The sequence below is a fragment of the Malania oleifera genome, chromosome 9 (genome assembly GCF_029873635.1).
Source record: "Malania oleifera isolate guangnan ecotype guangnan chromosome 9, ASM2987363v1, whole genome shotgun sequence".
Classification (NCBI taxonomy): domain Eukaryota; kingdom Viridiplantae; phylum Streptophyta; class Magnoliopsida; order Santalales; family Ximeniaceae; genus Malania; species Malania oleifera.
Window position 1 is genome coordinate 67,018,324 of NC_080425.1, and position 72,089 is coordinate 67,090,412.

Below are 72,089 nucleotides of genomic sequence, written 5' to 3' on the forward strand. Positions count from 1 at the left end.
CTCGGCCAAACTGCATCCACTCCTAGGCGCGGAATTGGACTGCTACCTCGTCAAACCAACCCCCTCAACCCAGTGAACTAGGAAGCTGCATCCACTCCGAGCACGGTTTGATGGTACCCACACACTATCTAAGATATGTGGTTGCACTCTATCTGTATTAGCAACGGTACGGTGCTCGGTAATCTGTATCTGTCTATAATATTTTCACAGGGATCTGATACCATATATATATATATATATATATATATATATATATAATACTATAATATTTCTACTATTTTCATCATGTTTCCAAAATAACCATAACACCATAATTATGTACTGTAAATACTATAATATTTGAATATCATAACTATAGCATTTTAATGCTATATCTGTATATCTGACTGTTTAATCTATCTATATAATCTGTCTATATAAATTGAGTGTTATGGTATTAGAAAACATGACATTTTGTAAATATTGTATATACTAATTTGAACAAACTGTGTTCTACTGAATAGAATAAAAAATTGTAATATACTGATCTGAATAAATATCTGTAATATACTGATCTGAATAAATATCTGTGTATATTAGTCTATATCTATATATACTGTATAGTATAATATGTTGTAAAAAGTTATATAAGTTATATTTCAGATAATTATCTACTTAGGCCACACAAACGTTAAAACTCTTATTCTGTAAAAATTGGATATTAAACTGGTATATATATATATATATACACACACAAAAATCTTTGATAAAATTATTAAAACTCTTAGCATAGCATATTTTCCTTACCTAGTTTCTAAAAAGCCCTTATTGTACTCTGACTCGCAAGGTTCTCCATTCAATACCCTGAAAACTACATCTCCTAAAACAAAATATCGTTGTTTCTTCGTATACTATATTTCTTATAGCTGTGGGAAAGACAAATACTGAATAAAATGTCTTACCCTGAAATTTGGATGGAATTCATACCACTTCCACCAACGATCCACTCTAGTGGACTTGCAGAGAACTTCCACAGGAGCGTCGTGGTGGCCTCGGATTGTCGATTCGGTGAGAAATAGAGCTGAGATCGAAGAGAGAAGGGGAGAGGGTCATTTTAGAGAGAGAAATAGAAAGTCCTGTGCTAGTTTTCTGTCAAAAATCTGGGTTTTAGCTATTTATAGCCCCGGGTTCGTCGACGAGACACGTCATCTCATCGATAAGTCCTTGAAGAAGTTCGTCATCACGCCTAAACCCTTCGTCGATGAATTTTAAACTGTCAAAAACCCCCTTTCGGTAACTTCTTGTCGACGAGACGTGTCCTCGTCGATGAGGCCCTTTATATGTTCTCGTCGATGAATTCCATGTGTTCATCGATGAGACTTTGTTTAATTCTCTGGGTTATTACACTTTCAATGTTCATTTTAGGTCCTGATTTTTTATTAAAGGTCATCCCTATTCGCATAGCTATAACTTTTAAGTTATGAGGGACTTATCAAAGTGATGTGTCAGGACCTATGGTCAGTCTATGCCTAGGCTTTTTTAATTTAGCCTAAAAACCTGGCGTCGGTCAACCGAAGTCTTTTCTATAGTCATTGATTTTCCTATGGTCATTTGAGCTTATAGTCCTGCTATGCATGTCATGCATTAATTATTACAGACCAAAGATTATTACAAACCCAAAGAAAATATAACATAATACAATACAACTTGAAAGAAAAGTGAAAGAACTTAATGCTTTACTCCTTTGCTATAGCATGGATTGAGTTGAAATATGTACTCATTTAAGTGCTTCTCGGTTTCCATTTCTCATCTGTCATCCATGCTTAGAAAAGTAAACTTGTTCATACACTTAGCACACAGATGAGATACTGTGATTTGTCATAATCAAAGTAGGAGACAAATTCAAAAGGCCAGTGAGTATATAGAGGGAATTCCACTTCTTTTTACCTAATAGCTTAGACTTTTCCGCTCCTCCAAACACTCCCAACTTCCACACATTTTCCATCCACCAATCCTTGTAAGTAAGCTCGAAAGGTTTTGCAATGCTGTACAGATCTTCCTTTTGCCTCCTAGCATGCGTAAAGTGTGCCTTCTGGACAAACAAACCCTTGTTCTACACGATCCGCTGCTAAAAGCTCACCGTATATCGAATCTAATGACATCTGGCCAAATTCTATTTTGGGAATCTCTTCTACCTCTTCCTCTACCATTCTGATGTTGTTTCCCCTATGGTTGAGCAGTGGGTTTCCTTGTATTTTTGGCTTCTTGTCATCAAATGCTAGCCAACCCGCGTCCCTCAGGTCCTGTATTTTGTATTTAAATGCCCAACATAGATCAATGATGTGGTCGGGAGAATTTGCGTGAAACTCGCAATGGGCCTCAAGATCATACCAGTGCGGGGGAGGGTTTGTCACCGGAATTGTCGAGATTGCCGTCACCATTCCTTTTTCTTTCAATTGGGGAAATAATTTAGCATACATCATTGGAATGGGGTCTACCCTTCGAAAGTTCCTGGGTATATTTCTTGCACACGCCTGTAAGTTTGAACAAGCCGACATGTTTTGTCAAGTCGACATGGGTGCGGGAACCATGAACTGGGTAGCTGTAAGTTGGGGCCTTGCGCCCGTATGCATTGCTTGGTTCACCACTGGTTCCATTACGAAATTTCTGTTTGGCCATTGGTTCTGGCCTCTTGAGTGTTGGTTTCTTTGATTAGATTGCCCTTGAATCATCTATGCCTCTTCTCTCTTCTTGTTGGTCCACTTTTTTCTTGGACCAACCTCAGTGTTGCTGCTTTTAGCCTTGCTTGACTTGATGTTAGCCTCAATCCTTCCTCCGGCCGCCACAATATCCATGAATTCATGTTGAGTTAATCCTAAGAGGTGTCCACGGTAGGGGTCTTTCAGTGTACTCACGAACAAAGTGATGGCTTCCCTATGACCTACCAGGGGGTCCACTTGGATCTCCATATCTCTCCACTTGTAGGCGTATTCTCTAAAGGTCTCTGTGGGCCTCTTTTCCATCTCTAGCAGGGTCATCTGGTTAGGCGCCATTTCCATCACATGATGGTATTGAACTACGAAAGCATTGGCCAGATATCTCCATGTGCAAATTCGTGCCCTGTCTTGCTAGATATACCATCTAGCAATTGCACTGGTTAGACTGCTCTAGAAGTAGTGCAACATCAGTTTCTTATCATCAGAGTAGGCCGCCATGGCTTGGCAATACAATCAAAAATGAGTTTGTGGATAGCGGGTCCCATCAAACTTTTCTAAGTCTGGTACTCTAAACTTTGGTAGTAACATTACCCTGGGTACCAAACAAAGGTCTGCAGGGTTGACGGAGCTGGCCCTCAATAGCTTTTAATCATTCTTCGAGCACATCGCAACTGTATTTGGTTACGGATTTGCTTGCACCTAGCCCCGTATCTACGTCCATAATTGGAGGTACCCCGACTGTTGGGAATCTCGGTACTGGTGCCGTTGGGATGAAGGCAACCATATTTGGTGGAAGGCCTTCTACAACAATTGGTAGCGGGCTAGATTCCTTGTAGAGACTCGAACTACGAAAATAAGGAACTTAAATAAGAAGGGAAAAGGGAATTTTCGGCTACCTTCATTGACGGACTCCATGTTCTCATCGACGAAGGCCCTTCTGAGGTTCATTGCTGAAATTCAGAGCTTCGTTGACGAAGAGATCCAGAATATCCAAAAAATATCAGGCTTGGGGTTCGTCAACGAGGCCTTTCCTTCATCGACGAATGGCCTTGTGTGGCTCGTCGATGAAGGTGCCATTTTTCGACGAATTTAATCAGGTCAAGAGGTCTATGAATAGAAATTTTGTTTGCTTCTCTCTCTCTCTCTCTCTCTAACCCGCACCCACACCCTCTCTTTCTATGATTTCTCATCGCTTGTTGACAGATTCGACGATTGGAAGTTACTACAAGGGTCTAGGGGCGATTCTCTAATGGAACAGATCTTTGATTTGAGCTTTTTGGGCGTTATTCCAAAATCAGGGTAAGTAGGTTTTTAAGGGCTTTATGGTTTTTGTGAACTATAGGAAGGCTTAGGAAATGATTAATGGATGTTGATTTAGAGTTTGTGTTGATTTATTTAGGAAAATTGTGGTTTCAGGATTTTGAACTTCAAACGCCGTAGGGTGTGGAGTTTGGGGTTTCTAATGGGTCTTCTTGTAAGTCAGGTAAGGGGATTTGTCTTACATCAGTTACTTTTGAAATCTGAACCAGTTAAACTGTATTTTATGGTTTCAGGAAATTAAGGTTTTAGGGTATGGTCTCCATTTTTCTTTAAACTCATATATTCTTATTATATTAAAGGTTGGAGATGCTTGAACCCTTGTTTTTAAATTAAATGATATTTTTTGAACCATTTCTTACATTATAGCATATTTAATCAAATGAGTGTGACATGAGATGGTAAATGTGAATGAGTTGAACTGGTATAATATCTATTTGAGAGATGGGAGCTGGAGTTCCAAATTATTTTTAGGAATTGTGAAAAATGAGATGTCGGTTTAAGACCAAGGGCTGTGAATGCCAAGTAATGCCGATGAATGAATAAGTTTGTGAAAAATATTGAAATTTCTTAAATGCTTTATGGAATGAAAACAAGTTACCATACTTTCTATATAAATTGTATATATGATGTATGAACCACCTGAGAAACTGGTTATTATGGAAGCACGGTACCGTTGCTAGTGGGTGATACAGTGCAACCACGTCTTATTGGTAAAGGTGGGCATCTGAAAAGTCGATTGGTCACTGGCTCTGGTGTTTGATCTAGGGTGGGATAAACCAAAGTAGACTTGTAACATTGAAGTGATTAGACTGGTGCGCCGCTAGAGCTAAATCGGGTCTACGGACCGCACAATCCATACCATGGGGGAAGTAAATGGTGTTTATGTGGTGTTCCAAGGTAGGGAGGAGTTTGATATGCATATACATGATTTAAAAACAAAATGGGAGAAGTTACTGCTTTGAGTACCGAACTGAGGGATTTTACAGTGTATGGGCCTGTATCCTACCCCAACCTCGGGAACTCTCACAACCACACTATCTTTTGCAGGAATTATATATATATATATATATCTTCTATATTACAGGGTTGAGAATGTTTTAAATGTGTAATTCATTTCAGTTAAACTTAATGTTGTTTTCTGTTGGAATAAACTCATATGATCACACACTAAAGTAATCTGATCTACCTTACTGAGAAGTGTCTCACCCCAATATACAAATCTTGTTTCAAGCCTTGGTCGACCGAACCTCTCGGGTCAGGCCATTTTTTAAATGCTTAAACACACTTAAAAATTAATTAAACAATTTTAAAAATAACTAACGTGTTCCGAACGGTTATATTTTGGTCAACGTCTATATATACCCCTCCATAACTCATAATTGGTAAGGTAATTAGTCCGAAAATTCTCTCAAATTTTTATACCTTATTTTTATCCCTTCAACCTAGAATTTCATCCTCTCTTAGTTGTTTATTTGGAAAATCATTTTCAAAGAGAATGTTTTATTTATCTTGGGCATTTTGTTTTACTCTCATCTTGTATTCATTTTTCAAATCATATCTTTTGAGAGTAAATCCATAGTTTCTCCCACACATTTTATTTGATAAATACCCTTGGGAGTAAATCATTCTTTTCTTGTTAATCTTGCACATCCATTGCAAGATTTAAAGGTTCATGTGCTTGTGCTGGCAAAAATATTTTGAGTCATAATCCTATACTCTCCAGCACTTCATTTGGAAAAATATTTTTCGGAGAAAAATTTTTATTTGGGCATAAAATCTTTGAGCACTCATTATATACATATTTATTCAAAGATTATTTTTGTGAAAAACACATTCTCACATTGAACTTATTTTCATATCATACGTGAGTGTATTGAGTATATTATTGTACATCATCTACTTGTATTAGAAGCATTAAAATTGTACACAAATTATTTGATTATCGGTTGTATTCCCGACGAGTGGTCGGAAGAGGGAGACTAGCCCTCTGAATAGTCGCGAATTGCTCAAACTCGGTTAGGAGAGCAACAGACTGGTTCAGACCCGATTAGGAGAACTAGGTACACCATCCTGTTAAGGTGTTGTAAAGGTTAGGGTCAACCCTGTTAATCTGACTTGAGGTATTCCCTTGACCAGTAAGGAGAGGGAGGTTGTAAACGGTGTCGCTCCACCCGCAAGTGAGCAATTAGTGAAATTCTCTTACTTGTTAGCTTGAGGCAAGGACGTAGGCAATATTGACCGAACCCTGATAACATTTCTTGTGTCTGCTTTTAATTTCTGCAATTTAAATTTCAGCACTTGAATGTTTGTGTTTTATTATTGTGAATGATTGGGTAACTAAGCCTGCTATACATGCTTTGATTATTTGCTCAGTTAAATTCTTGTGGAGTAATTGGTATTTGCTTAAAAAGATCCTAAGTTATGTATTACTGACTGCTGGTTAAATTGAACCTAGGAGAAAAATCTTAAATATCCAATTCACCTCCCTCTTGGGATTACACCAATTCCAACAAATATATATAATATACATATAATATTAAATATATTTATAAAATATATATTATATAACATATATAATATAAAAATAATAAAATTAAAAAACTTAATTATGCTTGAAACTTGACTTGAGTACTATTACTAAATTCAAATTCAACTTGTTAAAATAAGTAGCTCAAATTCAATTAGATTCAAGTCAAGTTGAATTGAAAAACGAACCGAATCCGAGTAGCTTGTGAGCAAACTTAGCTCATTAATACACTTATTTTGATTTGAGATTATTGAAACTAGACCTGAAAAATGGATACAAATTTATCAATTCGAACCGAATTCGACCCACTTTAACCAACTTATAATAGAACCGCTTGTTAAATGAGTCGAATATAATTTTACATTTTATATCCACCCCCTTAGCGGGTCGGGTCAGGTTTATTTGGTGGATATCTACCAACCTGCTTAAAAGTCCCTTAACTGATAAACCCATAAAAGCCTAACACCTCCCAAGGCCCCAACCCACCTAGCTCACAACCTAGTGCCCACGGCCACACGCACGGCCATAGAGTCACAATTCACATAGACACAAACAACACCCTAAAATTTAAATCCTGAATCTTCATTCTTTTCTCATTCTTCGTTTAGGCCTTGGGGTTTCATTTTCGTCGCCTTCGCCGATTGCGACCCATGGCCCATCACTCGCTCATAGCTTTAGCTTCACGAATTACATAGGGAGCCTTCAGCCTTGTGATTTGTGAGTTGTGAGTCCATGATAACCTTCGCCTCACGACGTCACCATACCTTCACGACTTCATCTATTCTCTAGTTCGCCATTCACCCATCGCTTGCTCGCTCAAGTTGCTCGCCCTTAGAGTGTAGACTCTGTAGTCTATACACACTACACAACCTCAATTAACATTGCCAAGGAAGACGACGACACACCAAATTGGGGAAGTGCCGACTGCCATAACTCTCTCTCTTTTGGTTAAATTTTTCTTCTGAGTTATGGAGTCTACATTTTGAGACTTTGAAATCTGAATCTTCTATTGTTCTATGCATTCTCATTCACTTTCATTTTGGGTTTCATTTTCATCGCCGTCGCCGACTGTCGCTCATCACTCGCTCCCTGCTCCAGCTTCACGAATCACTTAGGGAGCCTTATGAGTTATGACTCGTGAGTTCTGAGTCGTTTTTTGTTTGTTGTCTGAGTTCTGAGTTCTGAGTTATACAAGAACTGTATATCTTTTCATCTCATAACCTTCTTAAATCTTGTATAAGAACAAGATTTGGGGATTGCTTATGATGTTTAACAATAAGCATTTATTTTAAATGAGTATTAAATTTGATTGATATTGATAAATAAATATTGAAGTAGATTTTTTTTTGTTGCATAAAAAAATATATATTAATTTTAGATATAATTAAAATTGGTGTTTAATTTTTCAGTTCATAACATGGTTGTACTAAAAATTAGTTAATAAACTACTTCTATTCTTATTTGTTCGTTCTTACTTCATTTGTTTCATTTTTGGTTAGTACAATGGTTTTATTTGAAACAACTCCACAGGTTAAAAAAGCTACGAAAAAAAACATATAACATTTGGACAAATTTTGAGTGTATTAAAGGTGGAGATGAACAATATGTATGTAGACACCCCAATTTTAACCGGCTCTCTCTTTTCCTCTCAGTGTGGGACCCTTTGTAACAACATGGTAATTTACATAAGGAGGGGTCAATTTTGTATTCTGGAAATTTGAAGGCCCTTTTTGAAAAATCTTATTAATTCATTGTGTGTTTGAAATCAAGCCCCTATTATTTTAAAAATGAGTCCTTGATATTGAATCCTTTTTATTAAGACCTTATTTTAAAATTAAGTCACTGTTATTGTGTGATGACCTGCTTAATTTTCGCATTTTTTTTTTCATAATACAATAAAACCCAACAGATCATAATCCACCTGGACTTGTGGGTACCAGGGATATATCAAAAGTACAGTACGGAAGCCTAAGCAGCGGAAAAACATAAAATCATATACATAAATACAAAATCATCCATCACAATACCAGAGGTACTACAACCACTGTATTTATATACACACAGTACACATCCCAAAAGATATCTTAGGGTCATCCCACAAAATACATCCAACCCTCTCAAAACAATTACCCTTCTGGAAGGGCAGATCGATAGTACTAGATCAATGGGGCTTTACCCGCTCTCCTATCAAGGGCTCCTGAAATGTTTATAAAATTTTGGGGTGAGACACCTCTCAGTAAGGGAAATAAACTAACACTAGTGTGTGGCAACATGAGCATTTCTATGATATACATATAATCATAAACATAACTAGTAAAACTGTATATACATCATTTCTAGGAAAACATATATAATCAAACATGGCAGAACATAATGGTTTTCATAGCATAATTCATCTCATATAAATAATAATACGAAAACAATCCTAGTAGGTTAGCTGGTTGTTGTCATGTATTACCCCCACATGATTGGGTTGTGTGACCCAAAGGTGGGACCTGACAATGGTTGATTGACCACTGCCAAGTCAAAAGTATAGTCTATAAGTCTGATGAGTCTACCAGACCTGGTCTGTACACCAGGGACGCTCACACACTTCTTAAAAACCACATCAACCATCCAATCTCACACCACTCCATACAGCGACGTTAACACAAATATCATGATCATGATAACCAAGGACACATAGCTACGGTATAGTGCAAGTGTTAGCCTAAACCAAGTCAACTAGGCTATGATATAATATAATATATACTGAAACTGTGATACATGAATATTTCATATCATTAATTATCAAATCGATCATATCATTTTGCTTATATACATATATCATGAAAATCATTGACCCGTACGACGGTATTTCACATTTTACCCTAACTCGGCCCGTACGCTGGCACATCATATCCATAGCTTAGCCCTAACACTGGAAAATCACATCCATAGCTCGCCCCGTACGCTGGTAAATCATATACATAGCACGGCCCGTATGCCGACAAATCATATCCATAGCTCAGCCTGTACGCTGACAAATCATACACATAGCTCGGCCCATACGCCGACAAATATATCAAAATCTTGGCCCATACGCCGGTTTTCCTTTATAAAAATCTGTATCATCAAAGCATTCCTAGAAAACAGTTTTTCATTGTAATTCCTACTCATGCCACACGAAATATGTTTTTCATATATCTAACATACCATCATTTTCAGTAGTATTTCCCAAACATAAATCATGTATAAATATATTTATTTCCTTGAAATCAAATGCTATAATATTATACATACTTTTCATAAAATGTTAGCTTAGTTTATCCCCTTACCTATGTCCTGAAAAGCCCTAAGAGAAATACTCCTGCACCCGCAGGGTTCCCCGCTCAACACCCTAAAAACAACACTCCCCAGAACTAAAGTTCAGTATTTCTACCTGTACTACGCTTTCTACAACTATCAAATAACCAAATACTGAGTAGAAAACTTTACCCTGGATTTAGGATGGTTTCCAACTTAGCCCCACCGATGATCCGCTCCGGCAGACTTGTATAGAACTTTCCCAGGAGCGTCGTGGTGGCTTCATATCATCAAACCGACAGAAAATTAGCCCAAGATCTTAGAGAGCAAGGTAGGGAACCGAAGGATGAGAGAGAGAGAGGTTCTACGTAGAAAATTTCGGTCAAAAATGGATTTTAGGCATATTTAAACTGTGGCCTTCGTCGACGAGCCACGTCATCTCGTTGACGAGGCCAAGAAGAAGACTCATCGACGAACCTCAACCCTCGTCGATGAATTTCAGACTTCCAAAAATCCTCTCTCAGTATCTTCTCGTCGATGAGACGAAATTTCGTCGATGAGATATTGAAGGACCCTCGTCGACGAGGCATAGAAAATTTCTTGGGATTATCTTATCCAAAATGCAACGTCGTCGACGAACGCTTCGAAGTCGACTACCTCCTTTTGTTCTTGTTTCCATTTCCCTTTCTTTTTATTATATAAATACCATTATTCGTCGCGTTGTTACATATTGAGTCATTGTTATTGAAGCCCTTATTTTAAAATTGAGTCCTTGTTATTGAGTATTTTTTATTAAGTCCTTATTTTAAAATTGAGTCCCTGCTATTGAGTCCTTTTGAGTTGAAATCGAGTCCAAATTATTTTAGAATTGAGTCCCAGTTACTTTAAAATTGAATCCCTATTATTCAGTCTTTTTTATTAAGTCATTGTGATGCCTCGATTTTTGTACCAATTTTTTTTATAAACAATAATAAATAATTTACACACAACATCCATAAATCTACCGTGTTAATAACCCTACTTGTAGTGACCCGAAGAATAATAGCATTTTAATAATAAAGAGGGAGAGAAAAATAGATACATAAATAGAAGGAGGCCGTAGACTTCGTCGACGACGTTGCATTTTGCTGATAATTTTAATTTTAGGAAACTGCCAGGACTCGTCAACAAATACAGGGGTTCATCGACGAGTGCAGAAAAAAATTCGTTGAAGAACACAGGGTTTCATCGATGAGAAAATACCGAGGGACGGTTCGGGCTGCTCTGAATTTCGTCGACGAATACAGGGCTTCGTCGACGAATTTACTGAAAGATTCGTCGACGACGTGACGGGTCTCGTCAACGAATCCCGCCCTATAAATAGATAAAAATTGGATTTTTACTCATTTCTCGCGCCGCTCTCTCTCTACGAACCCTCTCCCTTCTCTCTTCGTTTCTGGCCCCGCCAGAAGCCGAATTGACAATCTGAAGCCACCACGATGGTCCTGGCGGAGTTCTCTTCAAGTTTGCTAGGACGGATCATCGGTGGGATCAAGTTGGATTTCATCCCAAATTCAGGGTAAGACCTTTTAGCCTATTTTTGGCTGTAAAAAATGATGTAGGCAGAGAAATACTGATGTTATGTTCTGGCATATATTGTTTTCAAAGTGTTTTGTAGGAGGCCCTGCGGGTGTTAGGCTAGTATTCCCTAGAGGCTTTCTAGTAGTCAGGTAAAGGAAATATGCTATGCTAGGCATTTTTAAAATATTATGCAGTTTATTAATTGATGAAAATTATGTATTACAGTATCGTGTGGCTTTTGATTATGAATATAGTACGAATGTATATTTTACGATATTTCAGTATTCTGATTTTACGATATTTTAGTACCATGATTTTATGAATATCAGTACCATGATTATATGAATATCAGTATTATGATTATGCTGATGACAGTATTATGATTATGCAGATGACAATGTTATGATTATACAGTTCTCAGTATTACGTATGAACTACAGTTACAATTTATGCAGCATCATGGTTATTTCAGTACTTCAGAATCATGGTAAATCAGATAGATATGCATAGAAATATATTATATGATATCATACCCTGTTGGACTTGCAGCTACAGAGCACGGTACCGTTGCTACAGACATTATGTTACTTTATGAGTGCAACCACCTATTTAGATAATACGTGGTAAGGTCGATCACTTAGGCCCTTGAAGAGGTCAGGCTCCCCATCTAGATATAGGTTGAGGTGGGCAGATCAACTGACGGAGTAAAGTGATTTATTCCTGGTTGGCCAGTCAGGATAAATCTAGCCTACGAGCCGCATAACCCTGTCATGAGGGGGCAAGTCATGACACACAGATAGCCACAGGGAACAGTTTCAGTTACTATTACATATGTACGGATTTATAGAAACATGGATCATACTTATGTACACTAGAAGTACTTTGAATTATTACCTATAATACTGCTATATTAAACAACATGGAAAGGGGTGGTGTATTTTATTATTTGTACTGTATTTTTTTGTATTCAGCTATTCATGTTTATATGAAAACATATTTCATGATATATAGTAGCTCATTTGCCACACACTAGTAATAGCATATTTCTTCTTAATGAGCGTTGGCTCATCCCAGTGTTGAAACATTTTTCAGGTGATCCAGGTAGGTGAGCAGACCAGGCTCACAGATAGAGGGGCTTCAGTAGTGCCCTGTCAGAGAGTGAGTATATTTTGAGAGTGTTTTTGTATATCCCAGCATGGTTGTGGGTATTTTGGGAAAGCAGTGATATGTGTATTTTTTGGGGAACATGTAGTACTCTGGTATTGGTTTTTGTATTGTATATATTTACATATGAATATGTTTATTCAGTTCTGCTTCTTGTTGCTTATGTTTATGGTTTGGTTATCCTAGTATGGTATCAGAGTATGTTGAATGTTATGGTATATAAAAAAAAAAAAAAACAGTTTATTTAGCAGGTCGTTACACTACTACCATTTATATGACCCAACTCGCATAGGGTATTGGGTTAAAAGTTATTTCATTATACAACCTAATATCGGAAGACAGTATATACATATCAGTCAGAATACAATACCTAATGTATCAACATACATCTATATACATCACCATAACAGACTCAAAAACAACTCAACTTTAGGGAAATTACACTTCCCTTAGTCCAAAACTCACCCTGTGTGTCAGGGTCTCAACTCCCTAAGGTCTCGGAGTTCTATTGCCTAGCCTATCTTTGTTCCCTAAAAAATTTAGATAATTTGGGTGTGACACATCTCAATAAGAAGGAATAAATTATTTACAGTGTGTGGCCATATGAGTTTAGTTATAACATGTTATACTTTTCAAAACAACATTTCATCTGAGAAAAGTAAACTGATAAATGTATTCTCATAATCATATAGGTATACAACACAAGCTTTTATAAGCTTTAAAATCATTTCTCAAGTTCAATTATTTTCAACACATATTTACTCGTGAAGTTCTTGAGAATAAGGAAGATTACCCGCCCATACAGGTAGCTTCCCTCTGCTCTAACACGTTATGTAGCTAGATATAGCCACATCTTATACCTATCAGGGCACTCACCTTACTCACTAAGCCCTCATGCGGAGAGTTTTGCTTCGCCTCAATTATTTATGTTATTAACTCACACGGTTCATTTCTCAATTTTATCATTCTTTATTTCTCAATTACCATTATTTCTTTCATTCATCATTTTAGCCAATTTTATCATTCTTTCACTTTCCATTCCATTTTACTATCCAGCTCATGAGTATCCTTGGTACCTAGTACCAACATCGCGTATGTAACTCATAGCTACCCTGAGGATCTTTCTATCCAATGCTTCCCCCCATGGTCAAGGTTGTACGGCTCGAAGGCTGAATGTAACCGCGGTTGGCCGACCCGATTAGATCAAAATATCATATTGCGTCTGTAGTACGACTGGCTGACCTACAAACTTGATCCAGACTCAGGGGGCCCAACAACCCTACAAAATGGCACAATCGACTGTCATGTCACATGCTCCAAGAGTTCGTGTGGTTGCACTACACCACTAGCAATGGTACCACGCTTAATATCATAACTATCCATCAGGGTTCACTACCACATACCCGCAATCATTATGTGGTATTGACATTTCATCAATCATATTTTAGTATATCTCAATTCAATTCAATATAAATATTCTCATCATTTTCTGTGCACATTCCATCATCTCATAATAGTACATAGCATATTTCACGTATTTCCATATTTCTCAAAATACTCACATATAAATACCACATTTTATTATTTTCCAAAATTAGTAACTCAAAAAATCTCATTTTTTAGGCAAAACATTTCTACTCACATATAAATACCATATTTCATTATTTTTCACAAATCACATCAATAATTCTCATTTCAATATTTTCTCAGAAATTACTCGTCGTTATATTTCACATTTTTCTATATACATCGTATGCCACACAGTTTTCATCTATTATTTATAAAATATTAATTTCACACTCCAAAATATCACAATTTAAAATTACTCAAATGTCACACAATTTATCTGATATTTATATCATAATAATTTCCAGAAAAAATATCATATGCTCATTTTCACATATTAACTTAAACAATAATTCTAAAAATACTACTATAATTTATTCCCCTTATTTGATTTACTGAGAGTCTCGTTAACACTTAGATCCTACGCCCTTAGCGCCCAAAACTCAACTCCTACAATTTGCATTTTTTCCAGATTAATTAACTTATTTTTCCAAAATAATACTCAATTAACCTTCCCTAGGCTCCATATACCTTGAATTAACATTTAAACTAACATTTAACAGTCCGACTTAATTTCCTGAATTATGCATACGGGTCTCAAAATTACACCCGCGGAGCACACCCGAACCCTAAATTTTAGAAATCCTATTTCAACCCCAGATGCTCAATATTTTAGCATTTCTAAATTAATACTAATTAATTAAAAATAAACCCCTCAATAAGCCCCATATCCCAAATTTGGGGTTTTTCCCACGATGACTGCACGAGAAATCCATCCCATTAGACTTGTAGAAAATCATCCCTTGATTCTCATGGTGGTGTCCAATTGTCAATCGACTTATGATTTGTAAGAAATTGAGAAAAAAATAGAAATTGGCTTACCTCAAGAGATACGCCTACGCCGCTCCTACCACTAATCCGCTCCAGTAGAAATGACGACAGCGGAGAATGGAGTCCAGCAGTATCTTCCGATTCTCGACCAGGTGAATATTTGTCGAGAAAAATGAGGAGAAGGGGAGAGAGAATGAGGGGGGGGGGAGAGAGAGAGAGAGAGAGAGAGAGAGAGAGAGACGAGAGAGAGAGAGAGAGAGAGAGAGAGAGAGAGAGATAACCTGCGTGCAAAGCAGAAAATAAAAAAAAAAAAAAAGGAAGGGGAAAGGGGGGAGGTCTGCGGCTCTGCAATTCAAGATTCCTCCTAAGGCTTCAAAGAAGCTTCAAGTAGGTTTAGTATAATAATAATAATAATAATAATAATACTAATAATAATATATTTTATTAATAAAAATAAAAATAAATTTGAATTATTATTTTTTTCTTTTTTTAAAAAAAAATTAATTAATTATTTATTTATTTTTTTAAAAGTTTTTTAACTTTTTTTTTTTTGGAATCACTTCACTAATCTTCTATTGCCTTTTTTGGGGTTATTACAGTCATTGTGAGTTTAAATTGGGTCATTTTCCTTTAAGTCCCAGTTATTATTAAGTCCCGATTGTTTTGAAATTAAACTCTTTTTGTTAAGTCCTGTTTAAGATTAAGATTCTTTTTGTGTTATAATTAATTGAGCCATATTCTGTTGAGTTCCTTTCGTTTTAAAATTTAGCCCTTGTTAATTAGGTCATTTCGATTCCCTGGAATTAAGAATACCTTCTTCTTTTTGGTAACTATGGGTCCCACAAGGCCATTGTTAGAAAAAAAAATATAAAAAAATCAAAACTTTTATTACATTAGCATGCTAGGGAACACATATAGGGGACATACGTATAGGAGATACAAACACAAGGGATACATACGGGGATACAGATGCAAAATACAATACAAGGAATGTTGGCCTAACAAGCCTTAATCCCGTTTTGATAATGACAAATCAAGGCATCTAATTATGCCATTAAATGTGTTATAGGTATTAAGATCTTAAAGCACAATGAAAGATACAAAATGGAAAGCCATGAAGCATGCATGACAATTATGTATGGCTGATGACATGAAGTTTGTGTGAAGACCAAGCTTAAAGACTTGAAAACTTGAATCATTTGTTTATGTAAGTTACAAATTAAGATTCATATAAGTACATCTCAGTTGAGTTGTAACGACCTGAATAATAATGGGATTTAAATAATAAAGAGGAAGGGAAATGGAAACAGTAACAGAAGGAGGAAGTCGACTTGCGTTCGTCAACGACATTGCACTTTGGAAAGATTAACCGAGGGGAATCATCAGGGCTTCGTCAATGAATACAGGGGATTCGTTGATGAATACAGGAGATTCGTCAACGAGGGTTTAATAGAATTCGTCGATGAAGACTGAATTCAATTCGTCAATGAAAGATACAAAATGGAAAGCCATGAAGCATGCATGACAATTATGTATGGCTGATGACATGAAGTTTGTGTGAAGACCAAGCTTAAAGACTTGAAAACTTGAATCATTTGTTTATGTAAGTTGCAAATTAGGATTCATATAAGTACATCTCAGTTGAGTTGTAAAGACCTGAATAATAATGGGATTTGAATAATAAAGAGGAAGGGAAATGGAGACAGTAACAGAAGGAGGAAGTCGACTTGCATTTGTCAACGACATTGCACTTTGGAAAGATTAACCGAGGGGAATCATCAGGGCTTCGTCAATGAATACAGGGGATTAGTCAACGAGGGTTTAAGAGAATTCGTCGATGAAGACTGAATTTCGTCGATGAAGAAATACCAAAAAAGGTTTTGAGCCGACTGAATTTCGTCGACAAAATTATTAAAGGATTCGTCAACGAATGATTTGGCTCGTTGACGAATCTAGTTCTATAAATATAGAAAATCCAGATTTTACTTCACAGTTAAGCTATCTTTTATTTTCTCTCTTTCCCCTTCGGTTCTCTCTCTCTCTTTCATCAATTTTGGGCTAGATTTATGCCGGATCGACAATCCGAAGCCACCATGACGCTTCTAGGGAAGTTCTCTCCAAATATGCCGGAGTGAATCGTTGGTGAAAGCAAGTTAAAAATCATCCTTGAGTTGAGGTAAGACTTTTTAAGCAAAATTTGGTCTTGCAGTAGTTATAGGAAATGATATACACATGGAAATACTGAAGTTTAATACTAGGAGTTTTCATTTTCAGGGTATTGGTTAGGAAATCCTACGGGTGTTAGACTAGAATATTTTGGGGGCTTTCTGAATAGTCAGGTAAGGGGATAAACTAAGCTAGTATTTTATGAAAATGTGTATATTGTTATAGCATTCGATTTCTGCAAATAAATATATTTATTTATGATTTATATTAGGAAAATACTGTTGAAAATGACGGTATGTTGAATATGCGAAAAACCTATTAGTGTGACATGAGTAAAAATTGCTATGAAATACTGTTTTCTGGAAATGTGTGAATGATACGGATTTTTATAATGAAAAACCGGCGGACGAGTCGAGATTTTTATATGTTTTGCTGACATACGGGCCGTGCTATGTGTATGATTTGCCAGCGTATGGGCTGAGCTACAGATATATTTTGCCGGCGTACGAGCCGAGCTATGGTAAAATGTGAAATACCGGCGTACGGGCCGATGATTTTCATAATATACGTATATATGCAAAATGATATGATTGATTTGATAATTAATGATATGAGATATCCATGTATCATAGTTTCAGTATATGTTATATGATATCAGAACCTAATTGGCTTGGTCTAAGCTAGCACTTGCACAATACCGTTGCTATGTGTCCATGGTCTTCATGATCATGATATCTGTGTTAACGCTGCTGTACGAAGTGGTGTGAGATTGGATGATCGATGTGATTTTTAAGAAGTGTGTAATTGCCCCTAGTGTACGAACCAGGTCAAGCAGACCCATCAGACTTACAGACTGTACTTTTGACTTGGTAGTGGTCGACCAACCATTGTCATGTCCTGCCTTCGCGTCACACAACCCAATCATGTGGGGGTAATATATGACAACAGCTAGCTAACCTACCAGGAATGTTTTTGTGTTATTATTATTATATGAGATGAGATATGTTTATGAAAATGCAATATGTTCTGTCATGTTTTGATGATATATATGTTTTCTCATATTTGACAAAACAGTTACTGAATACGTTCTGTATGACATATGTATAACACGGAATACTCATGTTGCCACACATTGGTATTAGTTTATTTCCCTTACTGATAGGTGTCTCACCCCAAAATTTTATAAACTTTTCAGAAGCCCCAGATAGGAGAGCGGGAAAAGCCCTGCTGATCTAGAGCTGTTGTTTGCCCTTTTTGAAGGGTAAGTTTTAATAGGAATAGTTGGATTTTTGTGGGAAATGTCCCTAGACCTTGTTTTTTGGGATGTATATACTGAGATACAGTGGATATAGTGACTCTGGCGTTTGTGATAATGAGATGAATGTTTTTTGTATTTATAATATTGTGATTATATGTTTCCTGCTACTTAGGCTTCCGTTTTGTGTTCTGATGTATCCCTAGTACCCACGGGTTCAGGTGGATTATGATCCGTTGAACTGGAATATGTGATATTGATTTTGTTATTTTATTTATATATATATAAAGTGGTATTCAAGCAGGTTGTCACATGAGTTATGTTGCGAAACTCTTAGGGAACTTAGTTGGACCTTAGGCTTTTTTAAATACCTCAGAAAACATTGTTACAAATTCAAAATGTATTTCAAAAGAGTAAAATCCTTTTTGGAATGAAAAATATAAAAGAATTCATACTTCAGAATGTTCAGGTGACTGAGGATCAAAGCTCAGTCGACTAACCAAAGCATAGTTTGAACACTTGTATAGCATTAGGGAGTTTAGGTGACCGAACCTCAAGTTCAATCGACTGAATGACTACTGCCATTGTCAAGTTCCAGACACAGCTGGTTTAGGCGACTAAACTTAGAGTTCAATCGACCGAATGGCTACTACCACTTTGGAAATTCCTAATTTAATTGGTTTGAGGACCAAACATTCAGTTGAGTCGACCGAAGCACTGCAATAAGTTTCGCAAATGGCAGAAAATTTCTTCGATTCTCATATATTAAGTTACTAAAACACACACAACAGCTATAATTCAAACCTACATATAAGTAGGTAACTCTAAACGTGTTTTAGACAAGCAATTACACCTATTATTGAATATCAAGTGTGATTTGCATCGTTCTTGCTGAAAGCTTTTTTGTGTTCATATTTTCAAGCTTTTAGCTTTTCAAAACTAGAAAACCTAGCCTAACTATTCAAGCTTCGTAGCAATATTTGTAACGACCTGCTATTTAAATGGGGGGTTTTTTTTTCGTACTATAACATTTAAAATGCTCTGATGTCATACTGGATTAAACTTAATCATCAACCTAAGCAGCAAGAAGCAGAAATCAAATAAAACAATAACCATATGTAATTATATACAATACTAGAGTGCTAAATTGTTTCCCAAAATATACATATATGACTGTTCCCTAGCAATATCCTCAACTGGCTAGGGCTATACAAAAATACTTCAAAACCAAATACTCACTCTGACAGGGCAGTACTGAAACCCCTCTACCTGCAAGCCTGATCTGCTCGCCTACCTGGATCACCTGAAAAATGTTAAATTAATTGGGATGAGCCGATGCTCAGTAAGACGAAATATGCTATTGCTAGTGTGTGGCAAATGAGTTACAATACTGTGAAAATCTATTACTATGTAATCATGTATCACTGAATCTGTAAAGTACAATATCAGTAATATAATCTTCATCTTTTACCTGTTGCTTAACATTTCTGTACTTTAGGTTTCTACTCAAAATACTGCTAATATATATATATATATATATATTCTATTTCTATAAACCTGTATAAATATAATAATAACTGTAAACTTCCCTGTGGATAACTGTGTGTCATGATTTAACCCCTAATGACAGGGTTGTGCGGCCTGTAGGCGGGATTTACCCTGGCTGGCCAACTAGGAATAAATTACTATATTCCATAGTCTGACCAGCCCTCCTCAACCCATATCTAATAGGGAGCCTATCCACTCGTGGGCTCTATGCGATCGACCTTTATACCACGTATTATCTGAATAGGTGGTTGCACTTTATAAACTGTATGTAGCTACGGTACCGTGCTCTGTAACTGTATGATCCAACAAGGTCTGATACTATATAATACATCTCTATATACAACTATCAGTTTTACCATGATTATGTAATAACTATATAAACTATGATGCTGTAGAAAATTGTATCTATATCAACTGTGTTTTTATAATTAACTGTAAATCTGTATGTCATGGTACTGTAAAACTGTATAATCATGGTATTTCTGTAATTGCTGTAAAATATGTTCACTGTCTGCATATTCTATAAAACACATATCTAAAAATACTATAAAGCATGTTTCTATACTATATCTATATTCTCAAGCCACACAATAATTTTAAAACATATTAATCATACTTGATAAACTGTATAAGTCTCTGTTGTGAATAATACTCTGGTGGAACATTTATGATTTTATACTGAAATCATACTCAAATAACCTAGCATAGCATATTTCCTGTAGTGACCCGAAGAATAATAATATTTTAATAATAAGAGGGAGAGAAAATAGAAACAGAAACAGAAGGAGGTCGTAGACTTCGTCGACGACATTGCATTTTGGAGATAATATTAAATAATCAAAATTTTAGAAATTGCCAGGCTTCGTCGACAAATACAGGATTTCGTCGACGAAGGCCTTAAGGATTTCGTTGACGAACACAGGGCTTCGTCGACGAGAAAATACTGAGAGAGGTTCCGATTGCTCTGAATTTCGTCAATGAACATAGGGTCTCGTCGACGAATTTTGTGAAGGGCTTGTCGATGAAGTGACGTGACTCATCAACGAATCTGATAGTATAAAAGGAGGAAAATAGGGATTTTTATCAGTTCTCTCGCCGCTCTCTCTCTCTCTTCTCTCTTCATTTTCGGCCCCACCAATCACCGGATCGACTATTCGAAACTACCACGACGCTCCTAACGAAGTTCTCTACCCATCTACCAGAGTGGATCGTCGGGAAATCGGAGTTGGAAATCATCCCAAATTCAGGGTAAGGCCTTTTAGTCTCCTTTTGGCCTTGTGGTAGTTATAGGAAATGATATAGGCAGAAAAATACTGATGTTTAGTTCTAGCAAATATAGGTTTCAAGGTATTTTGTAGGAGGCCCTGCGGGTATCAGGTTAGAGTACAGTAGGAGTTTTTCAGAAATAAGGTAAAGGATATATGTTATGCTAGGAAATTTCTAAATATTATGCAGTGTATTTATTTATGAAAATTTTTTATTCAAGTATGGTGTGGCTTGAGAATATGTATGTAGTGTGGGAATATGTTTTATGAATTGTAGTTTCATGATTTTATGTATTTCAGTGTTATGATTATGTGAATTACAGTACCATGATTTTACGGATTTTAACACCATGATTATATGAATTATGGATATAGTATTATGATTACGTAGTTCCAGTATTATGATTTACAGAGTTTAAAGCATGTCATGTTTTCTATTACCATAACATTCAAAGTATACAAACAAAGCATTTACAGAATATATAGACAGTTATACAAAGATAGCATCGAGATGCTACAATTATAGTATGTACAGAACAGAAAGATAGTGTTATGGTAATTTTGAAAACATGATGAAAATAGTGAAAAAGTATATATATGAATATGTATATAGTATCAGATCCTGTTGGACCATACAGTTTACAGAGCATGGTACCGTAACTACATGCAGTATACAGTTTACAAAGTGCAACCGCCTATTCAGATAATAGGCTGTAGGTCAATCGTATAGTGCCCTTGACGTGGACAAACTCCCCATCAGATATGGGTAGAGGTGGGCAGATTGACCGAGGGAGTATAGTGATTTACCTGGTCCGCCAGCCAATGTATATCCCGCCTACGGGCCGCACAACCTTGTCATGAGGGGTTAAATCATGACATACAGATATCCACAGGGGAAAGTTTACAGTTATTATTATGTATATTCTGATTTACAGAGACAAGGGAATTACTTATGTATGTTAGAAGTATTTTGAATAGTAACTTAAATACAGATGTGTTAAATGACATGCAAATGGTAATGAATATTATGATTTGTACTATATTTATAAGATCCAGATATACATGATTATATGGAAACAGATTTTTATGATATGATGACTCATTTGCCACACACTAGTAATAGCATATATCGTCTTACTGAGCGTTGGTTCATCCTAGTGTTGAAACCTTTTTCAGGTGATCCAGGTAGGCGAGCAGATCAGGCTCGCAAGTAGAGGGGCGTCTATAGTGCGCTAACAGCAAAGTAAGTACAGCGGAGGGTTTTTGTATTTGCCCTAGCTAGCTGAGGGTAATTTTGGGAATTTAGTAACACATGTATATATTCTTTTGGGAAACATGATAGCACTCTGGTATTGTACAGTATGGTATATCTATGTATGGAAATGTTTATTTGTATTATGCTTCTCGCTGCTTAGGATAATGTTATGATATCAGAATATGATAATTATTATAGTGGAAAAAAAAATCATGTTAATTAAGCAGGTCATTACATTTCCCTTACCTGTTTCCTGCTAAAATCCCCTACTATAACGAGTCCAACACCCGCAGTGTTCTCCACTCAATACCCTGAAAACCATAAATCTCATAACAAAATATTACTATTACTACGTCTATTACATTTCTTACAACTGCTAGAAACTCAAATTCCGAATAAAAGACCTTACCCTGGATTTAGGATGAATCACAACTTCGTTCCACCGACGATTCGCTTTAGTAGACTTGGAGAGAACTCTGCCAGGAGCATCATGGTGGCCTCAGATCGTCGATTCAACGACTTACGGGGCCGAAATCGAAGAGAGAAAAAGGAGAGGCTGTAGGAGAGAGAGAGAGAGAGAGAGAGAGAGAGAGAGAGAGAGAGAGAGAGAGAAGAGAGCGGCGCTGAAATTCTGCGTAAAACTGAGTTTACGCACTATTTATACTATGAAATTCGTCGACGAGTTACGTCACCTCGTAATTCAAGTTGATCATCTCAGATGTTTGCGAAAATTACAGTTCCCAAAGTTTGAATGATTTCATTTAAATTGACCATTTTTGTAATAGTCTTATACACAAAACACATGACAACACAAAATGGCAACAAGCTTTGAAAGTTCTAATGAGCAATTTTATATAAGTATGCCTAGGTGGACTAAATTTAAAGTGTAATTTTTAGGCAAAATACTCCCACGACCATCAAGGTTTAGAAAAAATACAATGAAAACAACATTACTTTTGCACTTTAAAAGACTATTTTCATAATTTGAACCTCTTATCTTTATATACAACAATGCTCCAATTTTTTTTTTTTTTTAAAAGGGAAATTTTTTATTTCATTAATCAAATGAAAAGCCTAATTATGGCTTTATTTTCAAATGTGGAAAGAATCCAAATCAAGGCCCCATTATCCAAAATTTATGTCCTTCCAATCTCCAAAAAGTGCTGAAAGACTGCCCTTTTGCTTTGAAAAAATCAAAACAAGCAGTTACAATATGAGAGGCTTGCAGGCGAAAATTTAAATTCATCTACAGTGTAAATGCATGTAGACCAATAATAAACAACAATACTAAAGGAAAGTTAATTATAAATTAATTTCACTTGCTCATTTATGGCTTGCAGGCCTCTTTAAAGGAAAATTTAATTAAATTCATCTACAATGACTGACTTGTTTGCTGTAATTGACAATTGTCATTTTGAACCCACATGATTTTGTGAATCTCAGAGTCCTAATGTCAACACTTGCCAAAAATTCATTCAAAACAGAAAATCCAAAGCCAGCAATTTTTAGTGAACAATTTTCCATAATTTTCTTTCTCAGTTTTGAAAGCCCCAAAAAGTTCAAGAATTTGTTAAAAATTGACAAAAGCGTTTACTTGAGCAAATCCCAAGCCCAACAGATGTCCATGTCCCCGCTGGTGCTACGTCGATGGTCGGCCGAGTGTCAGTGTCAGAGTCAGAGAAGATATTTGGGCTGTGCCCACTTCTCTGACCAAGTCTTGCCATACAACAGGGGAAAATAATTCCAATCATTCTTTGGACCAACCGATGGCCACGTTTCAGAGTTTTTTCTCAATTCATTATTATTTTATAATAATATGCTAAATAATACTTTGTTTAGAAAAATTATCCTTATGCTCGCGTAATCTCGTTCTTTGATCCAACGAGATTTGTCATGTATTAGGACTTGCTTATTTCCTAAACAAATCTTACTTAACAAAATTTTCTTATCACGCGTCAACCCACGATTAAGCTATTATTTTAAATCACGCTATTTGGTCCAACGAGATTTTTTATGAATGTAATTTCATTGGATTGTTTTTTTTCTCACAGTTTATGCTTTGATTTTTTCATTTTTTTTTTTTTCAAAAGTGATAAGACTGTCCATAGTAGCTCGCGATCAATCCCACCTAATAGCTTACGCGGTAAAAAACAAGCTTAGATGATATTCCCCCATGGTCTTGCTTGGTCTTAACTATGAGGGTACATAGAGATCCTTGATTATAAATATCCATGCTTGCTGAACTAGATGGTCATGAATGTACCTTTGCATGTTTTAATTTTTACTTCTAGAAAGAGGTGTTGCTTGGAGGGTACATGCTTGCGTCCGCGCACTTTCACTAGGGTATCTTTAATCTAAGTTTTGACCAACTAGGATAGTAAAGTTCAAGACTCAACTTCAACTCGATTAATCTCAATATTGTTGAATTCAAGTTCGAGTCCATTAAACTCAACTAGTTATAAAATAATATTATACATATACAAAAATTATACATAAAACAATGGAGTATTAATTATATGTATATATAACATATAATATACCCATTATGTAATATACAAATAATGATAAAATTACCAAAATTATTGGAAAAGTCAAACTTGATTGTCAAACTACTAATTCAACTCATATTCGAATTTATTTGAGCGAAGATACACTTAACATGCCTGATTAGCGATTACTTTTTTACCTAACCTGGTTTGGATTTTTCGCACAATAGTTGAACAAGTGGTGACTCAATAAGGTCATGTAATCCAAATTAGAATAGTTATCTAATTTTTGAAAAGGAAATGCAAAAAGTAAAGTGGAATTTGTCATGCACTTTGAGTTGTTTATTTGTTGTTGAATCAATATTCTATAATATGAATATATTGAAGATTTGCAATTCACTGATATGATATTTGCGTTTTCGTCATAATTAGATACAATGTAAACAAAAGATGACCTAATATTTTTTTTGTTAAGAATATAGTCGTTTGAACATTTGCTACCTTCTTAAATTTATTTTAAAGATAAAATTATATTTTTGTACAAAGAAGATCAAAAGACATATTGAACTAATTTTGATATCAAGAAAGCATATTTTATTATGAGCCCAAGGTCAACTTAATCAATAATATTAGGTAAGTATTTAGCATGGTGTGGGCGTCTAATTATATAAAGAATCATTACTATAAAAATTTATGCAGAGTCTCCTTTTAAAAAATGACCATATCCCATCCATGCACGTGTTCAAAGAAAACATTTTTCCTAAACAATCGATACCAGCATGTTCACAAATTTCATTCACAACTTTCATACACATTTGAAGTATCAAATTAATGTAAACATTTTGACAAAGTATCCTTTTAAAAATGATCATATCCATCTATATACAGATTCAAAGAAAACATTTATCCTCAGCAATCAATACATGTATCTTCACAAATTTCATTCAAAAGTTTCATATACATATAAATGCGTGGGAAACAATACATAAGAGTACCTGTTCAAATCCATGCAACTTTTAAAAGGAAATAATTTTAATCACAAATACTAATATGGTCGCAACATTCATTTACAACTTTCATTTACAACTGTCATATACAAATTTCATTCGCATATACATGTTGTGGAAAATGAATATATATTCCTAATTATACATAAATAATGCAACGATGCTATACAAATGAAACAAATGAAAAAATAAAAATAAATAATCAATCCTATTACTCAATGCCGCATGCAGGCCGTCTTTGGTTTCGAGGTGGTTGTCGTTTGCGTTTGTCCTCCGTTGGCTGCTCATATGCATCCATTGTCCTGTCTCATCAACATGTTATATGTCCAGCATCTCTGGCAATAAGTACTGCATCATTAACATCCATGCGAAGCGGATGGGGAGATAACACATATGAATGCTCTAGACGAGACCGAGGTGGCATGGCGGGTGCATCGACCTCCTTTGCATCAAGAATGTCGTTCACTAGGTATGACATCGATGGGGGTGGTAGCAGAGTCAGAAGGAGCGTTTTCCTGTCTACTAGACAGTCCTTGTGGACAAGGTCCAATCCATCTCTCACTAAACTCTGAACTTCTGGATCTAGAGAGAGTGAATCAATCACATGTAGTACGCCAGCTTGCAATATACGAAAAAAATTGGTTAACACATTGACATCTTAACGTACACAATAAAAAAGTAGGTGTGGGTTAAAGTCTTCTTACGAGGCTCATATAGATAGCAGCGGTCTTGCCGACGAAGTGTCGTGTGATGGACCTATACAAGGTAAAGTATGGGTCATCCGGATGCATCAGACCGTCCTCCACCACTCCCGGTAGAATGTACTCTCATCGATGCTGCCATGTAGTCATGTACATCTCATGCTCTCTCACTCAGTCCGTGACCCCTCGACCGCATCCATCAATGTCATGTAGGTTCTTCCCATGTACATCTACCACCGACATCAAGAAGCAGTTGGGAATGCCTTGTCGATAGCCAAACTGTCACATAACTTGGTTAGGGAGATACGATTCGATAATATGAAAGCATATGAGTGGCACTCAAGCTACCCATAGGTCACTTCCGACTACATAATTAGTGGGTAGGTCGACTAGAATATTAGCCATGTAAGGCGTCCATATGAATAACACTTAAACATAAGTAAAATGTAAGCAAATTATACGTATATGATAGAAAACGACTATGATGTGCTATACTTTAATCTAACTATACCTCATATTCTCAGTGCATATCCAACTCAAACCTGTACCAAGGCAATGTGTGTTGCGAAACTGATGGCGCCCTCAACTCGTCCCTTTATTTGTACAAAATAAGACGTAAGTTTTTGAATGTAACGATTAGTAAGTACTACGAATTAATATTCGTAGTACTTATAACACGAATGCATTGTACATGAAGTTACTAACCTAAATAAAAGTGGGATTGGGTCAATTGAACAATTGTTCCCGTTCCTCTCAATCTGCAAGATACCTTGGTGTGTAGAGGCTAAGGATGGAAATCTCTCCCAGGCCCAAACTTATAGTAAGCGGAGTGGGCCAGCATCACCTGAACACTACTTGAGCTTCCTGCCATTTAGATCGATCCTCAGGAAATAGTAAAGACCTACGAAAAACAAAATTGTATATATAAGCACATCGCATAACACCTTTGTTCATTTAAAACACTAGATTACATCACACTTGTCAATTAAATTACACATAACACATATAACAAATGAAAGGAAGTTTTGATTATTATTTTCTACTTAATATAATTCATATTATTACGTTCTAATTAACAACAATACATATCATATAGTGAATTAACATATGATTGTGAAATTTTTTAATAATATTTTAGCAGTTTTAATTATTATTTTCATAGTTAATATAATTCATAATATTATTTTTTAATTAAATATTATATATTATAGGTTTGGCGCATGACATAATTTCACATTTTATATATACTAAGCCACCCCTAAATATTTTGATGTGATTCTAATATATAGTTTGTTAGTTTGATTGATAGGCAGTTGTCCTTTGCGCACATATAGGACAATAATACAAAATCTAAAGTCTAACCAATTCACAACATATTTTAGATTTTTCAAATTTATTTGATTTATACTACTTATTCTTTTGTAATGATTTCTTAATTTAATTTCATTATTTCTTTCATTTATGCTTGCAATTTCATATTAATTAACCTATGCTAGTTTCTTATTATGCAGTATATGCATGTTTTTTAAATCCCAAGAATATGCAAGATACTGAAGAGTAAGTTTTTTGTAATATTTTAGTGAGAATTTATTATCACACTTAATTTTTCATTAATCATAATAATGAAAGGAAAAAAGAATAATTTTATTAATAAATTCTATCTTTTTAAAATTTGACTAACTATTAACCAATGAACTAAAAAAATAAACTCAATGATTGAAGTGTCATACTTGAAAATCTTAGGTGTTTCAAATTTTATCAATGAAAAACTATATAATGAATATTTAATAAACTAATCTTATTAATTTTGCACAGCAAGCTAATAATAAGTTTTGAATACTACCTAAACTTTAGTACATTAGAATATAATGAAATTGTGAGGACATGATAAGAATATTATAAAAATTACAATAAGTTTAGGAAGACCAATTTTTGTTCCATCCCATTCTCATGTATCAAACAAATCATTAGGGATAATAATAAGAAAATTATATATATATATATATATATATATATATATATATATAATAAATTCCGAACATACACTGAGTAGGGAGATCAAAACTCACAATCCAAACAATATAAGTAACAAAACGTTACATCATACCTGGGCTTACTAGGGGCTCAAAGCCAATCAATACAAGAAAATATCTAAGCAGCATAACAAATGTAGCATAAAAAAAAATTGCAATTTTGTGGCAAATAGAATCCACAAAATTACAATATTAAAACTATACATATATATTTTATCACAAAAAATACAAGAGTTTTAACAATAATTCATTTTAAATTAAAATCTAATCAATAATAAAACTACATTATAGCATACTTGTCAATTAAATTTCACATAACACATATCACAAATGAAAGGAACCAAAATACTAATAGAAAAACCCTAACCTTAAATTTGGGCGTTTCCAAACAATGTCTTCAATCAGCAAATTGAAGGTGCTATATAATAATTTATAAGCCACACTAACAATTTTATCAATCAAACTAACAAACTCTTCAATCAAAAATATGAATTTGAATTTCAAAATAAATGAGCAAACGAGTTTCATTGAACCTATCCCATCTCCCCCTTTTATATCCTCCTCATCAACGTTCATGAGCAACGTTTGGAGAGCAACAGTCACTTGCCACTCGTCCGGCCTCTGCACTCTGCCCTCTGCTTTGTAGTCTCCTCCTCTCTGGTCTCTTCTGCTCTCTAGTCTTGAAGAAAATTGAAGGAGAAACAGCAGTTGAAGGGTCAAAGCAAATCTCGCTAGACCAACCAGTGAGATTTGCCACGCGTCAGCCTACGATTTATTTTTGAAGCAAATCCTGCTGGTTGGTACAGCGTGATTTGCAAGAAAACAATGCCACACGTCACCACCGGAAGCCCTACTCGTTTAAATCTCGTTAGACCAAGCAACGAGATTACGTGAACATCAAACTGAGAAAATTTTTCCCAAATAGAGTATTATTTTATATTTTATTATAAAATAATAATAAATTAGGAAAAAACTCTCATGCTTCATCCACCATTTGGGCACATCTCTTCACAAAAGAAACTCTGTCTATTCCCTAATTTTAGGAAATTTGCCCCTCCACGTAACCCTTGAAAATAGTATTGAGTTGTTTGCAGCATCATAATAATAAATTTCATTATATATATATATAGACACATGCATGTGCATACTTAAAAGGACAGTTCGGTGCACAAAACTCTCATGTATACGGGGTTCGGAAAAAAGGCAAAATGCTTCCACACCTCGAACCTGTGACCTTCAGGTCACACAGCAACAATGTTCTCGTTACACGTATACATGTATATTATTTTAATAATATCTTCAGACTTCATGATTCTCTAGTATAAGAGATGCATCTCATTGTATGAAGCTTATTTATGTGCCCAATCTAAAATTTTATATTTTATTTTTATACCCTCCTTATAGAGATCGACATTCTATTATCAAATTAGTCATAAAATTTTATTTTTTTGTCCTGTAAAATATGACTTACACAAAAGGATAAATGAATTAAATTTGCTTGTAAATTATCTAAATTTGATTTGATTATATTTGAATTCAAGTTAAGTTCAAACTACTCAAGTAAATTTGTCCAGTTTGAGTTTTATAATATTATTTGTGAACCTAATCAAATCTAATTAAGCATTTTTTATTTTTATATTTTTATATATAATTTATACATGTATTTAATATTAAATTATAATTGCATCAAATTTAATTGAGTGGAGCTCTATTTTTAAAATTTATAATAAAATCTAATTTAAAAATTTTGAAATCAATAAAAGTTGGATTAATTTCGAGTTTCATATTTTTGATTAGGGGTGTATTCAATTCAAGTTGAGTTGAGTCGATACAATTAAATATTCAAACTCCACTCGATTTGAAAATATTAAGTCTGAAACTCAATTCGAACTCGATTGATTTTTAAATTGTTAAACTCAAACTCAAATCGACTCATTTACAAGTGCATAACGCTTAAGTTTAACTCGATTAAACTTGACTTGATTTTAAATTAATATTAAATACATATATCAATATATATAATATATATAATATTTAATATATTTATAAAATATATATTATATAGCTCGATTAAACTCGACTCGATTTTAAATTAATTTTAAATACATATATCAATATATATAATATATATAATATTTAATATATTTATAAAATATATATTATATAGCATATATAATATAAAAATAATAAATTAAAAAACTCAATCACGCTTGAAACTTGACTTAACTACTATTATTAAACTCGAATTCGACTTGTTAAAATACTCGAGTAGCTCAAATTCGATTAGATTCGAATCAAGTTGAATTGAAAAATGAACCGAATCTGAGTAACTTGTAAGCAAACATAACTCACTAATACACTTATTTTCGATTTGAGATTATTGAAACATACTCTTTTGAAATCTTTGCATATTCAAATAACTATTTTCAGAGTAGTAATTACTTGAAAAGACTATACCTTTTGTAATTTTACAAAAATAACAATTCAACCTCATTATTTTCCTTTTGCAGTCCATTTGGATTGAGAACTTTACTTGAAAAAAAGAAGATAGAGAAAAATAGGGAGGAAACGTATTATCTACTATATTAAATATTATTAAAAATAAAAGTATATTTATATATGACTAAAAATTAAGAAAAATTAAAAATTAATAATATGTGAAATTAAAATTTTTTTTCCTGAATTTGGTTTAGTTTTTATTTTTTCTATTTTTCTCAATAGCTAAACATAAAAATATCAATTCCTTGATATTTTCTTTCATTTTCTTAATATTTTTTCGAATGAGCATTAAAAAACGCTCGTCCCTTGCGTGGAAAAAACAATTACTTATAAACTGTACAATCCTCTCTAATAAAATCTTCACTAAAATTTATTCGAAACGGTTCTAGCATCATCGTCTACAAAGCGCCACGCCACGCCACATTACCTCCACACGTGGCGCCAAATTTCAAACTCAACCCCGTATATCACCCCCAAATATTCACATTATTCTCCATACTGCCACTCTCAGTACAGAGTCTCCTTAACAGCATCGCCCCGTAATTGTAATTAACTATAAACCCAGGGGTTTGCACGGGATAACAGCACCGCGGCGCTTTCTGCGAACCTTCCTGCCTCCTCCCAACCCTACAACTGCCTAATGGTCCAAACCCTAACCGGAAAGAAACGCAACGGCGTGCTCTAAGAAGAACCCAAGCTCGCTTCCGTTTTCGTCGAATCTCCATCAACAACAGAATCCCTAACCCTAAGATTCTCCATCGATCCTTCCCCGGCATCATTCGAACGCTACTCGTCGCGCTCTTGGCCTCGCCGGCCGCCATGTCTTCTAGATCGCCGATCGGAAGGGGACGCCGCGCCGGCGGGGTTCCGTCGGCGTTTGATGAAGCGCTGCAGGCGCTCTATCCGGAGAGGCATCATCTGTACGTTCGCCGAGGCGGCGCTCTTCTCTCCGAGAAATTGATTCCGCCGCCGAACGGCGGTGGCCCTCATAGGCTGACGAAGCTGCTTCTTAAGGTCACCGTGCAGAGAAGTTCGGGGCCTGTCCAGGTGGTGATTTCGCTAGAAAATACGGTGGGAGATTTGATACGAGCGGTTCTGAAAATGTACGCGAAGGAGAAGAGAAGGCCGCTTTTGACGGAGACTGATCCTCGGCGTTTCGAACTTCACTACTCGCAGTTTAGTCTGGAAAGTAAGTTCCCCATCAATTAACCATAAAAAAAAAAAAAAAATAGAGATGGACTTCAATTTTTGGGGGTGGGCGGGGGGGTGGGGGAGGGTGGGGGGGATTATTCTAGTCATTATTTTTAGTTTGATGAAAAATAAGTAAATCTACGTAAAAAGCGGTAAAAATCATTATTTAGGGCTAGAGAAATCGTTGCCAGAGTTTTCGAGAATCAAAAAATTAATTGGCGGTCTCCGGACATTATGCAACGATTTAGACAGTTCATACGAAGACGACACTTTCTTCTCTTAATATTTTATACAATTTTTTAATGCAAAATTTAGATTTTTGTGGCTGTTTTTAAATATGAAATATTTGATAAATTGATTCCGACATATTTGTACCCTGTCGAGCATGGTGGTTTCTCATCTGACTCTAAGGTGGAGCCTATTTTTTAATTATTTTTATAATAAAAAATTGAGCTTCGTGTCTCTAATATTATTATTTTTGGTTCTTTTTAATTATTTAAAAATATTTTTATAATTATCTTAAATATATATAAAACTATTCCTAATTATCTCAAAATACCTGCATAATTATCTATAATTATCTTAAAATGTTCTTATACTATTTTATTTTTTTTATAATTTTTTAAAAATATAAAGTCTGGAAGCATGCGCTTCCCAGTGCCCATGAGTAGTTAAATAAAAATGGTTCAAAATTATATCTCATATTTGACAGAACACAAGTTCAATGCAAAGTGTCCGTAATTCTCATATAAAATTAACCTAGATTAGTAGGTGTACTTCTCCACAAGAGGTCATGGTTCAATTCCAGCTAAGTAGGGATTTGGTCATAGTGAACGGACCTCTGGTAGAATATGTGCCTGTTGTTTTGGCTGTCTTCGTACAGGATGCCCAATTGGACTCGCACAAGGTGTCCATGTGACTTGTGCAGTGAGCCACAAATTGTGGTAGCCACATTGTTGGGGGACCAGGATGAGCCAAATTGTTCAAGTGGCTGCCTTTTCTCTCCCACTTTCTTTTTCTTTCTTCTCCTCTTTTTGTTTTGTTTGTTTTTGTTTAATGGTGCCCGATGCTTTGAACACTCGAATTCACCGGAAAAAACAAGTCTATCCCTTCATCCGTATTAAATTTTTTTTTTTTTTTTTATTTTTGTCATGATTCTTTGATTTGACATTAGGAAAGGGATGGATGGATGCAGGTTTGAAGGTGGGGGAGAAGCTAACCAACTTGGGGTCCAGGGATTTCTTCTTGTGCCAAAAACCGCCTGCAGCCAACTCTCTGAATTTGTCTTGCTCCGACGACGCCAACAAGGCAGCCCAGTCTGCATTCCCGCTGACAGGGTTCATGGATCTCTTGCTCTAGCTACCTCTTCCTACCTAGCTTTGTTAGTTGCTACTTACACAGCACACTTTGTAAATACAACTACTACCCTGCGACTTGCTATGTGCTCCTCTACCTGCGTGTATGCATGCACATGATGCTTTTGTTTTTGGCACCACAGTGCCCAACTTGTAGGTGCTTATTGTTTTTGAAAAAAAATGCAAATCTTTATATGTAAATGCAGTTTTGAATTCTAAATATATATGATTTTGGATCATTTGGAAGTTGCAGAAGTACTTAAAAGGGCTTCTTACGATAGAATTTTCGGTAGTTATGAGTGATGATTGCTAAACGTAGGATCTGGGATGGAGCTGCTCAATGATCTCTTATTGCTCTGGTGACATTCAATGAGTTGAACCCATTCAATCTTGATTTGAGTTGAGTGAGTTTAAGATGAATCTCATTAGCGAGTATATTCGGTTCTGATCCCAAGTTTTATGAAGGGATTGACCCTCTTAAGTTGTTTATGTTAGGATTTAAAAAAAAAAAAAAAAAGAGTATAACATAAATTATATTTTATAATGTATAAAATGAGTTTGGATATTGCTTGAGGTTATTAAAGATATGGTTCGTTGATAAGCAAAAAGTGTTATATCAAGGAGTTAGGTCTTGGATGTTGTGATAAGATTGATGTTTCTCCTATTGCATGTTATATTTGAAGGAGAACATAGAAGTTGAAATGCATAAATTATGGCAATTAGAGGTGATTGACAAGTAATGTTAGCATTTTGTAGAAACATGGAAGGTGAATCGGTTCAAAAGTAAGATGCCACAACTATTTGCCTTTTAAGATTTCTCATTTGATGAAGTGGCATGCTAAAAGGTTGAATTAATAATGATATGATGAGATATTGTGTAGATTCTCTAATGTGGAACGAGCAGAATGCAAGTTGGTTTTGTTTTTTGGCTCCTTCTAATGCTAGACTTGGTTTAGTTGCTCATGGATTGAACCTTTATTGAACTATAAGAACTACTTATGGTTACTAGCACATCATTTTGATTCCTTATAACTTGCTACAATGGATATGCATGAAATGGTTTTCTATCCTATTGTCGTTGATTATTCCTAGCCTCAACTCACTTTCATTTAAGATTGATAAGTATTTAAAACCTTTGATTATTAAATTGAAGGAATTGTGGGGGAACGACTTCTTTTCTCTGCCTTTGGGAATTCGGTCTACAAAAGCCAAGGGTGCACTTGCTTCCCCTTTTTGTTATTACAAAATTCACTCATGATGGTTATAAATGATGGAAGTTGATATGTGGATCATCAACTATTCTTACATATGAATCATACATTTCACAGAGGCAAACAATATTTTAATGATAGACAAGCAACTAACTAACAACTAAGTAACAAAGAAAAAAAAAAAAAAGGAAGTAAGATGCATGAGAAAAGTTTCGATTATGGAAGAAAAGGAGTATTAATTTTTACTTTATTGAGGGCTTCATTTGTTGGGCCATAATCTTGATGTGTTGCATAAAGGGGAAAAATCTATGTGATAACGTCATTGGCACATTAATAAACATAAAAATGATGAACTACTTCAAAGCTCCTCTTGATTCTCAAAGATATGACATTAGAAGTGGTCTACATGCTCAGTTGTATGACCAAGCCAAGGTGTATAAGCCACCAATTTACTATAATATACCTCTAATATATTGAAATTGATGCATTTACAAAAGTATTCTATGGTTATTCCTCAAACTTCAAATCAAAGAGAGGAGGATTATTATTGCCTAAAAAGTCATCATTGCCACATTTTCATGCAATTACCCTTTGCAATAACATTAGTATGACTCTTTGCCAAAGGTTTCCATGGCCTCTTTAATTGAATTGTGTTGTATTTCTTGGGAACTATGCTCAAAAGTTGTGTATATACAAGATCGCAAGACCCAAATCTTGATTTGTGGAGACATTATGCCACTTCGAGAAGATATCCCCTCCCTTTTTTTTAATTATTATGGTACATTTGACTAATCATTTGATATTTGTAGGCTAAGGTCAACAGATTAGTCTACTATCGATGGATGAATCCAATTAAAAAGTTAGTTTTAGCTATTCCTATTCCATTCCATTTGTTAACTTGTTCCATCTTCTTATCTAGTTACATTAGCCATTAGGTAAATACCTTTCTTATTCAAAGGTGTAGTAAGGCCTGAGAATGAAATAAGGAAGGAACTTGCTAATTGTGGAGTGGAAGTCAAAGGGGACCAGGATTGGGTGCCAATTTATAAAGGTTTCTAGTAGTGAGGGAAAATTGCTATATGACTTAGAGAAATTGATGAAAGAAAACCAATGGTAACACTTACTCACTTAACTATTTTTATAATCGCTTACATGTTAAGTGCATGTGATCAGTTGTGCTATTTGATTGTGCCAATAATGAATTATTCATGCAACAATGCTTTTGGCAATTCCCATAATTATGGTAGTTAGTGGTTAGTGTTTTTCTCACTTTGTCCTAGGCTTTGTGTTGGAAAGGTGGGATCATCATAGCTTAAGCTCCTTATCACATTTATTATATTGTGATTTTTGAATTATGTTTAGTTTAGACTAGATGGCCACTTATTAAAAATCTTGTTTAGGTTGTCATGTTGAGTTCAATATATGATTTGGATCAATTTCGACTTCTTGTTTTTATGCAACTTTCCTTGTGATGATGATAGGATATCAAGTATTTTAATGTTCTTGCCACAAAAAAGCATGTCCAAAATTGCAATAAACTTTAAAAGGTTAGTATATGTATATAGCACAATGAACTTGAGGAGATGAATCTTTTCAAAACTGGGTAAATTTTTAATTGATTTCTTGACCAACAAATTGTTTATGTTATGAATTCCCTTTCTTTTTTGCTAGGTTACAAAAGAAGTAACACCTCATTTTATTTTATTTTTTTTTTCTTTTCATGTCTTTCATCCAATGATTTTATTTTGTCTGTATTGGCATCTAAGTGACTAATTTCAATACCATAATGTTTACAGCCTAATTGTTGGTTCCTATTTTTACAATTTATGTGCATTCATTTTGAAAATTTGCTATAATCTTTGACTTGCAGATTCTAAGAGTGCAATGTTCATATTTATATGTGTCTAGTTGGGTGGAAATTTAAATGTGTACTTCTTAAATTGCTTTATTAGTTTAACTTGTATTGCATTTTTCTTATGAGGTCATGAAGGAGAGAACTCTTATATAAGAAGTTATATACATATATACTTTTTAGATATTCAAAAAGCATATATATACAATAAACTGAATGCTCTATTCTCATGTGCATAATTGCAACAAATTTCATAATTCAAATGACATTTAATAGTAATTTTTTTCTTATCAACATAAACTTTGGACTAGTACTAACTTGGAGCAGTTTTGACTTGAGTGCACAACTTGACAAGATGTTAAGAATGCTAAAGAAGTTGTGCTACTGTCGAGGCTTTTGAGCAAGACATCAACTGGGATGAAAAATCGGTACATCGTATTCACTTTATATTTAACAGGTGAAAATTTGGAGTTGTACTAACTTGAAGCAATTTTGACTTGATTACTCAACCTGACAAGATGTTAAGAAAGCTAAAGAAGTAGTTATGCCTACCGTTGATGCTTCTGAGCTTGAACTTAATTGTGATGAAACATTAAACAAGAAATGTGTTAGAATGCTTTTTGTTCTGGATTTGGGATGCTTCTTGTAGGAAATGTGTTGTATTGACTTTGTCTTTTATAGTTTAAAATTAAGAACTTGGGATGGATTAATGATGAAAAGTAGATTTTTTCCATTATTGCATGCATGCTTGTCTTTACTATTTTTGACGAAAAATAGGAGAGTGTTTTTTGGCTCATTAATATTATTCAAAATAAAAATTAGAAAACATCCAATAAAAAAAAAAAGGAATATCACTAGGCTCATGAATTGAACCATCGATTGGAACAATGGAATTGGAAAGAATGATTTTTTTTTTTCAAAATAATCAGGCTTTGTTGCATATTCACTACAAAAGTGTGCTCTACTTTATACTTGGGCACGCTTAAGATCCTTCTCTAGATGAATTTGTAATTACTTGAAAAGCTGAAAAGGAAATGGAATAGTTCCCATAGCTATATAGTTCTTATATTCATTGGAGCTAGTCCTCATTATAGATGTTTAATATTGTTAGAATTACAAATTAGGTTGATAATTAACAATTTAATCTACTATTAGTAGCCTATGTGGTGCAAGTAACCTAGTCCATATGTGGCTAAGACTCCATCAACTTGCCTACATGGGGTGGGGCTAGGCTTTATTAGCAAACTTAGTCTACCTTGATCTCTAAACTACAAGAGTTACTAGAAATGTTTAAAGCATTTTCACAACATCATCCCTTATTAGTGACGATGTCATAAAAAGAGCACTAGCCAGATGTGTCTTGGGAGCTAGAACTACCATAATGGAAGAATGTCACCTAGCATGGGTTCCCAATAGGCCTAATGGACATTTCTATAAATACTTACTTCAAAACTCAAATAAAAGATAGTTATGCTCTTATTCAAGTAACATATTCTTTAAATTATAGCTTTTGTGCAATCACCTATGACTTGAGTGTTAGAGAGGTACCCATGAGGTTGAGTAAGCTTCACAACCTCAATTTCCAAGAATGTTAGTAGTTGAAACACTACTCTTTTAGAAGGAGTAAATCATCACTGCAAATGAGATCATTAATGAAGAGGGGGACACTTTTTAAGAAACCTTCCAATACTGTAAATATTGTCATGACAATGGATCAATTCATAGGATTCCAACATAAAATTGAAGAGATAATTAGAAATCTACTATAATATTAAAGAAAATTGACCATAGGAGCATCGTAAGCAACCCTGATTTGACCACAATGGAAAAACAACTACATCCAAAACCAAGGAAATCAACTATTGACATAATATGACAATAAAAAGGAGGATTTATTGAGCAATAGTGTAGTAATGGATATCTCATAGATATGTATTCAATGAAAAGTTCAAGATAAAAGATATGAATAAGCAGGTGGTAAAAGAGTATACATAGCAACGAATAAGATGTTGTTAATTGAGTATGGAGCTCCAACCTTTCATTCATGAAAGAATTCATGGTAGAACCCCTTATCTAACAATTTTAAGATGCTTCATATAGAGGTGTATAATAAAGGTACATATTAGGTAGAACACCGGCATATTTAAGTCTTTGATATGGCTACATGGAGTCCTAAATGCCATCATGTTCTACGCATATGTGACTACTTTGAAAGGGCTATCCAATTTATAATACTAGATTTTGTTGGTAACAAATATATAATAATGGTTTGTGAAGTTTTTATGACTTGATCATTGATTAGAGAATGCTTAAGATGATTATTATTGTACTATATGATAAACTATGAACTTCAGGATCAATTGGTAAAAGTCTTGACCAAGCTTAAGCATAGGGAAAAAACCAGTTTTCTATTATTTATTATATGGGGCTCCATATTTAGTATTGTGCGTAGGAAACCCTAGGAGTCCTTCTATTTGTTATATGTGTTTTTGTATTTAGTCTAATATGTGTACGAAAGCATAAGTATTTGAGGAGTCTTGTGTATGTGCCTTCATACTACTAGATGGCTATTGTGAAGGAATTGATCCTAATTATTCTAATAAATATTTATCCTTATGAATTAATTTTGTGATTCTTATATTTGGTACAAAGCCTATTAATCAAAATCCTTGACACCTTTTTAAATGTCGAAGAATTTGACTTACAAAAAATTCATATGAAATGGGTTATATATTGTAGCTTGAATTGAAGGTGTTGGGAATCGCCTTGTACTAAGCATAGATCCATATAGAGTTCGATGCAAATTAAAAGGAATTGATAAATAATTTCTCTACAGATGGTAAGACTAGAGAAGGATATAAATTTTGGATTTGTTTACAAATGAATGGTAAGTAATTAATTAGGTACAAACTTCTTTCATCTCCATCTCAATAATTCTATATAACTTGCATATTACTCTTACATCATTTGATTTCATTAGTAATTATGTTCTATTTTTGCTACTTTTTTATTGTTGCTCCTATTGTTGGTAATTTTGCTATTGTTTTTTATTTTTTAATTTGTTGTTTTTTTTTATTGTTTTTGCTAGTATTTGATATTGTTTTTACTTGCTAGTATTTGATGTTGGTTCTTCTATTGTTAGAATATATGCTAGAATATTCTGATTTTATGCTTATTTTATTCTGATTTGATTCTTTGTATTTATTATCTTTCTATTATTGTTTCGCTTCATTCGCATATAAATAGGCCCGCTATTGCACAGTTGATACACACAAAAATATTTAGAATTTCTCTCCATAGTTTATTTCTTTCTTTCCTTCTTCATGGTATCGGAGCTATAGACTTGTGGCCTATAGGATTTTTTCAACAAATTTTCGGTGTTCTTTCTTGTAACGGTAGCCACTCTTTGGAGTTCTTTTCAGCCTTTTTGCAGTCCAGTATGGAACAATAACATCAGAAACAAATTCGCAAGGTATGAGACTTCCCTTCCGTAAAGGAAGCTCTATCGTTACCTGCCTTATGCGCCGCCGCTTCTCTCTACCTTCCTCGACCTCGTACTTTTTGGTCACTATTCCATTGAGGTGCCACCATCGTTGGAAAGCCCATTCAAAGAGGAGTTCAATGTCACTGAAATCGGAACCATTCGACGCCACACACACCCCCATGTGTTGCCTGAGGATTCTGGTGCACCGTTCATGCGCTCATGCCACGACCTGCTGTTGCACGCACCCAGGCACATTGCCACGTGTCTCATTCCGCATCCGACTATCCTCCATGTCAGCCGCCACATCAGTTGCCACATCAATCACCACATCAGCACTGACCGTTGCCTGGCGGACTGTGATCGCTGACTTCTACTAACATTGACAGATTGACCGTTGACTTTGATTGAGTTGACCGTTTACTTTTATCGAATTGACCATTGACTTTGGTCATTGACCAGCGTTGACTTTGGGGATTCAGGTGCTTTCTCCTCAATTTTTCATTTTGATTTCATTTTTGCAGTCTATTTTTTGCATTTAAATCTTCAATAAGTCAAAAATTGCATTGAATCTTGATTCGATTGTCCATCCTGTTGATTCGATATTGGATAGATCCAATTATAGTATGTGGGCTCAGAATATGGAGGTTTTCTTGAAAGGATGTCGATTATGGCATTATGTGATTGGAGAAGTTCCTAAATCAGTGCAGAAGGACAGTGAGAAGGAAGAGGCATTTGCATCCTGTTTGGAAGAATGAGACACTATTCACTACAAGATTATGTCTTGGTTCATCAATACTTCCATTCAATCCATCAATAGTATTCTTCCAAGACTTGGGAATGCTAAAGTGGCTTGGGATTTTCTGGCCAAAAGATGCAACTATACCTATGATGCTTCCTTGGAGTTTCAACTAGAAGCAAACTTTATCAGATGTGTAAAGAACCAAGTCAGTCTTTTGCTGATTTTTATTCTCATACTAATCATCTTTGAGAACAATTATCTGTTGCAAATCTGAAGTTAAAGACATTCAAACGTTTGCAACTTGGCTTGATTGATTGAAGTTTATGCACTTTATGATGGCTCTTCATGATGATTTTGAATCTCGAGTCTCTCTTCTTCATCGTCAACCACTTTTGACTTTAGATGCCGTAGTTTTTAAACGCATCTCTGAAGAAACTCATCGTTCCACTATGAAGATGCAATCACCTAATATAGTCCTTGCCAGTGCTTCTTGTGGTACTCCACAGTCTTCTACTGGCCATTCATCATCCCAATCCACCTCCAAGACTGGTTTTTGCAAGTGGTGTAAATGCAATGGTCATACCACCAATGAATGTTGTAAGTTCCAATGTTCTAAGTAGCAACAAGCTTCCCAACAGACAACTGTGGTCACTTCATCATCTTCCTCTCCACCCGAGACTCCATCTTAGTCCACTTCTCTCACTGCAGCTAATGTGAAGGACTTATTTGTGAAGAGTATTTCACCAGGTTTTGTCCTAATTCTCCACTGCCTTGTTCGTCACCCTAGGTAAATCTCACTAGTTTATAGACTCCGCCTACTGTAATCATATGACATCTGATTCCACCTTTTTCTCATATAAAACTGCTCTTTTTCCCAATCCTACCATATATATACCGCCGATGGTTCCCATATGCCTGTTAGTCACGTAGGGCCTATTTATACCTCTACTTGATCTATTAGTGATACTTCCTTTGTATCTAAGTTATCCTTAAATCTACTTTCCGTTGGACAACTTTGTGACTTAGGTCTTGACTTGAAATTCTCTAACGAGGGTGTTGATGTACAGGATTCACAAACGAGTTAGCTGCTTGGGACAAGCCATAAAGTTGGATGTCCTTTCGAGCTCTCATCTCTATAGATTCCTTCCTCAACAACAACCTCCATGGCTTCTATCACAGTCACTTCCAGTTTGTGACACTCCTTGTTAGGTCATGCTTCACTTCCATGTGTCCAATTCTTGGCCTCTCAGGGTCACTTAAGTTCAGTTAATTTTCAGTCTTTTGATTGTGTTTCATGTTGTCTTGGAAAACAGACTCATTTTTATTTTAATAAAAATGAATCTTTTTCCTCTACACCTTTTGACTTAGTCCATTATGATATTTGGGGTCCCACCCCAACTTTGACTGAGGGGGGATCTTGTTATTTTGTTATCTTTTTGGATGATTACAGTCGTTACACTTGGATTTATCTTTTACATCATCGGTTTGAACTCATAAATGTTTACCAGAATTTCCACAAAATGGTGCAAACTTAATTTTCTTGTACCATTAAAACTTTTCATTCAGATAATGCCATGTAATACAAGGATAAGTCGTTTCCAACCCTCTTACAGCAAAATGGTATAGTCTCTCACCATTCTTGTTCGTACACCTCACAAAAAAATGGTCGAGCAAAACATAAACATCGTCACAGTCAGGATACGGTAAGAGCACTTCTTATCTCTGCTTCTCTTCCAAAACATTTTTGGGGTGAAGCTGCTCTTACTACTATCTACACCATCAATCATGTTCCCTCGCCCACTATACACAATACAACTCCGTTTGAGATTCTTCATGGTAAGGTCTCTAACTATTCATTACTTCAAGTTTTTTCTTGTGTTTGTTTTGCCACTCTTCCTACACACAAATGCACCAAACTTGAACCACGATCTAGGCTTTGTTATCTTCTTGGTTATGGTCTCACTCAAAAAGGTTATCGTTGCTATGATCCCATAGCCAAATGTCTTCGTATTTCTCGTCATGTGGAGTTTTGGGAACATAAAATGTTTATGAGTATTTCTCCTTTTCTATGGTCCTCTTTTCCAGTTATGCTCCTATCTTTACTGATTTATCTATTGCTTAAGTCCCCAACTCCTCTACTGAGATGCTAAGCTCCTCAGACGTTCCTTTTATAACTATTCCTACGTCATCTGACATATCTTCTGATACTCCTGATACATGAACTGCACCCGAGCCCGTCTAGAGACTTGCACTCTGTCAATCCACTAAAGTAAGAACCCCTCCTTCTCATCTTCAAGATTATCATTGTTATTATGCCCTTGTTACTCTTCACGAACCTCACAGTTATCGTGAGGCTAGTGCTAATCCTCTTTGGCAGAAAGCTATGTCTGATGAACTAGATGCTCTCACTAAAACTCATACTTGGGAACTCGTGGATTTGCCTTCTAGAAAGTCTACAGTTGGATGTAAGTGGGTATACAAAATCAAGACTCAGTCAGATGGATCGGTGGAATGATACAAAGCTCGCCTTGTTTTAGAGGGTTTATCTTAGGAGCATGGTATTGACTATGAGGAGACTTTTGCTCCTGTTGCTCTTCTTACCTCTGTTCGATATTTGCTTGTAGTAGTTGATGTGCATCATTGGCAACTGTTTCAGATGGATGTCAAAAATGCATTCTTGAATGGTGACCTTGCTGAGGGAGTTTATATGCATCCTCCACCTGGCTATGATCATCCTCCTCACACATTTTATCGTCTTCACCATCCTCTTTACGGACTCAAATAGGCTCCTCACTGGTTTGCTAAATTTTGTTGTGTTGTTGCTCAACAGGGCTTTGTCCCTAGTGCCTATGACTCTGCACTTTTTCTTCGAACCACTGGTACTGGTATGATTCTTATTATTCTTTATGTTGATGACATGATCATTACAGGTTATGATCTCTCTTGTAAGAACCCGAACCGTGATAAGTGGGTTTAAATATTTAAAGAGAGGGGCATTTTGGTAAAAGAGTAGGCCTCGTCGACGAAGCCAGAATTAATCGACGAAGTCTTTGTCCTTCTCATTGATGAAATTCAGAGACTCGTCGACGAGGAGAAGCCGAGGAGTTTCGAAAACCGGGAATATCAGGATTCGTCGACGAATTCCTCGTCCCGTCGATGAGAAGACTATAGGGACTCATCGACCAGGGCACAATTTCGTCGACAAGTTTGCCCGGTCAAAGGGCTATAATATCAAATTTCATTACTTCTTCATTAAGAAACTCAAATATCTCCCTTTCTCTCTCTCTAGAACTCTCCCTACACTCTCTCTCTAGATTTCTTCGTTGATCGTTGTTGGAATTGGAAATCTGAAGTTACCACGATGATCGTGGAAGGATTCTCTACAAGTCCTACGGATCAGAATCCCGTTTCAGAGATTTTTCGGGTTTTGGCAAAAAATCGAGGTAAGGCTAAGGTTTTCATTTATGATCCAATAGTTTTGTAGGAAATTGTTTTGTGAGTATATTCTGTACTGTGATTTGTACGTTTTGGAACTCGGTTCACTGTTTAGGGGCCTTGGAGTTCAGGATTTGTTATACGGGGAAAAGGTAAGGGGAACTATGTTTATATTGGTTATTTTTGAAATCGGATTTGGTAGAACTGTGGTCCACGGTCCTGTGCGTATTTTGGCTACTCATTTGGGGGGATCTAATGGGAAAAAACTATGGGTTTTTCATTATTACAGTTTTGGGAAAAAGGGGGCGACGGGCTGCATCCTTGGTTTTGTTGAAAACCAAGCGAATATGGTGATTTATACTGTGATATTGGGATGGTCGTACCTTGACTTGTTTAAACTATATTTGTTTGGAAAACCATGATTTAGATTACCAAATGGGTGTGGTTTGTTTGGTTATATGAGCATGCATGTGTGTGTGATATGTTGAAATGCTAGTAGGAACGCGGTTCCGAAATTGTTCCAAGTACTGAGAGTGTCCGGTTCTATATCCGAGGGCGTGAGCCTATTCCGGCAGATCAGGCCGAAGGGTGTGGATCTACTAGTTAGCGTCGATACGATGCCATGGGAGTCGGAGACTAGCCATGAGTCGGTGGCGCTGTGTTTGCGGGTTGGCTGCGGGCCAACGCCGTATGTCTCGGGCAGGCTTCGGGCCGAAGGGTGTGATGACACCAGGATTGCTGATCATGTGTATGAGTATGGGTGCGTGTATGCATTGTGTAAACTAGTACTGGATTGCATTTAACAGTGTGTATGTTGCATCATGATAAGACTCAAATGCCACACACCGATATAATCTGTGTTCTTCCTTATTGAGAGGCGTCTCACCCCTACTGTATGTACATTTTACAAGTCCTTTGAGTAACTGAAACTAGCGTCCTGGTGTAGGGAGCGTAGTGGCTGGTGTATTGTGGTTAGCACTTGGGTAAGTGCTAGGACTGTATTTTTGGTAGGTTGCCATTTTGAGATGTATTTGGGCACCCGTTTGTACATTTTTGATAGAGCTGTGTTTTGCTCTTGTATAGACTCTGGTATGGTACTGCATATGTATATATAGAATGACTTTTTTCGCTACGTATATGATTGTGTTTGGATGTGTCTAGGGTGCTTGGGAACCTCATGGGGTCGGATCCTCATCCTTTGTACTGTATTTTTGGATGATTTGTATATACAGGAGTAGGTTAGATTTCATTCTCACCCCTGGGTCTCATTTCTGGGTTCAGGGCGTGATAGTTTTGGTATCAGAGCTAACCAGGTTACTAGATGTCGTAAACTTGGTTAGGCTTAGTTGTGAGTACATACCAGAGTATAAGATGTTGGATATGGGTAAAGTTGGTTGAGGGCTGTTCGGTTGCTATACCGAGATTTGTCGACTGTATTCCCTGTTTTTCCTGGGATGACGATTCCAGTAAAAGAAGGACAGATCATTGATGACTTTCGTGTCGATGTGATAGGACGGACCTAGACTTCGCAGGGAGTAGTTAACGTGATTAGTGTAGATCATTGTGTTAACTGTATGTGTCGTAGGGATACTGATAGATTCCTATTGTGGTGTAGAATGGAGCCTAAGGATAATGACCTGGGAAGTGGCTCCGAGGAGACTGCGAGTGATGAGTCTCCTTTTGTGCCTCGAGGTTTGACGAGGTAGGTATTACGGGAGATCGGGTGGAGTGTGAGGAGACGTGAGTGTTCTCCTATTGCTGCAGGGGTGCACCATTGAGAGGTTCACACGCATGCATCCTCCGATGTTCTCTGGAGGACCTGACCCGACGACAGCAGAGAACTAGATGGAGAAGATTGAGAGGATTCTGGAAGTCCTGCACTGCACGGATAGGCAGGGAGTCCTCTATGCTACTTTCTAGCTGTCTGGGGAGGCGGGTCGATGGTGGACTGCAGTGAGTTTGCTGGAGAAGCAGAGAGGTGGTCCTGAGGAGATGACGTGGAACCATTTCAAGGATGTGTTCTTTGATAGATACTTCCCAGCTTCAGTACGTGATGCGAAGGCGGATGAGTTTTCTACTCTGACTTAGGGAAGTATGACGATGCATGGGTATACGGCTCGGTACGTAGAGCTATCCCGCTTTGCACCATGTTTGATCTCAAGCAAGTATGAGAAGACTCAGAGGTTTGAGAAGGGCCTAAGGAAGGATATCCGCAGACTGGTGGGTATACTTCAGATTCGTGAATTCTCAGTGTTGGTGGATAAAGCCACGGTAATTGAGACCGGTATCCAAGAGGATGAGGTGGATCAGGAATCGAGGAAGAGGACATTACCTTCTGGTTCTCAGGCAGGATCTTGTCAAGGATCATTAAAGAATAGGAGCAAGAGCTCAGGATACCGTCAGAATACCGAGCACCAGGATTCTCAGATGAGCCAGACTAGTGGTCATTGTACCAGATGCCACATATGGCACAAGGGTGAGTGCCGGTCATTTGGGGGTAACTGTTATAACTATGGCCAGCCAGACCACATGTCTCGTGATTGTCGTGCACCGAGGCAAGATGTGCCTGCATTCAGTGGGAACCGAGGGAGCAATTAGATACCTTGGGGAACCGCTCAGACGAATACAGCTCCGGCCAGAGTATACTCTCTTACTCTAGCGGACGTTGAGCAGGCAGGGAACGTGATGACAGGTACATTATTATTGCTTTCAAATAAGACTTCTATTTTATTTGATTCGGGTGCAACCCATTCTTTTTTATCTGTGAGTTTTGTTTGGACGGTGTGGGGCTGAAACCCAAGATATGAATAAGGTGTTATCTGTTACTATACCATCTGAGAGTGTATCTTTCTGTAAGAAGATGTTAGTAGACTGTCCAGTGGAAATTCAGGGAAAGCTGTTGCTGGTAAATCTTGTTGTATATTACATGTCGGGGTTTGATGTCATCTTGGGGATGGATTGGTTGTTCTCCAGTTACGCTGTGATCGACTGTTGTAGGAAGGTGGTGGTTTTTAGACCTCTTGGGGAGCAGGAGTACGAATTCGTGGGATCGTGTGTGCGTTCAATGCCACAGATTCTGTCGGCACTACAGGCGATGAGGCTACTCTTAGACGGATGTCAGGGGTACCAAGCTTGTATGAAGGAACCGCCGCGGAATGAGTTGAGGCTCGAAGATATTTGGGTAGTTAGCGAGTTTCCGGATGTGTTTCTAGATAATTTACGTGGTTTACCTCCAAATCATGAGGTGGAGTTTGCGATAGAGTTGTTGTCTGGTAAGGCACCGATCTCTAAAGCTCCGTACCGGATGGCTCCAGCAGAACTTCGGGAGTTGAAGGAAGAGTTGCAAGAATTACTAGACAGGGGATTCATCCGACCTAGTAATTCGCTCTAGGGAGCTCCAGTATTGTTTGTGAAAAAGAGAGACGGGTTGATGCATATGTGCATTGATTACTGTGAGATTAACAAGGTAACTGTGAAGAATCACTATCTTTTACCTCGTATAGATGATCTCTTTGACCAGTTGCAGGGGATGCGGGTCTTTTCGAAGATCGACTTGCTGTCAGGATATCATCAGGTGAGGGTCAAATCGGAGGATGTAGCGAAGAATGCTTTTCGAACCAGATACGGCCACTATAAGTTCTTGGTCATGCCATTTGGGTTGACGAATGCTCCGAAGGTGTTCATGGATCTGATGAATAGGGTTTTCCACGAGTACCTAGATCGATTCGTAGTGGTATTCATTGACGACATTCTAGTATACTTGAGGAGTACGGAAGAGCACGTGGAACATTTGGGGTTAGTGTTACAAATTCTGCGGGAGAAGAAGCTGTATGCTAAGCTGAAGAAGTGTGAATTCTAGTTGAGTCAAATTGCATTCTTAGGCCATGTGGTGACTAGTGATGGAATCTCAGTTGATCCTAACAAGATTGAAGTTGTGGTTGACTGGGTAAGGCCGAAGAATGTGCAAGAAGTTCAGAGTTTTCTGGGACTGGCGGATTACTATTGTTAGTTCATAAAGGGTTTCTCTAAACTGTCTGGACCTCTGACACGATTGACCAAGAAGGGAGTCCAGTTTGAGTGGACCAATGATTGTGAGTAGTGCTTTCAGGAATTAAAGCACCGGCTGGTTACTGCTCCAGTGTTGACCATTCCTTCGGGGGATGGTGGATTTTTGATTTGTAGCGACGCATCTCAGAAAGGTCTGGGATGTTTGCTTATGCAACAAGGTAAGGTAGTGGCGTATGCTTCTCGGCAATTGAAAGAGTACGAGAAGACTTACCCTATGCATGATCTGGAATTGACTGCTATTGTATATGCACTGAAGAACTGGTGACACTATCTGTACGGGGTGTAGTGTGAGTTCTTCACTGACCATAAGAGTCTCAGGTATTTCATCACACAGAAGGAGTTAAACATGAGGCAGAGGTGGTGGCTAGAGTTGATTAAGGACTACGATTGCATGATCAGTTACCACCCGGGGAAAGCTAATGTGGTAGCTGATGCGTTGAGTCGAAAGTCAGGGCCTACGGTTGTATTTGCGGTTGTGACTCAGTATTTTGTCAGGTGGGATCTGGAAAGCCTTGGCATGGAGTTGGTGGTTGGTGATCATCAGGCTTATCTTGCTGGTTTGGTGGTCCAACCGACCTTATTTGAGCATATAAAATCCACGCAGGCTAGTGATGCAGAGTTGGTAGAGGTTATGGAAAAGGTACAACAGGGACTAGCTATAGAGTTTAACATCTATGACGGAAGTGTGGTGTGGTTTGGGATCAGGTTGTGTGTTCCGAATGATGATGAGATCAGAAGGACAATTCTAGAGGAGGCGCAACGTTCTATGTATATGGTACATCCTGGTAGTACAAAGATATATCGAGACTTGCGTGAGACCTTCTCTTGGTCTAGTATGACGAGGCGGATTGCTCAGTTCGTGGAGTAGTGTCTAACGTGTTAACAAGTGAAAGCTGAACATCAAAGGTCGGTAGGGCCGTTGCAGCCCTTGCCTATTCCGGTGTGGAAATGGGAGCATATTTCCATGGATTTTGTGACCGGATTGCCGCTAGTACTTCATGGGCAGAATGCTAGTTTGCTTATCGTGGATAGATTGGCAAAATTTGCTTATTACATATCGATGAAAGTTAGCTATCCTTTAAGTAGGCTGGCGAGGTTGTATGTGCATGAGATTGTGAGAATGCACGGTGTACCAGTGTCCATTGTATCAGATTGAGATCCGAGGTTTACTTCTCGATTTTGGACGAGCTTACAGGAGGCACTGGGGACGAAGCTTACTTTCAGTACAACATTCCACCCCCAAACTAATGGACAGTCGGAGATAACGATACAAATTTTGGAAGATATGTTGCGAGCTTGTGTGTTAGACTTCGGTGGTAGCTGGATACAGTTTATGCCACTAGTAGAGTTTTCTTATAATAACAACTTCCAGTCTAGTATCGGGATGACACCGTTTGAGGCTTTGTATGGTCGGAGGTGTCGATCTCCTTTGTGTTGGGATGAGGTTGGTGTACGTTAGGTGTTAGGACCTGAACTTGTGTAGCAAGCATCTGAGAAGGTGGTTTTGATCCAGGAGAGGATTAGATCAGCTCAGAGTTGGTGGAAGAGTTATGCAGATGTTTGCCTCCGTGATTTAGAGTTTGAAGTGGGAGGTAAGGTATTTCTGCGTATTGCTCCGATGAAAGGGGTGATGAGATTCGGCAGGAAGGGCAAGCTGAGCCTGACGTATATCGGACCATTCGAGGTACTTAAGCGAGTGGGTCCAGTAGCCTACAGAGTTGCATTACCTCTAGCACTCTCGAGGGTCCATGATGTGTTTCACGTATCCATGTTGAGAAGGTACGTACTGGATCCTTCACATGTTATCAATTATGATGATTTGGAAATTGGGGATACTTTAGCGTATGAGGAGATACCTGTTCAGGTTGTGGACCGTAAAGTTCAGAAGCTTCGTACTAAAGAGATACCGTTAGTGAAGGTATTGTGGCGGAACCACGAGGTTGAAAAAGCTTCTTGGGAACTGGAAACGGAAATACGCCGGAAGTATCCATAGTTGTTTTGAGCACTTGTACATGATCCTACTATGGGTTGGGATAGGTGGTTAGTTGTCGAGAGTGTGTGCATTGTGAAATCCTGAGATCGTTGTATATGCAACCACGGTATTCCTCCGCCATAAGTGAGGGTATGTATGTGTATGTGTATGATGGGGCTACGCTGTAGTGGTCGTCAGTGTTTCACTAGAGGGGTATATATGTGTTTTGATTGTATGTATAAGTCTGTGAATGAGAGATGGCAAATTTCAAGGACGAAATTTTTGTAAGGAGGGGGGATTGTAAAAACCCGAACCATGATAAGTGGGTTTAAATATTTAAAGAGAGGGGCATTTTGGTAAAAGAGCAGGCCTTGTCGACAAAGCCAGAATTCGTCAACGAAGTCTTTGTCCTTCTCATCGATGAAATTCAGAGACTCGTCGACGAGGAGAAGCCGAGGAGTTTTGGAAACCGAGAATATCAGGATTCGTCGACGAATTCCTCGTCTCGTCGATGAGAATACTATAGGGACTCGTCGACGAGGGCACAATTTCGTCAACGAGTTTGCCTGGGTCAAAGGGCTATAAATATCAAATTTCATTACTTCTTCATTAAGAAACTCAAATATCTCCCTTTCTCTCTCTCTAGAACTCTCCCTACACTCTCTCTTTATTTTTCTTCGCCGATCGTTGTTGGAATTGGAAATTTGAAGTTACCACGAAGATCGTGGAAGGATTCTCTACAAGTCCTACGGATCGGAATCCTATTTCGGAGATTTTTGGGTTTTGACAAAAAATTGAGGTAAGGCTCGGTTTTCATTTCTGATTTGGTAGTTTTGTAGGAAACTATTTTGTGAGTATATTCTATACTGTGATTTGTAGGTTTTGGAACTCGGTTCACTGTTTAGGGACCTTGGAGTTTGGGATTTGTTATACGGGAAAAAGGTAAGGGGAATTATGTTTATATTGGTTATTTTTGAAATCGGACTTGGTGGAACTGTGGTCCATGGTCCTGTGTGTGTTTTGGCTACTCATTTGGGGGTATCTAACGGGGAAAACTATGGGTTTTTCATTATTACAGTTTTGGGAAAAAGGGGGCGACGGGCTGCATCCCTGGTTTTGTTGAAAACCGAGTGTATATAGTGATTTATACGGTGATATTGGGATGGCCGTACCTTAACTTGTTTAAAATGTATTTGTTTGGAAAATCATGATTTAGATTACCAAATGGGTGGGGTTTGTTTGGTTATATGAGCATGCATGTGTGTGTGATATGTTGAAATGCTAGTAGGAACACGGTTCTGATATTGTTCCAAGTACTGAGAGTGTCCGACTCTATATCCGAGGGCGTGTGTTTTATCGCCTGCCATGTAGGTAAGAGTGTCCGGCTCTATATCTGAGGGCGTGAGCCTATTCCGGTAGATCAGGCCGAAGGGTGTGGATCCACTAGTTAGCGCTGATACGATGCCATGGGAGTTGGGGGCTAGCCATGTGCTGGTGGCGCCGTGTTCACGGGTTTGCTACGGGCCAACGTCGTATGTCGCGAGCCGGCTTCGGGCCGAAGGGTGTGACGACACCAGGATTGCTGATCATGTGTATGTGTATGGGTGCGTGTATGCACTGTGTAATTGATTGTCACTTCATTCGACACCATCTTCAGCACGACACCCTACTTCTTCGATCCGTCTCCTCTAAAGATCAACTTGCCAATATTTTCACGAAGTCTTATCCCCCTGGTCAGCTGCGTGATCTTGTTTCCAAACTCAAGTTGACTTCATCATCTTGAGTTTGAGGGGGGATGTTAGAATATTATGATTTAATGCTTATTTTATTCTGATTTAATTCTTTGTATTTATTATCTTTCTATTATTGTTTGGCTTCATTTGCATATAAATAGGTCCTCTATTGTACAGTTTATACACACAAAAATATACAGAATTTCGCTCCACAGTTTCTTTCTTTCTTTCTTTCTTTAGCTACTGTGTTGTTGTCACTATTGTTGTTTTGTTGCCGCTTTTACTATTGTTGTTGTGCTATTGTGCTGCAATTATTGTCACTATTTGGACCTACTATGTTGTTGTTGTTTTTTTTTTTTTTTTTTTTTGGTTTTTTTGCTAATATTTTTTCAATTGTTATATTCATTGCAAATTTTAAATAGCATTCATCTATTTGTTTAATAACTTTTATTTCTTCTCTTTTAGTTTTCTTTATTTGGGGAAACAAATTACAAATTCTTAGTAATCCAAAGTGTCTCAAGTCTTGCAAGTATGACAACTTCATCCTAATGATTGATAAGACTGACACAACTTAGCAAAGCTTGATAGAGAGTAATAAAAGTTGTTCTTATTCACGCGTATAAATACATTTTCTTGGAAACCTAACCACATTTCATTTTCAATGCTTGAAATCAAAGCAAGAAACTCATGAACTTGTATTTGACCAATAAATATAAGAAAGTGTACATTTTTATTTTTCTTATTCAATTTTTACTTGTAAATACAATGTTAAGGTTTAATTTTGAGCTTGCAATTTTTACAATTGACAATTTAATATACTTCTAATTCAATAAAATTAAAAGTTTTGATTTATTTCTATTTGTATAAGCATTTGTATATTCTAAGTGGTTTACATGTATGGATTACAAGATTTACAAATTTGTATTTCGCATTTAAATACTTGCGCCTTTTATTCTTTAGAAGAAAATTCTTTTGCTACTAAAAGACTCTTGAAATTATATTACTGACAAAAAATAGTAATTGTTATTATAGATATAACAACTAAATATTCAAAAACACCAATAGGTATAATATTAGTCACCGCCAATATTCATTTTAGTTTTAAATTCACTCAAAACAAAAAAATCATTGTTAAAATGTAACAAAGTAGTCATTATTGATGCACATTAACATCAATATTCACATTCGACATTATTAATTTAGACAATTATTTTTTATTAACTTGACATTAAACTTTTAATGATAGAAGCCATAACAATGAGCAATGACAAGATTCTATCTGGTCACAAATGTTTTTAACAAGGCATTAACACATCTACCCAACAGCACATGCATTTTTTTATTCTTATGATTAGCCAAAGATAAAATTTTATCATGCTTAAGCCTCAAAATCCATAAAAACTTTATGAATATGCAATCTCACATTCACCAAACATTCTTTTAATGGTCAAGTTGTGACTTTGATCATACATAAAATAGGTGATCATATTAATAATAGGCTATCATAGCAAAGCTATTGATTTTATCATGTTTAAACTAAGCAAACTATAAACATAATCAATATGTAGCATGCTGAAATTGGGAGTATACTCTCACATGGGGTTGATTCGAATGCGCATCAGAAGCACACATAACTCGAATCCGAACAAGTAATGTAAGCACTCAACGATGAATATACAGAACAAGCAATCATAGTGAGAATAATGAAAAATAATAAAATCAAAATGTAGAGACCCGAAGAAATTATAATGATTAAATAATAAAGAGGGAGAAAAAAAAAAAAGGGAAATGGTAAAGGGGGTCACAGCATTCATCGACGAAATGACTTATTGGGATTGTCGACAGGGACACGTGTCTCGTCAATGAGAAGATACCGAGAGGCTATATTTCAATTCTGAATTTCGTCGACGAGGAGTAAGCATTCGTTGATGAACTTCCTTCATGGCCTCATCGACGCAGTGACGTGTCTCGTCGACGAAAGCCAGTGTATAAATAGCCTAAACTCAATTTTTCTACAAAAAATTTCATGAAAAATCACTCTCTCTCTCTCTCTCTCTCTCTCTCTCTCTCTCTCTCTCTCTCTCTCTCTCTCTCTCTCTCTCCTATTCATCCCTTCCCCCTTCTCTCTAAGATTTCGGGTTGGATTCTTGCCGGTTCGATGATCCGAGGCCACCACGACACTCTTGGCAAAGTTCTCTTCAAATATGCTGGAGTGGATCATTGGTGGAGTTAACTTGGATTTCATTCCAAATTCAAGGTAAGACTTTTTATTTAATATTTTCCTTTCCTACAGTTAAAGAAAATGTAGTACTTGAAAAAATACTGAAATTTTGTTCAAGGAGATATTGTTTTCAAGGTGTTGACTGTGGAACCCTGCAGGTGTAGGACTAGACACTGTAGGGGCTTTTCAGTAGTCAGGTAAGGGAGTAAACTAAAGCAGTAATTTTTTATAAAAATTATTATTATTTATTAGTTGATTTGTGCTCAGAACGCATGTATTATATATGAGTATTATTGAAAAAATGTATATTTGGGAAAATACTGTTGTTATACAGGACTGTATATTTTTTAGTATAAAATGTCAGGAAATATGATTTCAGAATAGAATATATGATTTTATTTAGTATTGTGTGGCATGGATATTATTTTATGCATATCGTACTATGTTAAGTCAATTTTACAGATAAAGCATTCTTCAGTGATTTTTAGAAATAACATGATAATACAGTACATTATGATTTTAAAATACATGATAAATAATACATTTATTCATATCAGTATGTATGTTATGTTCGGCACAAGGCCGTGATTGATAGTCGATGCAAGACCATAGATTATGAATGTTTTCGGCGCAAGGCCGCAGTTATGAATGTAATCGGCGCAAGGCCGTAATTATTTACGTTATTACAGAATTTAGAAAATGCTATCAATCTATTTATTTTTAAACAGTATATTATCATTTATTATATGTTATAAGAACTCAGATGATAGTTCAGATCAGTTATCAGGAGCACGGTACAGTAGCTATACAGTTTAGTTCAGTTTAGACTTGTGCTAACTGCCCCTGCTAGTAGAGGGGGTGGGAGATGGATAGTCAATGTGGCTTTCAGTGTAGAGTTATAGACGTCCACCTGGAAGTCTGGACCAGGGTGTGGCGGACCCATCATACATACAGACATTTTTGACTCGGCAGTGGTCGACTAACTATTGTTAGGTCCCGTTTTCGGGTTGCACAACCCATCATAAGGGGTAATGCATGACATCAGCTAGCTATTCATCCTGGGTAAATTTCAGAATTAATAGTTATATCAGATGATTTTATGGACAGTTAGATACAGTATGACTTAGTAAAATTATGAAATTATAAGCTTACTCAATTATGTTATTATCAGTATTTTCAAGCATAAGACATGTACTGTATATTTATTATAGCATGCAAATATTAATGTTGTCACACAATTGTATTTAGTTTATTTTCCTTACTGAGAGGTGTCTTGCCCCAACTTAAACCATTTCAGGGAACCCATAGAGACAGACGGATAGAGCTCGTCGTTGAGACAGTTTGTACTACCCCGCTAGAAGGGTAAGTTTTGTGCTAGGATCAGCTGGTTTTTGGTATTCGATTCTAGTTTCATCTTTTGGTGATTTTGAGGATTGTATATTTAAACGGTATATGGTGGAATGTAGGTACTCTAGTATGATGTACTTTACGGTTTGGTGAATGAAATTTATATTTACTGCTGCATATGTTTCCGCTGTGTATGACAGGTGTATCCCCATTACCCACGGGTTTCGGGTTGACTTTATTATGTTATTAGTTAATGGTATCAGAGTGTTTAACATGATTAATTATGTAGTGAGATAAAAAGGTCGTTACAGTTTGGTATCAGAGCCTAGGTTGCTAGGTTCTGTAAACTCTAGAATGCAGCACTAACAAATACCAGAGTATAGGACAAGGGAATTGAGGTCTGATTTTGTAGTCTAGATCCAGGATTTCCATGATGGTTTGTGTGTCTTTTTTTAGAGTGACGATTTCAGGAATGCCATGGTAAACTATTATCGGTTGGGTATCTAGGGTGCAGGATTGAACCTTGAATTAAGATCAGGGATGTTGAATTAGTTAAGGATACAATATACTAGTTAGATGATATGTTATGGTGATAGGGTCCTAAGTTAAGTTTATATTCTTTTCAGGATGGACCTTGGAGGTAGTAGCGCCCATGCTAGTGGTAATGAGGGTGCTGGGCCCTCAGGCGCTACGAGTGGTAACTTAGATGCAGTATAGCGCTGCGTGGCTCAGCAAGTCATAGCTGAAATTGTCAGGAACTCCAGAGAGCTAGGTGGTTCCTCTGTAGGCCACGACAGCTCGATTGAGAAGTTTATTAAGATGAATCCTCTGGCTTTCTCAAGAGGACCTAATCCTACAGTCGTTGAAAACTGGGTGCAGGAGATTAAGAAAGTGTTTGCAATGCTGCAGTGTACTAAGGAGCAGAGGGTGCTATTCACTGCGTTTAAATTGACTGGGGAAGCCGAGAGATGGTGGACGGTAGTGAAACTCTTGAAGCAACAGAGGACAGTGCCTATAGAGATGACATGGGAGTGGTTTATGGAGAAATTCCTTGATAGGTATTTTCCAGCCTCGTCTAGGGAAGCCAAGATTGAAGAGTTCCTGAATTTGAAGCAGGGATAATAGACAATGCAGCAGTACGCGGCGAGTTTCATTGAGCTATCTCGCTTCGCCCCGTTCATTATTCTAGATGAGATGAAGAAGGTAAGACAGTTTGAAAGAGATCTAAGGAGAGAATTATATAAGCAAGTGTCAATACTGAAATTGCAAGATTTTGCGAAGCTGGTAGATAAGGCAACTATGGAAGAAGCCGAAGAGCGGTTAGAGGCTGAAGAGCAAAGACAAAAAAAGAGATCCATGCCTTCTAGTTCCTAATAGGGGTTCAGTAGGGGTTCATGGAAGAGAGGTGGCTACTATAGGGATCGGAGGCAAGAGATAGGGAATCGTGGTTTTCAGGGTATGCAGCCTTTTCCAGCGTGCCCGACTTATGGGAAGAGACACCCGGGTGAGTTTCGTGCCAAGCGAGGTATCTGCTATCGATGTGGGGAGTCGGCACATATGACGAGAGATTGCCAGGTTCATATTGGTGCTGCTCCCACTCATAGAACTAATCAATGAGGCTATCAGACACTACGTGGAGGCTAGCCGAGGAATATAACTCCAGCCAGAGTGTTTGATTTGACGTCGGATGATGCTGAGACAGCCGACGACATGGTGATAGGTATAATTAACATAATTTTCTTTAAAGTTATTTCATTATTTGACTTAGGAGCCACACGCTTGTTTGTGTCTATGGAGTGCACTAGACTATGTACGGCAGAAACCCAGTTATTAGACATCGAACTGTTAGTAACTACACCGACTAGGTCAGTGGTGAGGTGTAGTAGGGTGCTCTAAGATTGTCTAGTTGATATTCAGGGGAGAACTTTATCTTCTGATTTAATAGTGTTGTACATGCCTGAGTTTGATGTCATATTCGACATGGATTGACTAGCAGCTAACTTTGCCAGTATAGATTGTCATTCGAGAGAAGTGATAGTCAGACCTTTAGGAAGACCATAATTCAGGTTTATAGGGTCGCGATTACAATCCCTACATTAGTTAGTTTTAGCCATTCAAGCAAAAAGACTGCTCTTGAATGGTTGCCAGGGATTTATGGCCTTTGTGAATGAAATGTCAAGGAATGAATTGAAGCTCATTGGTACGCCAGTAGTAAAAGAGTTTACAGATGTTTTTCCAAATGAGCTACCAGGCTTGCCACCGGATCGTGAGGTGGATTTTCCTATTGATATGCTTAAAGGTACAGCGCCGATCTTTAAAGCACCTTACCAAATGGTGAGAGCAGAGTTTGCAGAATTAAAGAATCAGTTGCAAGATTTTCTTGATAAGGGTTTTATACGACCTAGTATATCTCTGTGGGGAGCTCCAGTGTTATTTGTGAAGAAGAAAGATGGGTCCATGAGGATGTGTATAGATTATAGGGAAACTAACAAGGTGAAAATCAAGAACAAGTATCCTTTACCTCGTATGGATGATTTATTTGATCATCTCCAAGGTACATAGGTGTATTCTAAAATTGACCTCATATCAGGCTATCATCAAGTAAAGGTAAGGGCAGAAGACGTATCGAAGACAGCCTTTAGGACCAGGTATGGGCACTACAGGTTTCTTGTTATGCCTTTTGGTCTAACGAATGCTCCTGCAATATTCATGGATTTGATGAATAGGATCTTTCACCAATATTTAGACCAATTTGTTGTTGTTTTTATTGATGACGTACTAGTCTATTCAAGGAGCTATAAGGAGCATGAGATGCATTTAAGGCAAGTTTTACAGACGCTCAGGGAAAAGAAGTTGTATGCCAAGTTCAGCAAATGTGAATTCTGGCTCGAGAATGTTGTGTTTTTGGGGTATGTCATCTCAGGGGATGGAATTTTGTGGATCCTAGTAAAATTGATGCGGTAGTGAATTGGGCTAGACCGAGGAACGTACAGGAGACCAAGAGTTTCTTGGGGCTGACTGGTTATTACCGTTATTTTGTTAAGGGATTCTCAGCATTATCAAGGCCTCTGACACGACTGACTAGGAAGAATGTTAGATTTAAATGGGACGACAGTTGTGAGCATAGCTTCTAGGAATTAAAACAAAGGCTTGTCACGGCTCTAGTGTTGATCATCCCGTCAGGGGGTGAGGGTTATGTTATCTACAGTGATGCGTCCTTGAAGGTACTTGGCTGTGTATTGATGCAGTATGGTAGGATGGTAGAGTATGCTTTTAGGCATTTGAAAGAATATGAAAAGAACTACCCTACCCATGATCTTGAATTGGCTGCAATAGTACATGCATTGAAGTTTTGGAGGCTTTACCTGTATGGTGAGCGATGTGAAATCTTCTCCGACCATAAGAGTTTAAAGTACTTCTTCACTCAGAAGGAACTGAACATAAGGCAGAGAAGGTGGTTGGAGCTTATTAAAGATTTTGATAGCACTATCAGTTACCATCTAGGGAAAGCAAACGTGGTAGCTGATGTGTTGAGCAAGAAGTCTGTGGGACCAGCGCTAGCAAATATGGAAATTCAATATCCGATTATGATGGATTTGGAGAGACTCAACATAGATTTAGTCGAGAGTGGTCCTCAGGTATGTATTACCAGTTTAGTGGTGTAGCTTACTCTACAAGAAAGGATTAAAGCTACTCAGAAAGATGATCCAGCATTAGCAGAGGTAATGGTCAGAGTACAAAATGGTCAGGGAGAGGAATTCTGTATTATAAATGACGGAGCTTTGCGGTTCCTTTCTAGATTATATGTTCCTACTGATATTGATATTAGGAAGACCATCTTAGAAGAGGCTCATAGATCTGTATACAATGTTCATCCTGGCAGCACGAAAATGTATAGGGATTTGCGAGAGTCTTATTGGTGGAGTGGTATGAAGAAGGAGATTGCCGAATATGTAGCGCAGTGTTTGAATACCAGTAGATAAAAGATGAGCACCAGAGGCCGGCAAGTTAGTTGCAGCCACTTTTTATCCTAGAATGGAAATAGGATCATATCTCCATGGATTTTGTTTCAGGGCTGCCGTCAGCATTGCATGGCCAAAATGCGATCTAGGTGATTATAGATCGTTTGACTAAGACCGTCCATTTCCTTCCTATTAAGATCAGCTACTCCCTTAACTGCCTAGCAGTGATTTATATTCAGGAGATAGTCCGTTCTCACGGAGTGCCAATGTCTATAGTGTCAGATCAAGACCCGCGTTTCACGTCACGTTTTTGGAGGAGCTTGCAGGAGGCTCTAGGGCCTCAATTATCTTTTAGCACGGTGTTCCATCCTCAGTTATCTTTTAGCACGGCGTTCCATCCTTAGCCATAGGGAAATTGGAATTTGATATTGGCGCTCATGTGTTTTTGAAAATAACTCTGTTAAAAAGGGTTATAAGATTTGGGAGGAAAGGTAAACTTAGCCTTAAGTTCATTAGCCCGTTTGAAATTCTAGAGAAAGTGGGGCCAGTTGCCTACAGGTTAGCTTTGCCACCTATGTTGTCTAGAATACACGACGTATTTCATATTTTAATGTTAAAGAAATACGTCCCAAACCCTTCTCATGTAATCAATTATCGTAAATTAGAGCTCGGTGATTCACTAGTTTATAAGGAGGTACCAATACAGATTCTAGACAAGAAAGAAGAGGAATTACGTAATAAGAATATTTCTCTAGTGAAAATCCTGTGGAGAAACCACACAATAGAAGAAGCTTCTTGGGAGCTCGAGGAACAGATAAGGCATAAATAACCACAATTGTTCCAAGAGATTCAGTTATAACCAGGTAAAGTGTAAATAGTTATGCAGTGTTTCTTTTGTAGGTTAGTCAGTATATGTATTAGTTTAGTTAGTAAGTAATATTTTAGTTTTGGGGGAATTTTATTTTATATATGTAATCTCCTATAACTTGGAATGTAACTACGGTATTCCTCCGCCATAAGTGAGGGATGGTGAATCACATGGATAGTAAATTTCGAGGATGAAATTTTATAGTGAGGGGAGAATGTAAAGACCCGAAGAAATTATAATGATTAAATAATAAAGAGGGAGAAAAAAATGGAAATGGTAAAGGGGGTCACAGCAGTTCGCGTTCGTCGACGAATTGACTTATTGGGATCGTCGATGGGGACACGTGTCTTGTCAACAAAAAGATTCCGAGAGGCTATATTTCAGTTCTGAATTTCGTTAATGAGGAGTAAGCATTCGTCGACAAACTTCCTTCATGGCCTCGTCGACGAAAGCCAGTGTATAAATAGCTTAAACTCGATTTTTCTACAGAAAATTTCATGAAAAATCACAAATACTTTATGTAAAAGTGGGTATAACCAAGAAAGGCTCCCCCTGACTATATGCATAAAAAGAATTGAAGCTCAATTAAATTTAACTAATTAAATTAACTAATGTACCTAATATACCCAATTTTGCCTCTTCTCTCCCTTTTGGCAACGACAAAAAGGGCTAAGAATAAAGAATTATAAGTAATTTGGGCAAACAATGAGTAACAATCAATTAGATACAAGAAATAATTTGGGAATATTTTTGAAGGTTTTGGCAGCATGCCGTTTGAAAATAGAGCATTTCCCAAAATAAATCTGTACCTAAATGTCTTGTTTGAGTTCAACATTCATATACAACAATTTACACCCAACAACTAAAATAGTTCATTATTGATCCACTCAAATCATCAAGTCAAGAAGATAATATGGTCATGCAGCACAAAATGACTAAAGGATACCAATTGTTAAGGATTTATGTTTTCCCACAAGATATATATTATAATAATGAATGATGTGAAATTTAATATTTCAGAGCCGTATATTTTCAAGTGAAGTGGCTCCCCCTCCGATTGTGCATTTGCTTCAATCTTATAATGTGAGCATATGGCACAAGGTATTTAAAACTTAAAAGTACACAGCATGACAAAAGCTTATCTTTTGAGATTAGTTCATGCTTATTATGACTTTTAAAAGAAATCCCCATTTAAAAAAAAAAATGAATACTAATTATTGTTGTGGGGATACAATTTGTCACAAGATGTTGAATTTAAGTCCAACAAAGTGATTGAAGAAAACTAAAACAGATCATATTAAAAAAATATTCATTGAAATTAGGAATAGCTTCCTAAGAGGGAGGGTGAATTGGCTTTTAAAAAAATTCCTTTTAATTCATTTGTAGAATTCTTAAACTAATTTTTTTAATTTGTTAAACACTCAAGAACTTAGTTTCTTTATTTAATTCTTAACCATACAAACATCCAATCATTCAATCAAACCAATCAACTATAATTAGAAAGCAAACAACCAAGCCAATACACAACACTTATGTAATATAAAAACTCAAAATGATTGTTTGTTGATATTAGTCAAATTTGAACCAAGCTCTGTAGTGAGTGAAAATTTATGCTTGTTGATGTAAAGCCCTGTATAGATGAATCCAATCACTCTTTTTAAATTTTTAAAACTCAAATAACTCTTGGTAAATTTTATCTTTGGGATGTTAACCAAGTAGTGTACTCTCGTATGGTTTCCACAAGATATGGTGTAACCAACGTACTCCCTTTCGGTTTCCGCAACCCAAATCAAAATTAAACCTTAAGTTTGTTTGATTTCCAAATATACGTAGTTTATATGATTTTCAAATTTAAACCATCCACGCAATTTAAATATGTACTGAAAATAAAGAATAGGGAAAGAGAGAGTGAGACGGATATTTTTATAAGGTCCGGCTTCAATCACAGCCTACGTCCTCACCTTTGGCAAAACCATCAAAGGATTCACTAAACCTATTCCGTTGACAAGTGGAACAAACCTTTGCAACACTCCTTTGTTAAGGCTAGAGCCCGCCTTCTCCAAACGATATCCCCTCGTCCGGTCACTCCTTAACTAGGCTAGAGCCCGCCTCTCTAAGCAATATCCCCTTGCTTAGCCAACGATCCAAACAATCCTTGGAATCGTCAATCTACAAGAAAAATAAAAAGAATAGTTGTGTACAAGAAACACTCTCTAAAAAGAGCAAGTTAGTACAAGTTTAGCAGTATATACTTCAATGTAAAATATCAATATGAAATAGAATGAAACTCAAGTGTAGAATTCACCAATATCCTTCTTAGATGAGGATTAGCAGTAGGAATTCAGAGGAGGAAGGATTAGCACTTCTAAATATCTTAGCAAAAGAGTGTTGCAATGAGTGAGCAAGAGAACTTGTAAGAACAAGAGTGCTTTCAGCTTCTCAAAACAAAATTTTCAATTCTTGGATGAGTTTTGATTTGGAAAACCATGTATTTATAGGCAATTAGACTTGTTTCCATGTTGCTAAAGTTTCCTTAGAGAGTTTCCCAAGTTGTTAGAAAATGTGGAGCCCAACAGCTATATTTTAAAATATTAGATTTTAAAAATTTTTTCCGTTGAACAGTATTCAGATGACTGAAGAGTCGAGTTCAGACATCTAAAGTTCCTAAAACCCTTTAAAAAATGAACTAGACATAGGGTCAGATGACTGAAGAGAGGGTTCAGACGTCTGAAGTGTCAAGTTCAGATGTCTGAAGTGTCGAGTTCAGACGTCTGAACAGCTACTGCCTATTTTTATTTTGTCCCAGAAAATCTTCAGACATCTGAAGTGTTGAGTTCAGACGTCTGAAGTGGTTCTATGTGCTGTTCAGACAGCTGAAGTTCCTCTTGTGAATAGCATTTAGTTGGCTGATAGCTGTGACCCCACTTTAGTATTTTGGCCATAACTTTTTCTGTATAACTCCAAATTAGGTGTTCTTGTTATCATAAGAAATCTAAGAGAAAATCCTACAACTTTAACGTTGAACACATTTTAAAATAAGGCGATTTTGATAGAGAAAAATTTACCTCAATGCGGATGTATAAAAACTGACAGCATTTGGAAAAACTCTTTTCGGTGCTTTTCATTCCAAAAATGATTCTAACATTTTTAAAATAATTTTTGACATTTTAAAAATATTTTCCAAGTATTTTAAAAGGTATCTAGGTCCAAGAAGTTAACCTAAGAGCTTCATAATATTTCAAACGATATTTTAAACATTAAAGCACTTACATGAGACTTCTAAGACATTAACATTCAGGTTCTTGAGTTTTTATGCTTTGTCCTTGGATTGAGTCCATCTTTTCTTCAAGCTTCCATATTCTTTGAACTTTCTCACTTTGCCTTTCTTTGGCTCTTTTGACTTTAATATTCCTTGGCTTTCAACAACTCATTTATGTCCTCATAATCTTCAAGGTTTAATATATCATCTTTAAATTCATGCTTTGACTCATTTAAGCTTCATTTGATCCTTGTGAGCACTTTGACCTAACTTTCTCATATATGAGCCCTGAAATATCATTACTCACACAAATACATTAAATTTTACTTGTTTGTTAGCATCAAAACAAGATAACAAGATTTTAAGCCTTATAAGACCAACATTCATAATACACAAAAAGATGATATTCTAAAATCACAACCTAAGTTGAAAATGTTCAATTTTATAAGACCGTAGAATGTGTGTGCAGTGAATTTGAAAAAATTTTGACAGCACTTCGTTTAAAAAAACAACTTTTCCCATAAACACTTGCCAATTACAAAGCATTTAAATATAAGCACAAGCTTCAAATGATTCAATTTAAATTGAGTTAAGTGCAAGAACTTTAAAAACCAAAAGAAAATTTTGCATGCACATCCATCAATATTTTAGTAAGTGTTTTGAAATATTGGGAAAATGTCAAACAAAAATCCGGCAGCATGTCGTCTGTAAACAAGACATTTCCCATATTAACCTACATAAAAGGGTTCAAGCAGACAGTATATCATTCAGTTTTGAGCATGCGAGAATCTAAACCTTCACACATTCTCCTTATGGGGCAGAGAAGGCCCTACTAATCCTTATAGGCTAGATCAACGCCCCCTCAGGACATGCTTGGAATTACAATCAAATAAGCTTTTCGTACAATTAAATGTGCTTCTAACACAAGCAAATTTGTACCACAATACACACAATATAATTGATGCACTCACATATGATAAGTATTTATGCTCAAAGTGAGATTGGTGAAGTTATGTAGAAACTCTCAACGATGTGTATATAAATATGTATATACGTGAGAGTGGTACCTTTGATCCAAGATATTATAATCAACAAATAATCAAAGGACCTTCTAACATCCTAATCAAATATCTCAACAAAGATATTTTCAATATTAAGCACAATAGAGATTAGGATCTATGGACTTAATCTCTTAAAAGAACATATCAATCAAGTAATATGAGAGATACAATAAAGATAAATCTTTGAATTAAATAAATGGAAGTCGATAAAACATATTTCAAAGATTTATACTTTAACTATCTTCATCTCCACAAAAATATTTTCAGTAATGAAATCAGGAGCTAGTGAAGATTAACTTCTTCAAAAATATTTTTGCAATAAGCACAAAAACTAGCCTTTGACTTTTACAACAAAGATGCAAAAATGCTTAGGCTGAAAAGAGTTATTCCAAGATAATATTTATCAATGAAACAATCTGGGATAAATTCAAGCTAACTCTCTAAAAATAATTTCAACAATAATGAATGAGAAAATATACTAGCTTTAAGATAATGTATGAAACACACAAATATATTCACTCTTCAAGTTGCAACAATAATGCAAATCAAGAGAATGCAATAAACACTCTCTTATCAAAATATGGTTTCATAAAGAAGAATCAAAGAGAGTGTGAAGATATACTTGAAAAAATCTAAGTATATAAGCAATAAAAGCTCAAAAGTTTGGAGAGAATTTTTCTTAATCTAATTGCTAATCTCTACTTAATTTTGCAAATGAACTCATATTTATAGACAACTTTCAAATTTTGACCGTTTGGGACATAAGGGTAATATTTAAAATTGTTTAAAACATGTTTAACAAAAATAACCTTGATTTACCCTTAATAACCGATGGTAAATTGGCCAACCCGAGTGTTTTGGTCGACCAAGCCCTAGGTTTGGCCGCTCGAACAGACACATGAGAAAAAGGTAATTTTGAACTTCAGGTACCTGAAAAATGGTTCAGGTGGCTGAACAAGGTGATGTTCCAAACTGTTCGCTGTTTAGTCGCCTGTCTATATGTTCGACCTACCAAACCTACATATTCGGTCACCCGAGGGTGATTTGAACGTGAACATTCGGGCGCCTGAGTTGTTGGACAAAGTCAGTGTTGATGTTCAGTTGACCGAAGACGGTAAAGTCTTTTTTTGGTTCAATCGCCCGAAGTCAGGTCAACACACTAACTATTCAACGGTTCGGTAGACCAAGGTGTTTTGAACACCTAGATTTAGTCACCCAAAACCCTATTATTTTAGGACCTGATAAATATATGTTCCCTTAATCACACATTTGAAAGTGGGGACTTATTATAAGTGCAAGTGCAAGGTCCTAAGGTCTATGTCTTTTTAATTCAACTCAAAAAACCTGGCGTCGGTTGACTGGCCCTAAAGTTTGTCTATGACCTTTGATTTTTCCTAAGGTCCTTACTGAAGTATCCTAAGCATAAATACCTATTATGCATGATATGCAAATTATTACAGACCATAAATTATTATAGACCCGAATTAAAATAAATATATAAAAATACAGCTTAAAACAAAAATCAGTCTTCATGCGCTGCTCCTTTGCATTTCCATGGAAAACGCCGGGGTATGCTCGTCTAAGTGCACTTTATGGCTTCCAAATCTCATATGTCATGCGTGCTTAGAAAAATAAACCTTCTCAAAAACTCAAGGCACACAGATGAGATACTGTGGTTTGTCATAATCAAAACAAGAGAAGGGCCCAAAAAGTTAACAGATTGTCATATGTGGTATCAACCACATTGGCGAGGATAGTTAATATATCATCTGATATATATCCCGTTTTGCTTCATGGACAATATCAGGAATTGTTTTCATCTGTCCACTGCAACGAAGATAGTCTCATAATGACCGTACTAAAATGTAGTCCTCTTAACGAGCAACCCATCCATGTGCACAGGCAAAGAAAGGAGGAGGAGGTTCAAGGTGCCCAAAACATGTACTTTGATTAATTGCTTTTGTGAATGTTTCTGTCTTTTTAGCACATCTTGTGAATAGAAAATAATGGATGTTCTTTTTTGTATAATCTTGTAAAGGGGGTTTACTGGTCAAAATGAAACTACAAATTAACTCCTTATTGTTCTGTATGGTATGAGGTTGACTTAGAAGGCGTTGATTCTAGTGTTGGAAGTGCTGCCTACTATGAGGATATTTATAGTTCAAATGTCAAGAACAATTCAATTTTTTCTCAGTCTATAAATCAAGATTTAGATATAGGAGAAGAAACTTCACTTATGAATAGCATCACTGACTATGATCATTTCGTATTAATAGACAATTTGGAGAAAGACTTGTCCCCAGGAATAGTTGTTAAATTCATACAGAAGCAGACTACCATATCAACACAAGTCTACATTTTCCCAAGCTTGTCTTCAGAGACATACACGAGGGGAATCATTGTGTTGGATTCTAAAGAGAACTTGGAGAAATTATGGGAATTTTTGGAGAATCCAAATCACATTATATTATCTTCAACAGGAAGGTATCAACTTAATGCATTATTATTGTTGATTGTACAGTGTCCGCTTTTTCCTCTACTTCTATATCGAATTATATTGGATGTGGAGTAATTGCTTTCATTATAACTTATATTTCCCTTGTCAGTTAGCTTTCATTGTTTTGTTCATTTTCTACAAGCCGTGGGTGATAACTGAAAAGATACCAAGGCATGGATGGTTTAAACCATTAATTGGAAACCTGAAACCGAAGTCCCTGACATGTTCTTTCATTTTTATATTTATTACTTTTTGAGAAAATATCATCAACTACAAAAATGAAATTTTGTGCTACTGTTGGAGCTCTATTGTCAAATTGCATAATTGATTTTATGATTCTCATATTGTAGTAGGAATTACAGAGCACAAATGCTATAATTGGTAGAGAATTAAAGCTCTATCACTTAAGAACTACAGTATACAGGATAGCTAAGGAGCTAAAGGATTTATTCGTGGAGTTTGCAGATCATTAGAAGCGACTACACAAGAAGCCAGCATTGGAAGAGAGAAAAATCCTAGATACGTCTGCCCCATAAGTGTTTGCAGAGTTCAGACGTGTTCTTGGATGGCCACTTAAATAAGCAAGTGAAAATTTGTGTCTTGTTTTTGCAAACTGAGTGAATGATTACATTTCTTTGATGGATGATTTATATTTTGTATGAACTATTATTTGAGCTACTTGATTGCATGCCTTATCTAGAATGCCACCTGCATGGGTGATGCAGTGATTTATGTTTTGTATTCTATAGAAAACTGTTAGGCTATCTGGTATATGATTTACGTATTTGGAAAATGTTCTATTTATAGATGGCATGCTGCCAAAATTTTGTTAAAATTTTTCTCAAAATAATCAAAGCCCAAAAATCAACTCCTAAATGTTTATAATATGATGCATGCTTAAACAGTTATTGAAAGGATGAGTGATTGCTAAATGAAGATTGATCTTCATCCAAAATTGAAAATGCATGCATAAGAACATATATAGAGGTGTATTGATGCAAATCATCTTGTACTTTTTATTTATTTTAACTTTATAATGAAAAACAATTATGCTTAACTAATGCTTGCAAGGACCTACTTAACTTGATTGTTTGTATGAAATGTTTGGACTAATCATACTGAACTGCTTGTGTTAAATGGAACATTGCCAAATATTGAGTATACTGAACTGTTTGTGTTGAATGGATTATTATTGAAATATTGAGTATACTGAATTGCTTCATGCTTGTATATATGTTTTGTTATGGAAAAATGCTCTATTTATAGACGGCATGCTGTCAAAATTTCAGTTGATTTTTCTGAAAAGAAAATATAATAAAATGGTTATAAAGTGCATACATTAAGGGGGAAGAATTGATCTTCATCCTAAATTGAAAATACATGCATAAAAACATATATAGAGGAGCTGAGCACCATTCTTAGAAATAGAGCATGAAGAACCCATTTGCATCACTTGCTTTGCTTTTTGAAGGCTCTTTCGAAAACTCTGAACATCGTACCCGACCCTTAAAAATTTATGATTAAATATGAATTTTTCTTTGGTTATGAACACAAAATCATGCTATGTACATATAACAACAACAAGAACAAAACCAAGCCTTAGTCCCATTAAGTGGGGTCAGCTATATGAATCATTTTCCGCCAATTTATGCAATCATGGACCATTTCTTTTGATAGATTCAAGGATATTAAATCCTTACTCACTATCTCCTCCTAAGTTATTTTAGGTCTACCCTTACCCTTTCTACTGCCCCCCATAGTAACTAAGTCACTCTTCCTCACAAGTGCCCTATAAGGCCTACGTTGCAAGTGTCCATACCATCTGAGTCAACCCTCCCTTATCTTATCTTCTATAGGAGCTACACCTAACTTACCATGAATATGTTCATTCCTTAATTTATCTTTCAATGTTAAACCACTCATCCATCTAAGCATTCTTATCTCGGCAACTTTTACTTTTGGATATTATGTTTCTTCGTTGCCCAACATTATGATCCATATAACATAGCTAGTTTTATAGTTGTCCTATAAAACTTCCCTTTCAATTTTAAGAGTATTCTACGATCACATAGCACACTTGAAGCACTTCTCCATTTTACCCAACCTACTTTAACTTTATACCTTATATCATCTTCAATTTCTCCTTTAGCTTGCATAATAGATCCAAGGTATCGAAATCTACATGTTCTATTTATTTCTTCATCATCAAGTTTAACTTTGTCTCCAATATTCCTCCTATCATTACTAAAATTACATTTCATATATTCTATTTTATTTCTACTTATCCTAAAGCCTTTAGATTCTAAAGCTTCTCTCTATAATTCTAATTCAGCCTCTACTCTGTCCCTAGTTTCATCAATTAATACAATATCATCTGCAAACAACATACACCATGGAACCTCCTTTTAAATACTCTTAGTCAATTGGTTCATCATTAAAGCAAAAATATAAGGACTCAAAGTAAATCCTTGATGTACACCTATGGTAATTGGAAATTCTCTAGTTTCTCCATCTATAGTCCTTACACTAGTCATTACTCCATCGTACATATCCTTAATGACATCGGTATACCTACAACATACACCCTTTTTTTTTTTTTAAACCCACCATAGAACTTCCTTAGATATCCAATCATATTCTTTCTCAAGGTCAATAAATATCAGATGCAAATTCCTCTTCTTTTCCCTAAACTTTTCCATTAATCTTCTTAAAAGATAAATAGCTTCTGTGGTAGATCTCCTAAGCATAAAACCAAATTGATTTTCTGAGATCTTCGTTTCTAACCTTAATCTTTGTTCAACCACCCTTTCCCATAGTTTCATCGTATGACTCATAAGTTTAATTTCGACGATAGTTATTACAATTTTGAATATCTCTTTCATTTTTGTATATAGGTATTAAAGTATTTTTCCTCCATTCATATGACATTTTCTTAGTTTTTACAATTATATTAAATAAATTAGTTAACCATATAATTCTGTTATCACCTAAGCGTTTCCAAACTTCAATTGGGATGTTATCTGGTCCCATAGCTTTCCCATTTTTCATCTTTTTTAGTGCAAACTTAACTTCGTTAACTCTAATTTTACGAATAAATCTTATATTTTTAGTCTTTTCCTCATTTGACAATTCTAAGTTTAAGTTTTCTATTTGGTTTTCGTTAAACAACATACTGAAGTAACTTTGCCATCTTTATTTAATATCTCCGTCCTTAACCAAGACAATAGCATCCTCACTTTTTATACATTTTACATTTCCTAAGTCCTTATACTTCTTTTCTCTAGTTTTAGCAAGTTTAAATATATCTCTTTCCCCTTCTTTTGTACCTAATATATTATACAAACTATTAAATGATTTATGTTTATCTTCACTAATGACCCTTTTTGCATCTTTTTTTGTCTCCTTACATTTTTCAAAGTTATCTCTATTTCTACATTTTTGCCATGTTTTATACCAAATTCTTTTTTTCTTTATAAATTTTTGTACATCTTTATCGCACCACCAACTTTCTTTGCTAGTCGAGAATCTTCCCCTTGATTCACCTAAAATCTCTTTTGCTATCTTTTTAATAGAGCTAGCTAATATGTTCCAAAGAGTATTTGTATCTATCCCATCCACTAAGGTCCAATCCCTATCTTTGATCATTTTATCTTTAAATTTTATTATATTTTCTCCTTTTAGGTTCCACCATCTAGTTCTCCTACATTGGTTTATTTTATCCTTTTTCTTCCATTTTTTAATACATATATCTAACACTAAGACTCTATGTTGTATGGTTAGGCTTTCACTTGGAATAACTTTACAATCCTTGCATGATAAACAATATACCCTCCTAGTTAAAAAAAATCTATTTGACTTCTATTTTGTCCTCTTTTAAAGGTTATTAAGTTTTCTTCTCTCTTTTTAAAGCAAGTATTCATTATACTAAAATCATATAACATAGCAAAGTCTAAGATCATCTTCCCAGACTCATTTTTGTCTCTATATCCATATCTTCTATGTATCCTCTCATAATTTTTATTATCTCTTCCAGCGTGTCCATTCAGATCTCCTCCTATAAATATTTTCTCAGTCCCTAGTATGCCTTGTATAATACTATCCATGTTTTCCCAAAATTGTCTTTTAAGATTTTCTGCTAAGCCAACTTGAGGAGCATAAGCACTAATGATATTTATTATCTCTTGTCCTAATACCATCTTGATTTTTATAATTCTATCCCTTACTCTAGTTACATCCACAACGCTATCTTTTAAGTTTTTGTCTATAATAATGTCTATTCCATTCTTATGTTATTTCTTTTCCAGTGTACCAAAGTTTAAATCCTGATTTATCGATTTCTCTAGCTTTCTCCCCCACCCACTTAATTTCTTGAAGGTAAATTATATTAATTCTTCTTCTAATCATTGTATCCACAATTTCCATGCTTTTACCCGTAAGTATCCCTAATCATTGTATCCACAAAATCATGCTATGTACATATATATGTTTAAACATTGTATACTAGCTAGCTAATTTCTTGTGAAATTATTATTTTGTAGGGTTTGCAGCTCTCACAACACTACGACGAAGCCAAACACTTCAGTCGGGTCAAATGCGCACAACTTTTTACTTTTCTTGTATTTCTTTTTAATTGAACAGAATTAATTTGTACATTTTAATTTGAATTTGTA

At 36.1% G+C, this 72,089-nt stretch overlaps 1 protein-coding gene across 1 annotated transcript; it reads left to right on the forward strand.

Moving 5' to 3' along the window:
- The first annotated feature begins 31,659 nt into the window (after window positions 1–31,659).
- Window positions 31,660–33,949, forward strand: LOC131164056 (uncharacterized protein At4g22758-like). The gene is made up of 2 exons (XM_058120996.1): window positions 31,660–32,353; window positions 33,551–33,949. Exons 1-2 carry the CDS (start codon window positions 31,984–31,986, stop codon window positions 33,712–33,714), a joined length of 534 nt encoding a protein of 177 aa, XP_057976979.1. The 5' UTR covers window positions 31,660–31,983; the 3' UTR covers window positions 33,715–33,949.
- Window positions 33,950–72,089: the final 38,140 nt, after the last annotated feature.

Coding starts and splice junctions, on each gene's coding strand:
- LOC131164056 (XM_058120996.1), top strand. CDS start 31,984: ATGTCTTCTAGATCGCCGATCGGAAGGGGACGCCGCGCCGGCGGGGTT. Junction 32,354..33,550: donor CTCGCAGTTTAGTCTGGAAA/GTAAGTTCCCCA, acceptor GGATGGATGCAG/GTTTGAAGGTGGGGGAGAAG.